This window comes from Malania oleifera, chromosome 8 (assembly GCF_029873635.1).
Source record: "Malania oleifera isolate guangnan ecotype guangnan chromosome 8, ASM2987363v1, whole genome shotgun sequence".
Classification (NCBI taxonomy): Eukaryota; Viridiplantae; Streptophyta; class Magnoliopsida; order Santalales; family Ximeniaceae; genus Malania; species Malania oleifera.
Window position 1 is genome coordinate 81,461,281 of NC_080424.1, and position 72,089 is coordinate 81,533,369.

General features: G+C 34.9%; 1 protein-coding gene across 1 annotated transcript; it reads right to left on the reverse strand.

Moving 5' to 3' along the window:
- Positions 1 to 12,553: 12,553 nt before the first annotated feature.
- Positions 12,554 to 57,341, reverse strand: LOC131162073 (transportin-1). The gene is made up of 29 exons (XM_058118207.1): positions 56,682 to 57,341; positions 55,567 to 55,854; positions 52,684 to 52,773; positions 52,428 to 52,505; positions 52,253 to 52,333; positions 43,192 to 43,242; positions 42,930 to 43,015; positions 40,997 to 41,063; positions 40,838 to 40,894; positions 40,703 to 40,732; positions 40,521 to 40,580; positions 40,242 to 40,355; positions 39,555 to 39,668; positions 39,025 to 39,123; positions 37,497 to 37,619; positions 37,348 to 37,422; positions 37,092 to 37,163; positions 36,889 to 36,999; positions 34,075 to 34,158; positions 30,059 to 30,166; positions 28,416 to 28,517; positions 27,720 to 27,782; positions 27,570 to 27,644; positions 21,425 to 21,496; positions 21,215 to 21,339; positions 14,484 to 14,535; positions 14,332 to 14,400; positions 14,158 to 14,217; positions 12,554 to 13,260 (listed from the first exon to the last, which is right to left on the reverse strand). The coding sequence occupies exons 1-29, from the start codon at positions 56,856 to 56,858 to the stop codon at positions 13,177 to 13,179; spliced, it is 2,667 nt and encodes an 888-aa protein (XP_057974190.1). The 5' UTR covers positions 56,859 to 57,341; the 3' UTR covers positions 12,554 to 13,176.
- Positions 57,342 to 72,089: the final 14,748 nt, after the last annotated feature.

The following is a 72,089-nucleotide window of genomic DNA, read 5'->3' on the forward strand; positions in this document are numbered from 1 at the left end:
GATGGTAGCCCTGTAACCATCGACAGTTTGGCCCAATTTTAGAGAGATTTTGCTCTATGTCTGAAATCATCGACGATATGTCTACAAACCATCGATAGTTTGGCTCAGGAACCCAGCGCAGATTTTCAAATTTTGAATAGGGACGTTAAGTTGGTTAGGGTTTGGAGGGAAAGCCTCCGGGAACTTTATTTATACGTTGTTTATGATGTATTTGTATGGTTGTTGGTGTCTTTAACACAAGATAAGAAATTACTGTCGATTGCTCCTATGGATGTAGGCAATGTCGAACCATGTAATCCTTTATGTCTTTTGTTATTGCTTTCATATAATCTGCGTGATTGTGTTGTTCTGTATTTTCACCATTGAGTGCTGCGTTATATGCTTGTGTTATTCCACTTTGCATTCAATTTTTCACAAAAAATTGGCATTAGAGTATTGTTGTAATGGCTTCTGGAACTTCTTTTGCAAAGTTTGATGTTGTCAAGTTCGATGGAACCAGAAATTTTGGTTTATGGTAAAGAAAGGTGAAGGATTTGTTAGTGTAGTAAGGTATGATGAAGGCCTTATACGGAGTACAACCAGAAAGCATGGATGAGACAGATTGGAAGGAATTGGAAGCAAAGGTTGTGGCTACTATTCGAATTTGTTTGGCTGACGATGTGTTGTATCACGTCATGAATGAAGATTCTCTAGTAGCAATTTGGCAGAAACTAGAAAGCCAGTATATGTCTAAGGGTTCTTTAGAATCTGCAGATGTAGTGTAAAGAGACTCAAGGAGCAGTGATGGTGATATGCTATTTGTTTCATCGAATTCAGAATGCCTCACATATTCTTGGATCTTAGATTCCGGATGTTCTTATCATATGACACCAAATAGAAATTGGTTCAACAATATAGGTAAGTTAATTCTAGTTATGTTCTAATGGGAATTTATGTTGCATGAAAAATAATTAGAATAAGAAATATCAAAATTAAGATGCATGATGGTGTTAAGAGAAATTTATGTGATGTAAGGCATGTACCGGATCTAAGGAAGAAAGTGATTTCATTGGGCACTTTAGATTTTAACGGGTATAATTACAAGTCTGAAAGTGGGATAATGAAAGTTTGTGAAGGTGACTTGATGGTGATGAAAGGATAAAAGGTAGCGGGAAATATCTATGCACTGCAGGGTATCACAGTTGTAGGTGGAGCTGCAATTGTAGAATCTGAGTTAGATGACATTGTTTTGGGACATATGTAGTTAGGGCATATGGATAATGTTAGAATTGGTATATTCTCAAGAGGGGGGTGAATTGGAACTTTAAAAATTTATCTCCTAGGTTAAATGAAATACCCGTATAATACAACGTAGGATCTTTTTATGCAATTCCAATGCGTCAATAATGTAATGTGCGAAAATTTATATCAAACACATCATTCACCCCATAACATACATGTGCGGTAAATATAAAGTGCAGAAATATAAACAAGGCACACGATATGTTATCGGGGTTCGGCCAACTGTGCCTACATCCCCGCCTCTAGCTCGCAAGCCCGAGGATTCCACTAAAGGCTCACTTAAAGGGTGGAGCGGCACCGATTACAACTAGGTCAATTAGCACAGGGCTGACCTCAACCTTTACAACCAGGTCAATTAGTGGGGTTGACCTCAACCTACACCTTAACAGGATGGTGCACCTAACTTTCCTAACCGAGTCTAAGTCAATCTAGGACTATTTCAAATGGATAGTCTCCCTCTTCAGACCCATGCCTGGAAATACAGCAGTATGTTCACAATCAATGAAATTGGTACAGTGATTATGCTTTCTTTTAAAGTAGATGTGTACCAAGTTACGTGCAATCACATACACCACCAATAAGATATAATGAGTAAGCTCAATGTGATTTAATATATCTATTCTCAAATATATTTGCAGTCGATGTAATCAGTGCGTGAGAGTGCAAACCAGTATGATCTTTGTATCACAAGATGTATTCAATCTAAATGCTTAAACAAAGATATCAATCAACCCTCATATATTTCAACCAACAGATTTTCTCAATCGTATAAAGCTCAAGTAGTGTATAGATTTGGTTTGCAAAAAGAGATTTAATCTTTGTATTTAGTAAAAGATATAACTCAATGAATATTGCAACAAAGATTTTATCACATAAACAAATATCTCTTTAAATATTTGTCAAGATGAAATGCACTAGATATTTAAAAATGTTTTGAAAATATTTTGTAACCAAAATCAAATACGAGCTTCTTAAGATGTTGCAATGAAGGTGCAATCTCAGAAGATCAAACAAAGTCTTCTTAGGATAGACTTATTAACAAAGTCCCCTAAGAATACTTAAGGTTTTACTCTCAAACAAAATCATATCAATCAAGCACAACACATAGGAGAGCAAACCTACAGAGCAATCAATACTCAAATCAGACTTACAAAAGATGTTTGACAATAAGAGAAGGTAAGTATGAGTGTATGGAGCTTAGAAATGAGTATTATGAATTTTGGGAATTTCAAAGAATTTCTCCTAATCAAGACTGCTAATCCCATGCTAATTATTCCAAATGAGTGGGTATTTATACACTTCCCCAAAAATATAACCGTTAAGGACATAAGTGGAATAATTATAAAAGATTTAATTATATTTAATTATTTTAACCCCGTTAAAAAATTATTAACTACGGTAAAAATATAGGGCAACCCGAGAGCACTAGTCGACTAGGACAAGTTCGGTTGACCGAAGTTCTTGGGGTTCGATCGACCGGGCAACAAATGAACTGAGAGTTCAGTCGACCGGACTTGTATGTCCAAAGGCGATTTTCCCATTTTACGAGGTTCAATCGACTAGAAAGATTTTGAACTAAGTTGGTCGGTCAACCAAACCATTGAGTTCCCACACGTGGGAACTCGGTCGACCAGGTTGGTGATATACAAAATAATCTCAGTCAACCAAGAAGTCAATAAAGTTGACTTCAGGGGAGTTCGGTCGACCGGGGTCAAATAAACTACAAGAGTTCGATCAACTGGGCTGTGGTCAACTAGTTGACCCAATTCTTGGTCGGTCGATCGAGGGGAAAATGTACATGAAGTGCCAGTCGACCAAGTGTGCACATTTAGTGCATTTCGGTCCTGTTTCAGCCAACAAACACCCTATTCAAATGACTAACACATACAAGTGAATGAGTGAGTGTCCTAAGGTCATTTCTAGGTCCTTTTTAGTTTATGTTTGGTTTGAACTTACTTATTAGATCATGCATGTGATGTGTGTGTGCTTATTACAAACCAATCCCTATTTACTATTACAGGCCCTCTGCATAAAAATGAAATACATTACAATAGAAATTGGGTCTTCAACTTCAATCTCTCTTTGTGCATTATGATCTGTCACTAAGAATTCTTACACATAACCTCAAACACCCATTGAATATAACAGGTATTTGTCATTATCAAAACTGGGCGTAACCTATAAGGTCAACATTCTCCTCCTTTTCGATGATGACAAATACATCAAGCAAAAATATGGGTATGACCTAAGAAGGCTCCCCCTATCAATATGCATTAATTAAACACCAATTTTAAAACCAATTTTAACCCAAATATTTTTGCCTCTTCATCTCCCCTTTTTTCATAACAGCAAAAAGGGACATAAGAATTAAGAACTCTAGGCAATGGGTAAATATCATATTTATACATTATAAGTTTTAGAAAGGTTTTTGAAGAATTTCGGTAGAATGTCATTTGAAAATAGGACTTTCCAAAACAGATCATGTATATATAATAACTTGTTTGAGTTTATAAATCCTAACAGTTTATCCACAACTACCCAAACAGTTCCAGTATGATCAAAGCAATAAAACATAAAGTCCAATATCATCATGCTGTAGATATAAGAATTATACACACAAGCAGTAATCAATTTTTACTAAGTATAATCCAATGAGAAATATCAACAATTATAGTGTAGTTAGACTTGTAAATTTTACTTGAAGGATCCCCCTAGCAAATTGAATTCAAGCTAGGATAAAAAAAAAAAACTGCTTAGACTAACTAGATAGATATTTCATTAAGAATCATAAGTTGAGTCTTTTTAAAAATGAGTATCCTGGATTGGAGATTTATTCATTTTACCAATCAATTAGTATAATCACCCTTAAAGATCACACACGCATCAAAAGACAAACATTAAGGCATTAAATAAAGCACATAATCGAAAACCGTCCATATCAAAGCATATAGAATATAATGACAATTAGGGTTCTCAGAAAAGCCTTAATATTTAACAAGTCAAACCATAATGCATAAAAGTTCTTTTATGGTTTATCCCTAGGGGTTGAGCTACGCTCCTTAAATATCTGATGATTATGTGAAGATGAGGTTTAATTTTTATTGAGGTTTCACTCATCCTTTCAAAAAAAAAAAAATTAACCTTTAATTTCATTATAATCATCATTTGACAAGGTTTTATTTTGGAAAAGTCCACCGAAATTTTGGCAGCATACTGTCTGTAAATAGGACATTTTCCAAATAAACCTGCATATAAGATTCTCAATAGCTAAACACCCATTAAATAAGATTCCTGCACATAACCTCAAACACCCATTAAATATAACAAGTATTTGTCGTTATCAAAATCGGGTGTGACCTATAAGGTCAACAGATGACTAAATTTATTCAAATGTTTGGGGACCGGTGATGATAGCATCATAGGGTGGACATATGTATTTCATGGGTTTATTGTTGATATTTGTTCAACTTGAACATGAGCAGCGGAAGCACACAATCACACACGAATCAATCAACAACCTAATGCAAGCACTCAATGATGAAATATACTTAAGAAGCAATCAAACAATAATAATAATAATAATAATAATAATAATAATAATAATAAGCAAAAACACAACTAGAACACAGAAGATATACGTGGATCGGCAATAGCCTACGTCCACGAGTGCAACACTTGGGTTTACACTATGATCAATGTCACTCACCCCAATAGGGTTATATAATGATTTTTATATAACATCTAATGCGTACATAAGTTTTTTAGTATAATTGAACTACATCTATAGCAACCCGCCGAAGGAAAATCCTCCAGATAAGCCCAATCTACAAGTCCCCAATTTAAATTTACGTGATCTGTGCTGACAAAAATTGTCGACGGTTTGGAGTAAAAGAAAACACCTTGCTTTTATCCCTTTGTCCCTCGTGTCACGTAACTTTCTCCGGTACATGTGATCTACTCTGAATATAAGCCACATGCCCAACAATCTCCATCTTGGCGAATATTCACCACCTTAGAAATCTTAAAGTATAATCGCTGCTCCATCTAGGCCTGTAGGACCCGCCTCCCCTCTAATATCTGGAGACGTAAACCAAGTCCAAGCCATGCTTGAACTTGAATATGATAAGAGGAGCTTCACCAAGATGAACACCCAGCTCCTTGAATGATCCTTCGAACCACAATGCCACCTTGGCAGCCTTAGCCTCTGCCAAGAACTCCAATCCAGTTGTAACTAGCGCACCTTGAGACTATACCTCGGACTTCCAACAATTAGGTCTTCCCACAACGTACCCCATTGCAAGCCTCCTGTCATCCAAGCTCCCTATGTAGTCTCCATCTGCAAACCTCACAACTGATGGAACCCTCTGTTGCCCGTCGAAGTACCCAACTACACTGGCGTAGGAAACCTTTGACACGACCCAAACATCACCGTTCGTCCTTGAGTACTGAGTGGTAAACTGTCTACTTAGATTTTCCAATGGTGTACCAATGTCCAATTTAACATCAACCATGCTAAACCTCACCAACACCTAATCCCTAAAACCACCCTAAGATCTCCATGTAGTCTTTTCCATACAGCCGCCTTAAGATAACACCAATCTCCTCGCAGCTTCAAGGTCATCTCTGCCCTGAGTCTAAAACTCCACCTACATCACAATCTATTTTCTGCTCCAGTTTATCGTGTGATACTGCAAGTCTTTTAAGTTAAACTCCCTGCACTCCTGCCTTGAGTCTCCAACTTCACCTGCATAACATGCTCATTGCTGCTATTGCATTTTTCTGGCACCTGTTTCTCTTCATCTACTTGACTACGTTGTCTCATGGCTTTAACACCTAAAGTCATGTCTTCACCAATCACCACCCTATTTGTCGTTGGATCACCCAGCTTGAACCCATCTTTCTTATATACCTGAAAGATGCACCATCTAGACATCACACCAAGCCTAGATCCCACCTCACTAGAAATGTGCATGGCTGGACCTCCAAATTCTATCACATAACTTGTCCAAGCCTCTCCTACAACTCTCCCATCTAGTGATTCCTTTGGCAATCAATTAACCGAGAAACACATCATACTCGTTGAATTCACCAATAAGTCTCTTGCAAGCCATGTATACACCATGCCTCGCTCACAAAACTCCTTGAATGCTAGCGTACTCAACAACAATATCTAACCTGAGGAACTCTCTCCCAGTCTGGTACTCCACCTCAGCCACAAGTTATACCTAGGAAACAACTCCAACTTGTGCCGCATAAGATACCCCCAGACTTTTCCTGATAACCTCACGAAATACCCATGTCCAACCCGCGATACTGCCCTCACAAGTCCCCAAAAATCCACACCAATGTAGTTAAGAATACCCACAATTTTGTGTGTGGTTACATTACAAAAAATAGTATTTCCTAACTCAGAACTCTCAGTTATAACTCCACCTACAACTGTGTTACGTTGTAGTGCATAGAGATTCCCTACTATCCTCTGTCCCTTCATCACCATTAAAATGCCATCACACGCCATCATTGTCCCGCCTTTGGACTTGTAACTATACCCATACAATCCAAAGCACCCAATGATATCACATTCTTCCATAGATCGGGTACATGCCTTATCCCACATAACGTCCTTACCACACCATCATACAGCTTGATCCAAATATCCCTCATTCCAATAACTTTGCAAACCGCACCATTTCTCATTAGAACGGAACTAGGATTCACCAATAAGTAAGTGGTGAACCAGGCTTTATTGGGCGTCATGTGAAAAGAACATCTTGAGTCTAAGATCCAAAAACTCGTGAGGCATTCTGAACCTAATGAAATAGTACGCATCTCACCATGACTACTCCCTGAGTCCCCTTCTTCAACTACATTCAAGGATTTTGACGAACCTTCTTAAGCTTTTGTCTTTCCCTTCTCTCACTCCGGACATTCTGATTTTTTGTGCCCTAATTTCTCCCACTTAAAACAACGAACATCCTTCTTCCTCCTAGACTGAATTTTATTACCACTTGGTCCAGTCTGGGATTTTCCTCTCCCAAGATCCTGGTTACCCTTCGCTACAAGCCCTTCACCATTTGAACTCTCATCACTAGCCTTCTTCCTTTGATGGAACCCCAGCAATGCACTCATGATGTCCTCCAACTCCAAGGTTTCTTTCCCCCAAGTCAGCGTTGTAACCAGATTCTCGTATGTAGGTGACGTAGGTAGGGAATTCAGCAACATCAACAATTTTTCCTCCTCCTCGAACTTCACATCAACTCATCCCACATCACTAATGATTATACTAAATGTGTTAATGTGCTGAGCCAAGTCTGAACCCTCCGCTATCTTAAGCCAATAAAGCTTTTACTTAAGATAGCTTGTTTGAAATGGACTTGGACATGTGTCGACACTCCAGTTTCAACCAAACCGTCGTCGGTGAGTCCTCATCCATGACATGATACAACACATCATAGGCCAAACTTAATTTGATCATGGAATCTGTCTTTGCTTCAAGCTCCTTCCAACTTGTGTCGTTCATGTCATCCGGCTTCTTTCTGTATAACTCCTCCACCATCCCTTGCTACACTAGCAAGTCTTTCACCCTTTGTTGCCAAAGCCCAAAATTACTAGTTCCATCAAACTTGTTCATATCAAACTTAATCGAAGAGACCTCAGCCATTGTAGAGCCAATAGTTCTGATACCACTTATTGATGTTCGTTCAACTTGAACATACGCAGCAGAAGCACACAATCACACACGAATCAATCAACAACCTAATGCAAGTACTCAACGATAAAATATACTCAAGAAGCAATCAAACAATAATAAGAAGAAGCAAAAACACAACTAGAATGCACAAGATATACGCGGATCAGCAATAGCCTACATCCACGGGAGCAGCACTTGGGTTTCCACTATGATCAATGTCACTCACCCCTATATGGTTACATAATGATGTTTATATAACATCTAATGCATACAAAAGTGTTCTAGTATAACTAAAATACATTGTAGCAATCCCCCAAAGGAAAATCCTCCAGATAAGCCCAATATACAAGTCCCCGATTTGAATTTACGTTATCTTCGCCGACAAAAATCGTCGATGATTTGGAGCAGAAGAAAACACCTTGCTTATGTCCCTTTGTCCTTCGCATCACGTAACTTTCTCCAATACATGTGATATGCTCAAAATATGATTCACATCCCCAATATTTATCATGAAAGGTCTTGGTGTAACTTATGTGGCACAAGTTTAAGGTGTTTACTAGGTTTAGCTTGTGGCTGACCAAACCGGAAGATGATAGGTTGTATGCAAGGCTTGCAAGGAACTTCTTAGTAAAGTCGGTGAGTATGGCGCATTTCTCGTTTAACCGGTCGCCAAGGGCATCACTAGATGGGAGAGTTGCAGGAGAGGTGTGGACAAGTATTACGATATTCAAACAGTCCGTTGTGAGAGTGTTTGGATGTCCACAGTTGCACATTTCTAATGAGGTGAGATCTAGGTTTGGTGTAATGTATGGACAGTACATCTTTCTAGGATATAAGAAAGGTGGGTTCAAACTGAGTAATCCAATAACAAACAAGGTGGTGATTAATGGAGATATGATTTTTGGTGAGAAAGCCATGGTGCAGCGTACTCAGGTAAAGGAAGAGAAACAGATGTCAAAAAACTGCAGCAGGAATGAACATGTAATGCAAGAGTTACAGACTCAGGGCAGAGATGACATGGTTCATATTATAAGGAGTTTTAACTCAAGAGACCAACAAGAAAACAACGGGTCTAGATGCACTATCAGGGCATCACTTATGTATAAATTTGATGTTCTGGTATTTTATGAATTCATCGCTACCAGCAAGGTCCATACTATTTTTTAAGTTGCAGTGCACAAAAAAGGGAAAAATAAATGGATGAGTGTTATGGTGGAGGAGATGGAGTTATTGCATAAAAATCAGATGTAGAAGTTGGTGAAGCTTCCAGTGGGGAAAAGGGTGATAGGATGCAAGGGGGTGATGTTTTCGTTGTTTGTGGATAACATGTTATTGGCTGGGAAGGCTTTGACTAAGGCTAATCAATTGGGAACTCTGTTGAAAGGTTTTATCATGAAGGTTTTGGGTACGACCAAGAAGAGTCTTGGTTTGGAGGTTCGCAAGGACAGAACTACAAGGAGATTGGGGTTATCTCATGGTGACTTTGTGGACAGAGTTGTAGGGAGATTAGGGTTATCTCAGGGTGGCTTTGTGGACAGAACAGTAAGGAGATTTCGTTTGTCATCTTAGAGTGGTTCTGTGGAGAATCAATGTAATTTTTCTACCGCTCAGTACCCAAGGATGGACGATGATGTTTGGGATATGTCAAAGATCCCCTATGCTAGTGTAATGGGGTATTTTGACAAGCAACAGAGTGGCCCGTCAGTTGTGAGATTTGTTGATGCAAACTATGCAAGGGGCTTTGATGACAGAAGGTCTACAACAGAGTATGTGTTTTCTGTTGTGGGAAGACCTTGTTGGAAGTCCAGAGTGTAGTCTCTAGTTGTAACATCTACAATTGAGTCAGGGTCTATGGCAGAAACCGAAACTGCCACAGACAAGTTCAAGCGTTGCTTGGGCTTGGTTTTTATCTCCAGTGGCTAGAAGGGAGAAGGTCCCAACCTAATGTCCCAAGTTCAAAGTGGAGCAGCAGTTTTATGTTTTCAATTTCTCCTAAGGGGCGTATATTTGTCAAGGTAGAGATTGTTGTGATATGTACCTTCTATATTGAGTGGAAGGCATACACAAAGAGAAAATATGGTGGAAATCAAGATGCTGGTGTCAGCAGGGGAAACTGTCAATGGTAGCCCCCTAACTGTCAACGGTTCAGCCCAGTTTTAAAGAGATCTTTGCTCTCTATCTAAAACCGTTGACGGTATGTCTACAAACCGTCGACGGTTTGGCTCAGAAACCCAACGCAAATTTTCAAATTTTGAATAGGAACATTAAGTTGGTTGGGGTTTGGAGGGAAAGCCTCCATGAACTTTATTTATACGTTTATGATGTATTTGTATGATTGTTGGTGTCTTTGACACAAGATAGTAAGAATATTCTATCGATTGCTCCCGTGGATGTAGACATTGTCGAACCACGTAATCCTTTGTGTTTTTGTTATTGCTTTCATATAATAAAAAAGAGATTCCTTCTTATTTTTCTTCTCTTTTTTTTTTTAAACAAAATTCTTGATCCAAAAATACTCTAAGGGTCCAATTGGAACTTAAAAATTTGTTAGAAAAAGAAAAGGAAAATATGAAATAATCCTCTTTTTTAAGTTTGGCTACTAAGAAAAATTTATAAAGAAAATAAAATATGAAACAAATCAATGAAAAAATTTTATTTTCACATTGTTAATATTTAATATTTTTGAATTTGTAATCATAGTAAAATAAAAATTCAATTTTCGTAGCATTTTGATATACCAAAAAAATTACAATAAAAAATAAATTTACTTTTTATTTTTATTCTCTCAAACAAAAAAATTTGATTTAAAGTCCAAATGGAGTAAAAATGTTCCATTATATTTTCTTCTGTGGATTTATTGGTCCTTCTTTATAGTTTTAACAGCTTGTGTTTGGACAATTGATTGATAAGTGATCATTAAGACAGAGAAACTTAGAAAAAAAAAATTTCCATTAAAATTAAAATGAAGAAATTGGAAAGCAAGCTTAAATATAGCGCAATTAATCCATACCGGCATAGATATCACTCATTTTCAATATAATTTCAAAGCAAAGCTATTGAGTCATCATATGCCTGTAATAATCCAACTTGAGTCTGCAATCCCTTAAATTACCCAAATCAATTTTGCAGACACTACCAAAAAAAGAAGGCAAAATAATTAAAATTAAAATTGTGTGATCTTAGATCATTCCAAAGATCACAATATGGGAAAAGAAATTAAACAACATAAATAAGAAGAAACACAAAGATAAAGGACATACATAATGACTATTACGCATTAAATTAAATTACGATAAACCAAAGTAAAGGCGAATTATAAGATAAATTTAGAATGAAAACAATTTAGGCATACCTCACATGAAAAAGAAAAAGAAGAATATCAAGAGAGGGAGTGAGAGAGAGAGAGAGAGAGAGTATAATCTTGTCGACCTCCAAAACCCATGAAGCTCGGAGGAGATCGAGGAGGGAAGGCTTTGGTTTGCCAAAGCAAATCTTTGGAAGCATGGTCATGCATGTACTTGTTCACTGTTGCAGATCTAAGCATTTGGTAAATCTTCCTACACCCAAACTCTTGGACATCAATGATCATTCATGACTCTACAAATTCAAATAGAATAGGAAAGGGGAAAAGAAAGCATAAAGTTGAAATGTTTAGGATTCTAATGGTGAAGTTTTGACTTCCAAACAACCCGCATATAACTGTCGGATCTAATTGAAAAGACTTGAACAAATGGACTTTTACATTTGAAATTTAGGACATGGATAAAATTTTAATTTTGCAAAAATTAAACATCCGAGTAATTTGAGATTTTGATTTTTTTTTCATCCAATACTTCCAAATTTTAGGTTGTCTTTTTATAAGTAGTTGGGAAAAAGAAACTCACTTCTCCTAAGATTTGTAAAACAAAAACACAAACCTCCTCTAAGATTTCAAAAATCCTAGAGATCTCCCTTAAAATTTCAAAAATATCATAAACCTCCCCTAAAGTTTGACATAAAAACACAGATCTCCTCTCAAAAGACTTGCCTACTAAAAATTTGTCTTTAGTAAACCTCAAGATTGCTCCTGAAATTCTTAAAACCTCATAGGAGGTCTTTAAAATTTTTAGAACCTCAAGAAAAATCCCTATTAAAACCTTAGGAAAAGTTAGTATCTTTTGCCATAAATAGTCTAATTGTTTATTATTCACTCAAGTTTTTTTTTTTTAATACAAAAAATATATATTAAGATGGAAGAGAGATTACATCATAGGGATGGGGCAAGAAATATTTAACATATAAAAAAATAATGAGAAAAAAATAAAGATTTAATAAAAATTAACTAAAGCTGCATTTGAAAACATGACATTTAGCCCTTAATTTAAATTTAGACAAATTCAAATAAATTTTAATGAAATTTTTTATTTTACATCTAATGTACAAATCCAAAACCTAGACGCCTAAAATTTGTTTGTTCTTCTGGTCCTTCACCTTGCTTCTACCCATCTTAACACTTTAATTGAACGTCAGGAAAATTAATGGTCAATGGAGAATTGGTGAAGTAGGCATAATTTCAACAATTTAATTTACAACACAGCCGTGTATCAAATCAAATCATGAACCTGAACGTTCACAAATATTATTGTTTTTAGGAGACTCAAATCCCACAGCTGCTAAATACAATATGAATGAAAGTCCCATGACAAAATAAAACATGGAAACGACTCTCATGGCCTATAATTTGATCCCTTACAACAAAATCTGTGGAATCACAGCATCAAACCTATCCCCAAAAATGATTTGGGAAAAAAAAACCCTCGCCCAAAGTAAAAATGATGAATCTAATGCTAGAACACACTATATCTATCGCCTATTTCAAGATAGATACAAAGGAAGAAGGTAAAAAGTAAAACTTCCTGGAAGCCTGAAATGCCGGACCTCTTTTACAACATCTATGACCCAACCCAGAATTCTTTTTAGCAGCTTGATACAAATCCCTCGGCAGTACAGAAGAGGCACAATTTTAGCTTCAAGTTCTACCTAGAGGAAGAGCAAATCACGTCTTTGCCCATGAAAAAATGTGACCAAACCTTGGCCTTCACTTGACACAAATCCCAGCTCCAAAGATTCAGATGGTTAACAAAGCGCCAACATTTCTCATGCAGATATACAGCTGAGAAGACCCAAACACTGAAGAACACTGCGTATGCTATTGTAAAAGCAAATTAAACTTGGTACTTTGAAAGCTTGTCTTTCACTGGGGGCTCCAAAGCAGACATGCACTGTTCCCACGCTCCATTTCTAAGCATCTGCCAATATATTTATCGAAATACTATTACATCAATATCGTGTCATACTTCTGTAACTACAGGCAAAAGATTAACAATTTGCAATCTCATAACCCCTTTATCTTTAAGGGCATGAAACCTGTAAAGCCTCCATGCTCATTGTGTATGTGCAGTAGGGATTAGGGAAAACTCCAACTGCACAACCAAGCCTCCAAAAAACCCACGTCTCAGCTAATCCCACAGCAGAGGAATAGATAACTCAAAAGCCCCAAAAAACCATGCTTCACCAAACCTTGTGCATGCACATTATCACTTTTTCTCTTATTATTACTGTTGTAATATACTCCAAGTTGATTGCTATAACTGACCTCAAATATATTTCTTGAAAACACCACTATAGTGTTACTGTCCCTATATGAGCTGTCTATTTTTAATTTAAAAAATAAATATATTAATAGGTATGCAATTTAAAAAGGCTATCAACAAAAATATTATTAGTTCAATGGAAGACAAAATATAAGGCTGCAGGTTTGCACCCGCTTGTTTAGTGCAAGAAAAACAAATAAAATCAAACTAGAGAAAGGACTTGAAGACGTATTTCCCAGGATTAACAATCACTACATAATTCCAATGGATAGTGCAATAACTAGTATTAAAATAAATTAATTCGATGATACATGCAATTTCTTTTAATGGGTTTGAATAAAGGAATGACGATACCATTATTAAATAATTAAGAAACTAAAAAAAGCATTTGCTGGAAGCTAATAGAAACCAATAATGCTGCACAAATATAGTAAGTGATTTGCAAGAACATCAAGGGCCTGACATAAATTTGCAGCTCCAATTAGGCAATGCAAAATTCATTCAGCTCCAATATTAGAAGCACAGATGTTTTAGAACAAAAGAACTTCTAACCTGTTTATAACCGTGCAACACCTGGCATACTTCATTGTGCAGCTCCTCGCTTCTTATTTCCTGTAGACAACAAAAAGTCAAAAGGGGAAAAATTGCAGATCTTGATCTCCTTAACCAATCTCTCTTTCTTCTTCAAAATTCCAGCATTGATGAAGGTGGTAAAACTATTCTTACATGCCAACTTGCAATAGCTTTGCACATGAAAACGAGTGAACTCAAAGCCCCTGATGGATTTGCTCTAACCTGCAAAAGTCGCAGCAAGCCCAAGCTATAAATTAAGATATTCATCTTGATCTAATTAAGATACTACAATGACAACTGCGTACCATTGCACATAGACCTCGAAATGCATCTTCCTTTTCAATATCATCACGTATCCTGCCACAAAATGATTGCTTATGAGAAGCTGTTTACTAGCAACGCTATGACTGCTTGTTAAGTAAAATTTGATGCAAGTGGAATTCATGTTTAGTGAAAATTAACTCATTAAAAGGCATGTAGATAAACATATATGCTGCAAGAACGGAAAATCCATATGTTGGTGAAAATACTTAGCAACCCCTCCTCTCCCTTTTCTCCATAACTCCAAAAATCAAACAGCAGCAGCAGCAACAAGGAAAGCAAAAACACATTGTTATTTCAAAACTACAAATGAATACTACAGCAATTACACAAGATCCTTCAGGATTCAATTGCAATCATTTTTTTACTAGTGAAGATTCGGAAAGATTACAAAAGAGCTCATAGAAGGAAAATGCTTTGCGTAACAGTCTTGGGCCCAACTCTAGTGAAGTATTGTCTGCTTTGACCCACTGGTCCCACGAATTAGTCCTATAAAAGGTGCCTCACATAATTAGTGCTCAAACCATCCTTATAAACCCAAGATCTCCCTAATACAGATTCAATGTGGGACCAAACAAACTCTTCCATCCAATCTCTGACGTCTTCTTCTGAGTGGCTTACACCTCTATGTAGGATCCACCTATATGATGGTGTACCCCCAGGATGGCTCTGATATCAAATGTAATGATTTTTTGCCCAACTTAGGTGAAGTATTGTCCGTTTTTGCCCACTAGTCTTACAGATTTGTCCCATTAAAGGCACCTCACATAATTAGAGCCCAAACCGTCCTTATAAATACAAGATCTCCCTAATACACATCTAATGTGGAACAATGACACTTTGCATCAAATAATTTGGATTTTGGTCAGTAAACCTGAGTCTGAACTAGAATTGCAAACAGAGATGTTGCAATCTGTTGTCAGTCCATTGTAGCTGGGGTATTCCAAAATTCCTTCTAATTTTCAATCTAGCTGGCCCTCTATCATAGTATGGAAAGAATCTAAAAGCCAATCCATTTCCTTCTTTATTCTCCCCTTCTGATTTAAAGATTTTATGCCTTTTTGAACTCAAGCATCTTTTCCCGATTAATAGCTAGGTGATGAAAAAAAATATTCTTGAAAGTTGCAACTGTTAATGATTATTTTGGTCATTTAGCATTATTAGCATGTTCTAGTGTTATGATGATAACTGCGAGTAAAGGTTATGGTCATTTGTATGTACTTGACATTTATAACAAATAGAGGGGGACCTATCGCTGTGATTATGTCTTTCAATTCATCAAATACTTCAACTTGGTATCAGAGCAGGATCCAACCTAAGCCCTAAGTGCATAACAAAATCAAACCCTAAACCTCAAACCTGCTGCTGCAGAAGGATTGTTCACGCCACCAAAGACCAGAAGCAAAAATCCAGGACCTTCTGGAAAACACTGTAGCTGCCAGAAAATACAGGCAGCTGCAGCCCTCCAGAAACTAAGAAATCCTTCATATTCTGCAAAAATAACCACATAGACATGCACACTTGCCAATCTAGTGATCTGTGAAACTTCATAGCTGCTGCGCAATCAGGAAGCCGGCAGTCCCAACTGCAAGTGCCAGCACGTGAAAGGTTTTTGAGCAAGTTTTCTGCTCCAATTCTTTCCAGAATGCTTTCATTTCTTCCATAGACTGTAATATCAAGTTGTTTGTCATGTTTTTTTGTTCAAAGAATCCACCTTTCTCAATAGTTCACTCACGGCAATTTGTTAGCTGTTCAGTATTAAGGTGATCAGATGGTGTTTTGTGGCAGTGGCAACATGTGTTGGCTAATTTTGGGGCTGCAACAGAGTTATGTCCAGTTGTGGGTGACATGTTCATGATTGATTCAGATATCAACCTAATTTGTTGTTGTTTGGTATTATTAAGGTGATTGGTCAATGCCTTGTGTACACTAATTTTTGGGGGGCTGTGCCAGCACTATGTCTGGTTGTTGGTGACTCATTCATGGTTAATTGAGCGGTTAACCTTATTTGTGGTTGTTTCAGTTGGTCCAGAAGTTTAACTTGCGAGTTTTGGGATGGAGTCTATGAACCCCAAGAGCATTTTGCCCTCTGTGTATTTCTGATTCGCGCTGTATCAAGATTGTGTGTGTCGGGATGGCGTCCCCAAATCCCAAAAGTGTGCTTCCCTTGTCAGTCACTTGTTCAAGTGAACAGTGTATTATAACTTTTCTCAGAGGAAGAGTATTCACGGTTGCTATATTATCAGGCATCTCCACAAACATCTTATCACATTGCATCTTTTGCTCAGAGGAGGAGTATTCAAGGTTCTTGCAGTATCAGGCATCTTGACAAGCATCTCATCACATTGTATCTGCTGCTTAGAAGGGTAATCCTATAGTTTGTATGTCATCTGGTATCTCTCCCACTATTCCCTGGGTTATCGACTTTGCTGCTACTAACCATATGACAATTAAGGGGATAGTAACAGTAAATCTTACTTCTTCCATCATTCTCTTCTATTTTGCACATTGCTAAATCTCCACTCGATATGGCTTCTATTAGTAAAATTACAAGGTCACCAAATTGTTCTGCAACCTTCTTTCCTTGTTCTATTTTAATTCATGATGTGAAGATTGCATCTTGGCACAAGGCGGGAGGCTGGTGGACTTCATTACTTTCAGTCGCTCTCTCCTCCTATTACACGCAATGTCGCTGCTACACAACATCAAATCCATTGTCGCCTTGGTCATCCATCATTGGACAAGTTCAAACAGCTACTTCCCACTTTGAGTTTCCATGTCTAATCTTGAGTTTGTGTTCATTACAAAATCATCATCATGTTCCCTTTACTTCCGAGTCAATAAATGGCCCTTTCAAGTTTCATGTTAGTCTATTCCAATGTTTGGCGTCCTAATTGTCTCAGTCAAAGTTAGGGTTTCAATACTTTGTTACATTTGTTGATGGCTACTCCAAAATGACTAGGTTGTATTGATGAAAGATCATTCTAAGTTTGTTTAATATCCTTTGTGCTTTCTGTTCTCTAATAAGGACTTAGTTAGATTTGCTAGTCGGGATACTTCGTAGTGATACTACTAACCAGTACTTCAATACTCCTCTAACAATCATCCTGTGCCCACACTCCATAACAAAACATATTATTGAAATCACTCGAGCATTATTGAATCAAATGATTGTCCCCAAAGTATTTTGGAGTGATGTTGTGCTCACTGCCTACTCTCTGATCAATAAAATGTCATCCTTCATCCTTGGTGGTAAAATTCCACATTCACTTATCATGTCTAAAGCTCCGTTGTTCTCATTTCCTCCTCATATATATGATTGTGTGTCCTATATCCATCAATTAAGTCTAGGAACTGATAAATTGGATCCTCATGCTATCAAATGTATCTTTCCGGGCTATTCCTATACTCAAAATGGGTATCGATGTTATAGCCCTTATTTACATCGATATTTTGTCTCTACTAATGTCACCTTTTTTGAATCTGCATCATACTATTCTAATTCCTCAAGTTCTGTTGACCTTGATGAGTCCCTTCCTCAGTGTAGCCTTCCAAATCCTAGCCTCTTATCTTCATCCAATCCTCCTACATCTTCATCCAATATGAGTCCTTGTCGCTTGGATCATCCCAATTTGCTAGTGTACACACAGCCACTTAAGGGAGGAGAGACTTGCCGATCCTCCTATTGCTCTGCAAAAAGGTAAACGCACTTGTACCCAACATCCTATCCCTAATTTTGTTTGTAATGATTTCTTGACACCCTCATATTACTGTTTTGTTAGTATCCTATATCTTCTATTGCTCTTCCAAAATCTATTTCTCAAGCCCTGCCCCATTCCAGGAGGACTACAATGATGAAGAGATGCATACGCTATAGGATAATGATAATTGGGAGTTGATACCTCTTCCTCCTAATAAGCATGTGGTTGGTTGTCACTGGGTGTATACCACTATACCCTGAAAGTCAATCCAGATGGTTTTGTGGCTCGATTGAAGGCCCCGCCTTGCTACTAAAGGATATAGTTTAGATGTATGTTTTGGATTATTCAGACACATTATCCACAATTGCCAAACTTGCCTCGTTTATTCATGTTTTCGCCACCATATCTATTACTAGCCTCTACATCAACTAGATGTGAAGAATGTTTTCCTACATGATGATATCTAGGAAGAGGTTTATATAGAGCAACCACCTGGTTTTGTTGCTCAAGGGAAACCAGATCCATGTGTCAACTCAAAGAAATCATTATATGGTTTAAATAGTCTCCCAAATTTGGTTCTCAATGTTGTAGTACTTGAGTTTGACCTCCGACAGTGTACAATAGATCACTCTGTATTTTAACACAGTAGGTGATGATGATCAAAGCATCCAGAGCTTAAAATCTTTTCCTACAAACTTAAAGCCCTCGTTTGGAACATCTTAAAAAATAAGTACTTCTTTAGATAAGTACTTTTTAGAAGTACTTATGTCAATATAGTAGTACTCCGCTTACACTTAAATCAGTACTTGTTTCAAAGTACTTTTCCAAATTATTTTTTTAAATAAAAATAAGAATTTTATAAGTACTTAATATAGTAGTGTTTGGTTTATACTAAGTACTTATTTCAAAGTACTTTTCCAAATTACTTTTTTTAAAGGAAATAAGAATTTTCTAAAAAATTAATTTTTTTTGAAAAAAGTACTTAAAATAAGTAATCTCAGACTACTTTAAAGTAAGTAATTTTTCAGATAAGCAGTTTTTCCAGAGTACTCTTTTATAAGCAGTTCCAAACAATCCCTTAAGTTTCAGACCAAAGATTTGGGACCATTGAAGTCTTGGTTATAGAGGTATCAAGATCTCATTCAGGACCATCTTGTCATAGAGGAAGTATGTTTTTGATCTTTTAGATGAGATTAGGCTGTCGGATCAAAACCTATTGATACACCAAACATGAGTGATTTGTTACCAAACCCAAAACAATACCGAGAACTTGTTGGAAAGTTGATTTACCCCACAATCACTCAACTAGATATGTCTTTTGAAACAATCGTTGTGAGTCAATTTCTTGATTCTCCAATAACAAGACACGAGGATGCAATAATTCAAATTTGGAGATATCTCAAAGGTGCACTCACAAGAGGTCTCTTATATCAGGACAGGGGTCACACTCATGTTAAAGGATATACAGATGTTGATTGGGTCAGGTCACCTTCTAACAAAAGATCCACAACTGGTATTGTATTTTTGTTGGTAGTAATCTGGTTTCTTGGAAGAGTAAGAAACAAGCAGTGGTGGCCAAGTCAAGCATTAAAGATTATAGGGTCATGGTTCACGCTACATGTGACTTTTTTTGTCGAAGAACATGCTGGATGAACTAGATTTTTCACATTATCTGTCTATGGAGTTGATGTGTGATAAGCAAGCTACTATTCATAGAATCATATTGCCTCCAATCCAATTTTCCATGAGCACACAAAACACATTGAAATTGATTGCCGCTTTGTTCGGGAGAAACTTGTGCAGAAGCTCATTACAATCACTAATATGAAGTCTGATTTGCAATTTACTGTGTTATTTTGGTCATTTAGCATTATTAATATGTTATAGTGTAATGATGATGTGTGTATGAAAAAGGGTATTATAGTCATTGGTATGTACTTCTTGACATATATTATAAATTGCAGGAGAGACCTATCGCTGTGACTGGGTCTTTCAATTCAACCAAATGCTTCAACAGTAACCCACCTCAAATAGTTGGGATAAAGGTTTTGGTATTGATAATGTTATCGTTGTACAATTATTGTCAACATATTTCTTGTGGTTCTTTAATTAAAGGGCAGTCCGGTGCACAAAGCTTCCACATATGCAGGGTTCGGGGAAGGACGGACCACAATGGGACTATAATATGTAGCCTTACCTTTCATTTTTGTAAGAGGCCATTTCCACGCCTCGAACCCGTGGACCTCCAAGTCACACAGCGACAACTTTAATTAAAGAAAGGTAATTTTTCATATTATCAGCTGAACAATCCTTTAATCCAAATTATTCCTAGCAGCAAATAATTCCAAAGTTCATTGTATGCCACTGAAAAAAAAAATTATCATACAGAATTTCAGCCAGGGAACAACCATCATAAATCAAGTTCAGAAGAGAGAAGACGGGGGTCGAGGGTTAGAGAGAGAAGGAAAAGCAAGGATAAAAGAGATATTATCATGTCTCTCAATTGCTTCATAACATGAAATTGAATCAATTTTACAATACGTAAAGCATGAATTATGAGTAAAGTTAATTTAAATGGAAAAAGGTCCTCACTATTTAATAGATTAATTATTTTAAAACTCTAGAAAGATATATACTTCACAATTTATTCTAATGTTCTGAACTTTATAGCTTGTGTTAACACTCAACGCCTTGTGTTTGTTTGAGGAGCAGGATTCTGCGTGTTTTATTAAGTCACCTACATGACCTGCATATGCGCGTGTTGGCAGCAATTTTATTACACAATTACTCGCAAATACACAATGTAGATGTTCCAATTTTTATGGACTTAGATTGCAATTAACACTGCATATCAGCAATTTCAAAAAATGTTGAACGGCAGTACACTTTTTGTGTAACTAAACAAAATTTTCCTTCAAGATACAAGGAAAACATAAATAAACTTACACACACATATAATGCAGAAAATTGTCTTCAAGAGGTGAGGAAAAAATAAATTTTTAAAAATAACTTACATAGATAAAGCAGTACACCATGATTGCATGAAATGTTCCATATGTGGCGACACAATCTCTGGACAGACCCAGGCAAGCCTCCCCAGCGTGATAGCACTATTTTCTATGAGTGACTTGTTTAGCTCCTGTACAGCACCCATAAATACAATTAAAAATGTTACATTGTCCAGAGTACACATGAATACCCTCATCAAGGAAACTGACAATCACCTCTGCATGCTTTAGTACTGGCACAAGGCAAGACATAACTGTCATTACAACGGGGGAGATTTCTTGATGAACCTGAAAACACTTAATTAATATTGTAATATACTGTGAAATTAAATAAAACAATTGAAGGAAACAATTCAAAATGCCCAGAGCATCAAATGTGGGGCCTATATGCAAGTCATTTGACTATCATGTGGTCTCAAACACTTAACTTTTAATATAATACACTCTGAAATTAAACAAAAACAATTGAACGAATTAGAGCAGTACATCAACCAATAACCTAAAACATTCTGCATTTTAAAAAAAACAATGCACACAGGCACACAAGAACTTCCCATCAAGATTAGTCACAGGGAAATTGGTACTCCTTAAAATAGTAACCAGTTTTGTGAACCCACCAGAAATTTGGAATCTTCAGTGTGTATTTTTAAATATTTGGCATAAGTGCTTCATTAAATACATGGGTTATTTTGCCAAGAGAAATTGCTGACAGCACTTTAAGAAATTGAACTAATACTTTGTAACCTAGATGCAAATGCGGCTATCACTTCAAAAAAGTAAATCATGGTTATTAGTACTACTTAGTACTACTCAGCATCTAACCCGTGTTTATCATTATAAACAGTGTTTTAAAAGGCAAAGGCACAAGCATGGTTTTAAATCGCAGTAGCAGATAGCATAAAGTAACAGTAACGGGTGTAATGGGATGCGAGAGTAGCAGGTGTTACATAACAGGAAGCAAGTGCAACGGTTGTGAATTTTTTTCAAGCATGCACAACTTTGTGCATATTAGTGTATTTGCATGTTTTAAGCTTTTAACCATTATTAAGAGTTTGTGTATTTTGAAAAATTATGTGTGCGCACACGCGTGTGCATGTATTTATACTTTATCATTATTCATATGCACGATAAATAAAATGCATTATACACTTCATTAATCTATTAAACACATAAGACATACAATTATATGAATAATACAAATATACAATGACTAGAAAAGAAAAGAGGGTTGACGTTGAAAAATATAAAACATAAATATCAAATTGCTAATTTTATCAAATTAAAATATTTTCCTAACAAGTTAATATTTTCAAATTGTTAATTAATGTGTCTCCTATGAGTATTTAAAAAAATAATAAATTTTGTATCATTATCATCCTCATTATAATCGTTTCCCTCTCGCTGGATAGTATACTAAAAATGATTTATGAAAAAGGGGGGGGGAAGAAAAATGAGAAGAAAAAGTAAAAAATAAAATTTTTTTTTGGCGTAACAGTCCTATAGCAGTTACGTAACAGCCGTAGCAGTCATTATGTAACGGTCACAGTCCGTAATGGCCGCTATGGCCATGATTTTTCTTCCCACCGATTTCGCAGTGTAATGGTATCAAAAACCCAAAAAACCGTTATGTAACGGGGTTACGTAAGCCCCAAGGCATTGAGGAGTATGCCTTTACAGGAATTAAATTTTTGTTTAATATATATAAATATATTAAACATAGTAAAAATAACATGAATACTACTAGATAATTAAAATAAACATGTTCTCTCTGTAAAGTGAGAAGCCATCTACGAATAGAGAGGCTTCCCCGTGAAGATTGCGAATCTGGAGAAGATCTGAGGTTGGTTGATGATTGAAGCAGAGGAAGAGAGAGAGAGAGAGAAGATTGGAAATCATGGTTCTTTGTTGGCTCATGAGAGACAAAATCCTAGTTTTCCTGTTTGAGTAATCTCACTGGAGAAGATCAATCAAGGGAAGGAGTCAAGGAAGCTGTTTCTTCTCTGTAACTTGCACAAATTATGGATTCTGAAATGCATACACCATTTTAGTTGAGGTGTGAAATGCGAGTGTTTTTTTCCCAAGGCGTATGCCCAACTCCAGAATCGTACGCCTTTCAAGACTTTTGCCCCTTTTTACATCATGCCTTGGGGCGTTTTAGCCTCAAAACTCAGCGCACCTCAGGGACACCTATTTAATAACTGATTATTGTTTTCAGAAAATACATCACCCACAGAAAATTTGTTATCTACTAACTGTCACGTGACGACTGAGCTATTTAGGATCTAGCCTATTTCAGCAAATGCCCAAAAAGCCTTTAGGATGAAATAATTTTTGTACTAAACACTCAGAAATTTATAAGGGTTAGCAGCATTAGAAAGAGATTATACAATGGCATGTTGGATGATGACTTAAACATAATTGATCAAATAGAAATTAATATTACACAACTTTAGAAACATCATCAAAATCAAAATTTAGCCATAATTGCCTTCTTCCAATTTGCATGTCACTCCATGGGCTTCTTGTTTTACATAAAGATAACCAAATCCACAATGCTACTCATGGCCCAATAAAGATGAACACTTGTCACACTCAAATTGAATATGCCCTCAAGAAGTTAGGGCATAAGCATTTAGGGATTTTCTTAAAAGATATTTTTTGAAAGGAAAAATTGGAAAAATTAAAACTGCTAGTCATGGTTTTAAAACCCGGACTCAACATAACATATGACATAACTATTATATCAAGCGTGCGCGTGTGTTCATACATAAATAATCCTTTTTGAAATATATTAGACATAAAGTGCATACTAATTTATTGTTTTGTACAAACTAGAAAAAACCATGTAAAAATGTAAAACCACATCAAGTTCCGTCATTTCGTGAAAGATCAACTTGGCTGACTGAGGCTAGGCCAATTTCTGATGGATTATTTGTTAGGAAAGTCTTTTTTTTATAATAAAATAAATTGTACTACGAGAAAAGCATAAACCCCCATATGGTTTGCAGAATAGAATATGACTGCAATTTTTATTTTCATTTTTTGGGATTTGGTTCAACTGCAGCTAATAGCAGCCTACACCACTCCCTTCATCACATTTCCGCAGCCCCCTCCTTCACTCTCATGGCATGGGCAAACCATGTGCCAAGGCAACAGCTTGAGATGGCCTGTCATGCATCATCTTGAAAATGGTAGGTTGATTAAAACTATGTTGCTGTTAGGGGGAGCACATAGTTAAGATGTTGCCTACTTGACATGATTGGGGATGGACATGGTTGGGGCCATGGTCCTTGACAAGATTGCTTATAGCGGCTGTATGCGGTTAACGTGGTTCAGATAGTTAATTTAGTTACAGCTAGTTCCTCAATGACAGTTGCTGCTGCTGGTGTCAAGTTGTGGTTAAGGGGCAAACCATGCTAGACACAAGTGTTGACTCGTAGGGAGTAGACAATGCCAATGTCAATGGCTTTCAATGTTGACAATTGACCATGCAGGGCAGTTACTTGGCAGTTTACCCTTACATGGCTAGCAGACATGCTTGGTTAGTGGGTAAATTCGAGGAGGAACATCCGGACATGATCTTAGTCATTTACTTGTAAGCATAACTTACTCTAAGCTTGTTGGAAATTTTTGGTTACGTCCAGAACAACCTAGGCAGTTGGGGTTGTCAACTGCAGGCCCTTGGCAGTTGGGGGTGTCAACCACAGACCCTAGACAGTTGGGGCTGTCAACTGTGTAAGAAATTAACATGTGGATTACAAGGAGCATGGATGGACGAGTTGTATATGTATCCTGCACATGTTAGAGGGTATTGTCCTTGTCTTTGAATAGAAGGTTGGGAGGTATTGCACCTGTAAATTGCTTGTTACCTTGTGAATGTTTACTTGAATCATATCCACTTGCAGGACTTAACCACAGATTGTGTGTGTGTCACATTGGCTTAACCAGGTGTGTCACTTGGTGCCATACATTGTCAAGTTGTGTGCTGTGAACTTAGACCCTGTGACAGCAGTCATAGCGGATTTGGAACCCCATTTCCCACCACTGCAAACAGAAGCCAACTCTAAGCCCTTGACCATTCTCAATCCCTTTCACGAAGGCCACAACCTTCAGAGAACCTCAACTGAAAAAATAAAATAAAATAAAAATAAAAAACATCTGCAGCATTTTGGTTTAATTTGAGAGAACACAAAAATGGAGAATGGCGGAGAAAAAGGGTGAGAAAGGACAGACCTTCAAGCATGTGTAAATCTGATAGAATAAATAAAGGTTATTTTGTAATTATGGAACTTTAACCTGATTCTATGCAGTGAGGGAATCAGCATTCTGGTCCTACAAGACCAGAATCTTTATTCCCATGTTTAAGGGAATCGACATTCTGGGGAATGGCCATTCCATCCTTTTGTGTCAAACCAAATGTCAGAATGAAAATCCCAAGAGAATGATCATACCATTCCGGGGTGAACTTTGCCAACCAAACGAGCTGTAAGAGAAAGCGGACAACCCATTCTTCAAAAAAAATTAAAAAGAGAGGAAAAAACAAAAGGAATCAAGAAAGAAAACCTAAGAAAAACTATATTAGAAAACCCTCTTTTTAGGCATTTTCCCTCATAATTCACATAGCACTGCAAATTTTCTAATTCATGGTGACTTCCTTTCACCACCACCCAGACAAACTTTGTTTCTTCCAGGATCAGAGAGCCACAAGCGCATCTTATCCATCAGTTGTTGAGCTCTAACTCCTTTCCATTAACCACTTCACTGAAATAAGTAAAATTTTATCCGCACACTGCAGCTCTTTACCCAGTCCATCATCTAGAAAAATAGCAATGCTCTCCAAACCTTCCATGGGAGATGGTGGCACATATGAGATATCCCCTAGTAGATCAGATGATTCATATTGTTCCTGAAACTCATCCAATAACATATATCATCACAAGAAAACTTTCTGGCAGCATCTCTCTCATCATCCAACACAACCATTCCCATTGCTTCTCATCCTAACCCTAGTTAGTCTTTTCGTTTATATTACCCTTAACAATAGCAGACTCCACAAATTCCCCTCAGCATTCTCCTGAAAGATTTTGTCATCATCCCATTATCCCAAGTTAGCCCAGTTGGCCCTGTTTCAGCTCAAGTCCAGGTTTTATCCTGGACCTTAACTGGCTAAGTAACAACGGCCAGTCAAACCAGGCCTGGCCAGCCACTGTGGGTCTTAGAACCATGCTATAATTTGAAAAATTCAAATATGATTTGTAAACTACTTATTGATCATTCTAAGCGTACACTACTTGATTCGATTCATGCTAAAAGATGACCATAACAAGAAAAATTCTGTTTCTCCACGTAGAATTTGGAACCCACCAATCACAAAAATGCAACATTGGATTTAACCCACACAAATGAGAGGTATATTCAGGTGTAGATCCCACACCATTTTAATGGATCTAGACAATAACATAACATCCTGTCAGTGGGTTTCAAATCCAACATGTATCGCAAGTACATTTTTCTCAAACCATATCACTAGAAAGTTTAAATTATGTTCATGATCCAAGAACAAGTCTCGATTGTTTTGGAAAGGTTTAGGGTCCGAGAGTTTTTAGAGATTCACTGAGGGGCATTGCTCCTTTTCATATGTACATTTAATTAAATTTGCTAGCCCTGGCTTACTAACCAAATTTAGCAATCCAAAATGCGTAAGATTCAAGTTGAAGTGCAGAAGGAGTGCCCTTTTACAAAAATTGGTAGCCTTACAAAATTATACTCTAGCATTTCAGGAGTTGGGCCTTTTAGACTATGTCCAAGGCATTTTAGGACCATCGTCTTGAGGTGAGCCTTGATTGTGCCTTTTAAACACTATATTGGGGAGGCCAAATTTTAAGTGCTACCATTATCTTCAATAATACTATCAGATAACTCAAGCAATTCACAGTGCTAAAGTCATCATTATAAGAAAGAGGCAAAACACAGTAAAACCAAGAAAACAATTGTCGAATAAGTTTTCAACCACATATCCTTCTGTTTTTATTGCTGGCTCAATTATAGTAGCTGACGGATTTCAGAGATACAACATAATACGGTCATGGGTCATGGTTTGACTAGCAGAACAAAATGTCATTATGCCACAAGGCATAAGATCATATGATAAATTAAGGGCAATAATCAGAAGTTCAACCAAGCAAGTAACTTGATCATCACTAGACTAATGAGGAAAAGCTGAGACTTCTCTTTTGCCAGTGTCTCATTATCATTCTCATTGCCTCCACACTAAATACAGAAACTTCAATACAAAGAACCGAAAATATCATGGCCATACAATATTGCTTAGCTGTATCACAAAATAAACAGGTCAATGTACCTTAACTGCTAGTTCTCCAATTGCCCAACATGCATTATTTGCTACGGAAACAGTTTCTTTGATCTTAGGAGTGTTCTGTAAAGGCCACATATGTTATAAATGACAACCGAACAAATGTAATTCCAAATACATGAACTAAGCTTTGCTCACCAGCTGCTTGGCTGCAACATCAAGAAATTCAGACAAACGAGGGCGCAAATGAACAGGGCAAACCTGAAGAAGTCACCAAAATTCAATAATATACATGAAACATGAATTAAACATAAAATTTCCCAAATGCTAAATACAAAAGCTTCCAAGGACGACTACTGGCCATGTGACCTATTGATATTTAGCCAAAAACTTCATTGAAAGACTTGCTGAGAACGAACCAATCTTACCTAAAATGCAGAATATTCCAGATTGTGGACTGAAAAGGATCATGGTGCAACACACACTATTAACTGTGGTCCGTTAGGAGTATGAAAAATAAGTTATGGTACATGTAAATTTAAGAGAGGATATTGAAGTGTTCCTAAATCTAAAATACATTTTCTTTTGTGAAATAGATAGATAATGATTGAAAATAAAATTATAACATGATAATGCTCTTTTTTACTAATAAAAATGTCATATTGAAAATTTTGATTTAAAATGTCAGATCACTACATTTAAAGTTCCTGAGAAAAACACCACCAGTCTCATCATACCAATTTTCAGTAGACTAGGGTGTTAGCATTTTCCAGTAACAATGGTACGAACCATTAAATTCCTAGTCCAGACTCAAAAGTAGAAACAGAAACCCATCCTATGAGTCGTAGTTCTATTTTTATCCAAAAATTACTTGGTGATTTATTTTTTACTTACTCTAGCAAGGTCCCCTAGAAGAGCAAATGCACTTTGCCGAACATCAGATGCATCATCCATGCAACATTGCAGAAGAAGGTCTCTCAAACTACTTTGTGAAACCTACAAAAGAGATATCGACATGTATGAGCAAGCAAGCCATTGTACAAGCAACATATAATTCCTAAGTACAAGCCATATGCTTAACTAATCTTGAGTATAAAGAATATCCACACCCCATGCAAACTCCTTCAAGGCTGGAATATCTAGTGGACAGACTACTATAACCCAAACTAAATTATTTCCTCAATGAAGTGAATCAGGATGCAATAAGAATTTAAAAAGGAAACAAAAACAGTAAAAAGAGGGAGGACTTCTAAATCACATAGTTGTCCAGTAACTCTAAGTTAATAATCTTCCTAATTGAATAGCAGCAAAAAGAAGAAAAGCAAAAAGAAAATAAGTCCTCCAGTATGGAAATAATCCCTTCAACCACAAAGGCATTTTGGACATAATCCCTTTGTATTATTGAAGCTTCCATGTCAAAAATAGTACACAATGACTTAGCATTATTTACATTTCCATACCTGGAAAGCATTTCCAACAAAGCAGAGACAAAATGATCACAGTTGTTAAACACTTAAACGTGCAAGATAGACACAAAGGGCAACCATGAGAAATGTACAACACACAGGTGCAATCACAAGAAAGGCAAGGCGCATACATGCACTTATTTATTAAAAAAAGTGTGTGAAGTAATTATATAATGAATTTTCCATTTGCAACCAAATTGCCATCAATATTTATAAAAATTAAAAATGTGAACTCCACTAGTCCAAGCCCATTCGGAGCTCAATCAATCAAGTCAATGCAAAGCTATTGGTACTTGATTTGCCTTCTTGGTTTAAAACTAAGCTCTCTGTTACTTGCCTTGAAATAAAATTTCCCTGCTTTGGATATAATTTCAAGGTTTTGAAGTATTTGGGGAAGTCATCAATCAAGACATGCTGATCTAGTGCTATGGTCAACTAAGTTTAGAACTTAAGAACCAGTTTATGAAATACTTACGAGTCACTTTGAATCTTTTAATTTTTAAAAAGATATAATTTTGAGGGAAGGTACCTGAACTTGTAATTGGGAGAACCGAACAGCATAAATCTTCCAATTTTGTTCTCGAAAGAGAGAGTTGACTCTTTATTCTTTAGGAAATTATAACTCAAGCACTTTTATTGAATACACAAAGGGGGAATATTCCCTTATTTACATGCAAAAGCTTAGGTAAATGGGAAGGAAATAGAAATAATGACATACATCTAAATAAGCGGCGGAAATATTTTAAAAAAGATATGCAAACCTAAAATCCCAACCCGCTCCTCCCTCACCCCTGCCAGACAAAAAAAAAAAAAGACATGCAAAACCTGCATAAGTTATGTTAGACACCTCCTGCATGCACATGGCACGTGGCACAAAGGGTGCACAACTGATGCAGATCACACCACTTGAGGCTGCCCCATGCACAAACCTTAGCACCTCTGTGCGCCTAGGGCCTTGAGAGACCCCAGTTTCACTTCTAACAAGTAGGACTATTTGTGACAAATTCACAAGTGCAAATGTTTCATCATGTATGATTCCCAAATTAAAAAATTTTGGAGAAAGAAGAGTACCAAACTCTCTATCCCACCACCAAGACCTTCTGCAAGTACAGAAAGCAGGTCCAGAGAGCATACTATAAACTCCTTATCATACTGAATCCCCGCTGAAACAGGATCAACCTGCAATGAGAATCAATTAAATGTAGTGGAAAAAACTGAAACTTAGATCATCAAAACTCGTATAACATAGAAAACAAACTGCTCAATCAAGATATCTTAAGCAATCAGCTCCAGAGATGCAGAAAAGTATCTTAGAAAGATGGTAAATGTAGCTACAAAAGTTATAATTATGTATATGCACAATAACAGATTTAAATTAAACAGGAGCTCTACCCACTTCTTACCCAATAAATCGAACTCTCTCTCTCTCTCTCTCTCTCTCTCAAAAGAGATGGTAGGAAGTAGCTACAAATTGCACCATAGAATTATATAACTGAATTTCCTAATTCCTTCACATGATAACAGAGAATTCAATCAGTGGCCCAGCCAATTCTTAACCCATTAAATCCGAGCCCAAACTCTCTCTCACTCCAGCAACAAATTAAATATCCTGGTGCCCGCAGGCCCAGCACAAGGCCAAGTTTGTGCTTCTGCTTCCCTCTCCATTTCAGCATAGAAATACCTGACATCATGGAAAGTGATCAGCAGCAAAAAACCAAGGCAACCCAACTTCCTGTCATCGTCTATGACTTTTCCCTTGGCACCATACACCTAGCTCATTGTCAATCTCAATGTATTCCTCTCTACTTCTCCAGCATTTTTGTTAGCTGTCAGTAACTCTCTCTGGTGTACTATAGATATCAGTTCCTCAGACAACAATGAAGTTCCTATACTCCCTAGATTGTTGTCATTTGTTGCAATGTATTTCCCTTCTGGGTCATTTGAGCATTACAGCGAATGAATTCTTATCCTAACCAAAAATTCATGAGCATCTCTCTTCGTAACAAAACTGGTTTATTGTAGCAATCCTAGACTCAAGTCTCAGTGTGAATATCTGCAAGGGTGGAAGCATCAGGAACAGTTCTGTTTCTCATTAAGCACTATTCTACAAGCATGCATGCAGACATGCACTGACTAGAAAATATGTCATGTTCATTGCATGATTGCAAGCAAATAATTTTAATAGTACAAGGACATGATAAATCATAAAAATATAAGTTACGACATGACATAAATACACAAAATAAAATTATATAATATTATATTAAATAAAAACACAGATATGGAAACTTAAATTGTGTAAAATTATATATATATATATATATATATATATATATATATATATATATCGTACATAACAAATACTAGATTTTTCAAATTTATACAACACTATAAAAAATTCTACAAAAACATATGCATCTTCCTCTTTCATTTTTTGTTTTGTAAAAATTGTCAATATATATTTTTTCCATTGAAAATGTCAATAGGTTCATTGCAGTGTTTTTAATTTTTATTTAAAAAATTCAAAGTTGTAGTCTTTATTTATAATTATATTTGTTATGAACAACATAAAGTAAAGTCACATTACAATTTAAAAAAATTCTAAAAAGTGTCCAAGAGGTGTCAACTGTCAACCATGAAAAATACATTTTATAAATATGGACGTGTTTACAAAACATTGGATGCATGTAAAGTATCCAAAGAATGACTGTTACAATTACGACATGAACATGGCAGCGATATAGAATTGGTAGTTTTGTGAAAACAAAAATATGACACTGATAATATGTAATACTAAAATTATATTTTTAAAATTAAAATCTAAGACATTGTTGCCTAAATTTATAAGAACATATTTTAATCCTCATTCTAAATAAAATTACAATAGAGTTAGATCTAGTTGTCTCCCATATACATATTAAACCAATTGACAATATCTAATATTAATTATACTTAGCTTGATTTGATATTCATAATATATTATATTTAAAAATAAATCAAACTGTTATTAAAATAATTTTTTTAAATATATATATATATATATACATTATAGATTAATATCATACGAGATCGTCCCAATCGACATGAAAAAAGTCAAATAAAGTTAGTATCAGACTATTATGTGGCAATATGTACGCAAGGTTATTAGCATAAATATGCGGATATAATGTTTTAAAATATGTGTAAACAAGAAAGGTTGTTATATAATATGTATGCATAGGGTAATTAAAAATTTAAGGATGATATTGTCCAAAAAGATGTTTTTGACAAAACATGCAGCATGTCTTTTTACAGAGCTTTAGCAGTTATTTAATTTTAAAAGATACATGTAGAGCATGCAGGATTTTTTACCAAAATATGAAATAATTATTTAGCTGTTCAAATCAACTTTAAATTTTGTATAAATTATTTTAAAAATAAAAAAAAACAACAACAACAACATTGACTCTTTTTATTATATTATGTGAATCATTCTTTTGATTCACAGAATATTGAAAAAGTTTAATTTTACACACTAAAGTGAACAAAAGGACCTATGAGTAGAACTCAACCAGTTGAGATGAACAGTTTCTATATGCATTAGCAATGTTTTAAAAGGCTCGCCTCAGAGGCTCACCTGAAGGCAAAATAGGCCTACAACACCTTGAGACTCAATCTAGAATACCAAATTCTAAAAAGGCTAGCGCATTACCAAGAAGGCTTACGCATTTGTACAAAAAGCATGTTTTTTGCGCCTTTTTTAGTTGAGGCTTACGTATTTTGGGTGTGTCATTCTCAAGTTAGATTTTCGGCTAGAAAATCTTAACTCCATGTTTATAAGAGGAATCGCATAATATGACTATGAGTTGATTTCTAAAACTCTTGAACCTCAACCTTTCCAAAATAGTTGAGATTTGTTTCTTAAATTTTGAAAATAATTTGACCTTTGTAATGTTATAGCTATCTCTTGTACAGCATGATTTACATAATGAATTCAAGTTGACAATTTTCAAATGGCCAACAAGTGGCCTGTTAATTGTATTTGATATTTTTACATCATATTTGTGTTTTTCTTAATTTTTTCTTCATTTTTAATATATATGTAATTTATTTACATATTTTCATATTTATAAATAAAATTCTCAAAAGGCTTACACACCAATGCCTTAAGGCTTACGCCTCGCCTCTTAAAGGTTAAAACGCCTCACCTCTTAAAGGCTAAAACGCCTCACCTCTTAAAGGTTAAAACGCCTCCCCTTACACCTTTGCGTTTTAAAACATTGTGCATTAGTTAAATATTTATTTCTTGATTCATCAACTAAAATCACTGTAGCTAATATTTCTTGTTTACTTAGTGGTCAATTAGTTTCTTCTAATTTCAAATAAATTTGACTCTTGTAATTTGGAGAGTAATTCAAGGCATATGATTTTATTTTCAATACATATTTCAAGAAATCAAGGTATTGTTTATCATAACGATATAAGAAACTTTACAACAGTTTTAGATGTTAAAAGAGTTTAATTTTTTTAGAATGATCTTTCATTGTTTCGCATTTTTTATGTTATTTCTATTTTATTTTTAAGCAAAAATTCTGCTAGCTTATAACCGCTTTTCTTTATTTAGCATCTCAATTCAAAAAATTTGACATTTCTTTTCTATAAAAAAAAATTTTGACATTTGTATCCAAAGGGTCCTTTAAAACCTATGATTTTATTCCGAATATTTACAATAGTATTAGAAGATGCTAAATTGTTAACTATTTCACTTCTTTTTAGGATAAAAAACATGTATTTAGCAATTATGATTTCATAACTGTCTAAATACAATTTACTCTAATTTAGTGGAATTTCATTCTTTTTAGGAGTGTTTTGTCTTACTTTTATAAGATAAGGAAATTTCTGTCCACAAAACAATTCAAAATATTTATACTTATCTAGAGCTAAACGGGGCATCAGGACCCATAATATAATTGAAGCGTATTAATAATCATCACAGTTCAACAACTTCACACTGAATGTCAAAAAGAAAACATTTTTTACAAACAAGAAAGCAATGATAGCAATCTACCAAGAAGTCAAAAAAATCAATATATAACATCTATTAAAACCTTTGCCAACTGTTCGGTCTGGATGATGTTTATGCACCTCTGAAATACAGGCTCAGCAAATGGAGAAAATCCAGTACTCAAAGCCTGAAAGAAGTAGAACACACAACTCATTTGTGTCAATATAACTCTTATTTATTTCTGGTTTAGAAAAAATGTAAAATTGCAACCCCTAATTTGAATGCCTCAAAAGAAGGATGCTCATTAAAATTTTCCAGACTGATAAAGAAAATGAATTAACAGTGGAAATGCAAATGGTGACAACAACAACAAGAAACCAAGCCTTAACATCCCACTATGTGGATTCGGCTACATGAATCATTTTCCTCCAATTTCCATGATCTCGGGCAATCTCCTCCAATAAACTGAGGGGTGTTAAATCCTCAATCACCATCTCATTCCAAGTTATTCTGCATCTACCCCTACTCATATCCCTTCTACTACCACTAATAGTAACTAGCTCACTCCTAATAGATCTAAAAATACCAAGGATTATGGAAATAAACAGTTAAGGAAACTGACCAGCAACCAAACTGGGGCAAAGGGCTGTCCTGACCCAGTTCAAATGGCCTAACTCAGTCCATCCATGAAAATAGCATGAATGAAAAGTGGACATAAAGTCTACTTAAGACCAAAAAATTATCTAATCGGATTCTTCAAAGAATTTAAAGCTACTTAATAAATATCCTATGGTTCTTGTCATCTTATCAAACAATTTCAATTTCCAAACAAATTTTCCTGCAGAAATGCTCCTATTATGCAATTAAATCAAGTTTTTATTATAAAATGACAAATGGAATGCTTCTTTCCTTATTAGAACTCAAGGTCCAGGGACAAGAAAGAATTTACATGCACTAGTTTGAGGAATTTTCTCATTATGTAGCTTTCAAAAATATAAACCTGCAGGTGCCATCAACAGGTTAATGAAACATACTGACAAAAGAAACCAATGAGTTTGTGATATTCATCCCCCGTTTGGAAGCACTTCAAAAAAAAGCACTTATCACTTAAAATAAGCACTTTTACAAAAAAGTGACGTTTGGCTCATACTACAACAAACACTTATTGCAAAAAGTGCTTTTCTTAAATCATTATGTTGAGAACTTTTTAAGTGAATTTTGAGAAACAAACTAAGATAGCTTTTTGGTCATTTATATGTGACACTGTTCATAGACAGGGTCAATTTTGTAAATATAAGAAAATTTGGTGGCTATTTTATAATTTTAAAAATACATTAGAAGATAATCATATACTATTTAATTGTGTATTATAATATATTGATTATTAATGAAACATAATTTAATTATGGAATGAAGAAGAAAAACCATCAATTAATTTGAAATAATATTAAAAATTAAAAATAATAATTTAATTAATAATATTATTTTAATATAAATTAATATGATAATCATATGTAATCAATATAAATTAAGAACAAGATTATTGTCAATCAAAAAATAATATTATATTATTTTTAATTAATAAAATATTAAAATATTAATTAAAAATAACAGTTAACATAATTATTAATTCAATAGTTAATTAAAAACTAACCATATATTATTTTACTATGCATTATAGCCTATTAATTATTCATAAAATATAATTAAATTCTGGAATGACTAAAAAGAACCAACTATAAATTTAAATTAACATTAAATAAATTAAAATTTTTAATTTAGTTATTATTACTATTTTGAACATAACATAATGTAACCATCATATGTTACAAATGTACATTAATAATAAAATTATTGTTAAATAATAAATAAGAATATTATATTATTTTAGCTAATAGAAAATATTTAAATTTTAAATAGAAAATTAATATTATTATCATTTAAATTTAGTTATAAAAATATTATTATTTTTCAAAAATATATTTAAAAATAACTATATATTATTTTATCATCTATTATCGTATATTAGTTATTATAATTCAATTCAACATTGAACGAGAACTATTTATTAAATTAAATTAACATTAAATAAATTAAAATTTAGAATTTAATTAATAATATTATTTTTATCTTAATTTAATATGATAGTAATATGTTCTAAATAAACATTATTGTTATTGTTAATTAAAAATAATAATCTTATATTTTTTAATAGAAAATATTTAAATTTTAATCATAAATAATTAAAATAATTGTTAATGAAATTTTTAATTTAAAAATTTTAACATTTGTAATCTAAAATATTTTTTTAAAATAATCATATAGTATCTTATAATAAAAGTAAGTATCCAAATACCACTTATTTTAAACATAACCAAACACCACTTATAACTTTCAGTACTTTTCTAGTTCAGTACTTATTAAATTCAGCATTTTTTTTTCTGAAAAGCACTTCTGCATAGGCAGCTCCAAACGAACCCTCAGTGGAAGATGAGTCAATAGATGAACAGGAGGGGAAAGGAAGGAAGCAAGGGGGAAAATGGAGCTTCGGGTATTCACTGCACACTGCATGGTTGCAAATAGCAGAAGATGGTGACTAGGGAACCCCCTTTGCAGCTCCCTCTCTTTCTCACTCAGTTGCAAGAGAGCCAGATCCCAATCACTTTTCAAACAAATGTTTTAAAAACTTCAGATAAATCAACGGCCCCTTCTCTCTGATATCAAAAGATTTTTCATTGCCACTAAAATAAAGATGTTCCATTATTTGTAAGATGATTATTGATCTTGAGGACACACACATTCACACTACAGCATACATTTAGAAGAAAGCACCTGTTTATTTATATCAGATGGGCAAAATCACAATAGAAACCAAAAAAAAAATAGATCAAGAAGCAAAACAGACAGTAACAAACACCTGTGCTATAGATGTAAAACACTCCAGCAGTGGAAGAAGGTCTTTGTCCGAATTTGATAGCTGCTGCCACTTTGCAGTGAGTGGTGGCATCAGAATGTCTAGATATGTGGGCTGAAAATCATCAAGATAAGGACTCATCAAATAACCATCCATCATAAGGGGGAAAAAGCTTGTCAACATCCATCTTGTGCCTCGGATGGTACCTTATTTAGTTCCCCTCCAACAGCATCTGCTAAAGTACCAATAGCATCATATACAATTCTGAGATTCCTTCTCTGAACATGATAATGCAAATAAAAATGAAATTAAGCAAACAGACTAGGAATACCACATGAAAGTAGCCATGGAAAAAAGTACGTAAGCTTCAGTGCACGATTAAGCAATAAAGCGGGATCATGATAACATTTAAGTGAGCCTGGTACAACAAGAACCAGGAGAGGTTAAAAAAAAAAGTTTGACCTGATATTTTCCAAAAGCACACATTAGGTGCTGTAAAATGATATCCAAGCATGGTGCCAACTCTTCTGCAGCCTCCTGGTGATAAATGAATTAGCCACTGATATATATGTAACTAAATAGATTAATTAAACTGCTTTAACAACAAATACCTCTTCAAGAGTTGCAAAAGCAGAACATGCAGCCTCTTGTACCCTCTTATTGTCATCCAATATTCTTCGAAGAAGACCCATTAGAACTTTGTCAAATTGCTCATGACCTTTTTGATGACCACCCTGAAACACAAAAAAAACAGTCAACAAATACCAAAATAATTGAAACCATCTTTACAGTATATCATTAATATCTAAAAAATCACAGTGCTCTAAGGATTACAGATGCCGATTCAATAGCAATTAGAATTGCAGCACCATGCAATGAATGTTAAGCGCAATGTAACCAGCTTCAACTGCTGCCATGGGGTGGGGGGTGCCTATGGTACCAGCTAATTTACAGTCATGCAGTCCCATTATCACCCCCCCCCCCCCAAAAAAAAAGTGAGATCATTGTACGCTCTGTGGGGCCAATTTGGTAATTATAAAATGAATATTACCAATGGAAGAATTCTAAGGGACATCACTAATTAAATTAAGACTAAAATAGACTACAATATTAAATTATAATTTCTGCAGAGTCTAGCCATCAAATTCTAAAAAATAACTAGTAACAGCATTAGCAACTAACTGCATACTCATAACATCTGGGACTCCAAATAAGGTCACTTCAGTTCAATACAATAACTACACTTAAACATGTGGTCCAAGTCCCTGCTTGATAACAGATTGCAAAAACAAATCAAGAAGCAAAAATGTTGGAACAAATATAAACCTTATTAAATATCTATTACCCACATTAAGACACTAAAAATTCAGGAAAACAAATGCCCCAATTGCCAATAGATATTTTAATAGAATATAATGCATAAAAAAATTAGCCCATTGCTGACTTAGGTATTGACAGCTTTCAACTACATCATCACTAAAAGTTTGAAATAATTGGTGTTTCCACTTCTGATCTTTTAGGAAAGTACAACATGATTGCAATCTTTATCTTCATAAACATAAGCCAGTGCTCAAATTTCATGTCAAGATAAAAGGAATTTGCAAATGTAAGTTGAAAAATTTAAGGGGGAGAATGCGGTGAGGAGAAGCAGAATAGAAAAGCAAGAGACCGACCTGTTAAAGCTTGATATTACATTGTTGGCCCACAACCTAATAGCTTAAGTTTTTAGGTAAAGTGGTAATCTAACTGGTATCAGAGCTGGATACCAGAAGGTTCTGGGTTCTAGTCTTGTTGCCCGTATTTATTCTGTGGTGTTTAAGAAATTATTGTATTCCCTATAATGGGTGTTATTTATCGTGGGTTTATCTCTCCATGTGCTGTTGGGCTGCACGTGTGGGGGAATGTTAAAGCTAGAGATATACATTGTTGGCCCACAACCTAATAGCTTAAGCTTTTAGGTAAAGTGGTAATATCCTTTCATGCCAAGCTGCAAATAGCTATTTCCACATATAAATCTTTATGATCTCCAGTCCAAACTAATTTTCTACTACAGATTCAAATGCTCTAAAACGGTGAAATGCAACAAAATAAAGGCAAAATGAGAACAAGAAACAACAGGGCAGGAGAATTTACACATACCTGAACAATGAATTTGCTAAAACGAGAGAGTGTCCAACAGGAAATACTCCGTATGAGAGGAAACTTGTCATCTAAAAGAGGGATGAGAAATGCCACAATCTATACAGAAAGCAAAGGAACAGTATAAGACAATTTTAAAAACAGAGAGGACATATTGCAACTGTTGAGCATAACACTACAACACCGCACACCGCTAAACAGGCAGTCCAGTGCATTGATTAAATTTTTTAAAGCATTCCACAGCCAAAAGCAGAGTCACAGAACAAGAAAAACTGATTAGTAAGACACATGAGGCCAAAACTTCAAAAGGATCTTTCGAAGAGAAAGAGAACACACCACATCGCTCCGCACGCCCATTGGGGGGGGGGGGGGGTGGGGAGTATGGTATTGACAATGAAACAATAGCAGACGCAATGTCAAAGACATGTATTTAACAAATTATGACAACATCACTATATCATTACCTGCATATACAGTGTGTAGTCGCACTAATTTCTTAAATTAATCAACACCAGACAACAAAACATTACCTCTGGTAAAAGAGGATAAAGTCCTTTGATGCAACCCTCAGCTATGGCACCAAGGGCTAAAACAGCAGCTTCCCTTTCTTTCCACACTGCATCACCTGCATTAGATAATTTGGCCTGCAGTGCAGAAATTCAAGAAGTGATAATAAATATTTCAAATACACTTAATTGGAATCGGTGTTTGGTACAGCTTTTAATTAGAAGTGATTCTGTGAAAATTATATTTTAGGCTAGCTTTCAACAACTATGTAGGAAAAGAACATTCTTCAAATCAGAAATTAATTTTTAACCAAAATCAATCTTGAAGGAAAGCTCATTCGTAAAGTTTCCATAAAAATTGACTTTAGATGAAAAATCACTTCCCAACTAAATTGTCGCAATGCTAAAGGAGTCCCTTCTACTCCAATATTGCCTGAATGAAGCCTTAAATAGTTGGCACAGATATCCAACTATCACAAAATCAATGAATTGAAGCAACATGCCTAAAACTTATAAGCGGATAAACATCCCAAAAATTAGGGAAGCAAGTTCACTGTAGAGTCCACTAGGACCAATTACTTTCACATTGACACCAGCGACAGTGAAACAAGAAAGGCAGAGAACACGAGGTGAACTGGGAGATCAGCATAGCAGAAACAGCTGAGAACACAATTATTGGGGGAGAGACAGCAAGCAACAAAAGAAGCATACCTGAACTATAGGCATTAATGTTGGAAGAATCTCATCTCCAAATACATTTGAAAACATATCTAAAGCAGCTGCACTACATTTCCGTAAATTCCAGACGTTGACTATGTCATCATCCTGTAATTTCATCATTCCAAAGTAGTAAATTAAAGGAAATTTTAATCAACCTCAATTTTCAAATAGCAATTAAGGAACAGTACATCAGCACTCTAATACTTGGTCCAATTAACTGGACAAACAATTTAAAGAAACAATGAAATTGAAATAATGTAGAAATCATACATCATCTTCTGCATCATCCGAACCATGGAATCGTGATGAATGAAAACGAGGCCTCAGATCCTGTGAGGAGGACAGAGAGAGAACAAAAATAACTACAATTTAATATGGTAATTAGGATACCACAAACCAAAAAAAAAAAAAAAACAATTATTATAACACAGGAATTGAACAGCCAAACCCACCTGATCTCTGTCTGGAAGAGATCCATCCTCCTGCAATTATGTAACATATGAATAATGAGCTGCATCAATCACCTAATCAAAATGAAACATGCAGAGACACACACATACACAAACATAATAACCCATAAAGGATACCTCAGCATCAACAAGTGATTCATCATCTTCAGCATAAACCATGTTTGATAACAAAACCTGCAAAAATTTTCACTGAGCGCATGAGAAACACAGAAAATGACAGTAGATTAAAAACAAAAAAGAGACGTAAAAAGAAGGTCTTTAAAACTTGAGCTATACTGGAATTAACCGCGGCAAGAATTCTTGCAAGTTCTCAGGTGGTAATTGAGCATCACAATAAGCTGACCTGCCAATTATAATCAATATCGAAAAAGGAATAGTTTAAAAGAACTATTTAAAGGCTGAAGATATTAATTGAAAACACCAAAATCCAAAAAAGCATAAATCAAATTTCCCATTGATTTGTCTTATTATTTTATAACAATAAAACAATCTATCTCCTTTTTATTATGAGGAAGCAGGAACATAAAATAGCTATGATATTACAAAAATTTGATAAGCAGTTAAAAAACCATCATTAAATGTCATGGGAATGCAGTGCTCCATAAATATGCACTATATATATCAAAGGCACCATGCCCTACCACCCAAAGAAACATTTAATTTAATAGCCTAATAACATTTTTCAATTAACCCCACACATAGCCCAGAACAACTGAGTTTGATTCCTCATGGGAATAAACCTCTATTCTAGTGATCAAACATAACGAGGGCTACTGCTTTAAGTGTCCTGTAGGCAGCCAGTAAATTAAAGCCAGATCTCTCCATTATTTTATTTTTATTTTTTTAAATCTTATAAATTAGTTCACCAACTTTTAAAAAAATGAACAGACAGAAAAAGAACTAAACAACAAAATTTCATGTGGGAGAGAAGAATATCATACTTGAATGCAATAATTTATTAAAAGCATGTTGACTTATAGAAAATTCTAATAATATACAATTTTTCTAATCATAATCCTTAAACCTAGATCGTAATGAAAAGCAAAGCAACAGAACCATCAAAATCCCTAATACAAGCTCATTAACCACTTTCAAATTCTAGTAGATAGTAATTTTTTAATCTTTATTGTGCCACGTGTTAATAGTTATTAAAACATTTGGTCAAGCATCTAATTGCAAACCAGCCTACTAAGATACATCTCTCAATTCGCAACAGGAAAGATTTATTTCATTTGAGTTTGATTTTGTAAAATGAGTGCTATTAATCCTTCTCATTTCTTAACCACAGAAAAATAGTGGTAAAAAGAGGCCAAAAAATGAGTAGACTGAGAGAGGGTTATCAATAGTACATAACCAGCCTCTATGGACCTCAAGTTTTTTTTTTTTGTGGGGGCATGAGAAGTTCAAACCCTACTGGGTTGGTGGTGCCAGTCAGCTCTCCAATCAATGGGCTGCCCGCAGGCTGCAAATTAGATGTCACCTTTTTTTTGCCAGGCCTCCATAGATGTGTCACTTGATCATGCAGATCTCAACACCTCAGAAATTACTTCATTCTTATTCTTTGAGACGAATTCCATTTTTTCTAAATCTAATTCATCGTCTGTATCACAGTGCAACACAGTTGACTGACTTCAACCATGTGCTGAATAAAAGAGGGTGCAACTGGGGGAAACGGTATAGCAAATAAATCCGACATGGAAGACAAATGATAAACCTCAATTTAATACTTGAATAAGAAAAAGAATAATATTAAAAGATAAATCCCAAGCTTTAAAAAATAATTCCCCCAAACAACAACAAACACTAATCAGACATCACTTTCAATTAAAAAATTGATGAATAGAACTGTTTAAAAGCTATATGATTTCCTCATAGAAAATATTTTAAGCATGAAATTCAGAATGAGATTATTGGGGACCCTTTATCCTTCAATACATATTTTCTGGAACAAGAATAAAAAATCAAGTGATATCGATGTTATCTTTCTGCACGAGTTAGTTGAAAGCAGAAAAACAAAATAGGCCTAGCTACATACCTTCACAAGGTGGTAACAAAAGCTTACGGCCATAAAGAACCAAAATATCACACCAGAAAAGATTCATTTCAGCACAAATTTTTGTTTCACAAGGTTTATAAACTACCATAAAATTATCAAGCTGCCCAATGCCAGCCAAGAAATTCAAACATAAACCTTCCAAAGAAGAATTACCAAAATTCACAGGCTTCAAGAGCCACTTCATCATCAGGATCTTTGTTGACTTGCAATATGTACTCAATCAAATTCTTTAAATGTGGCTGCAGAGCAATGCAAAAAAAAAAACTTATCAGCAAAGAACGAAATAAACACTAAACATTAAAGCATCATGGGAAATGAAACCAGTAACATTTCACAACTATAAACAGAAGGACAGGCAACAATAAATAAATAAAAAATGTGTAAGACTACAATGAAGAAAGAACAAGAAACCAACCTCCAAGAAAGATGGACGAACTTCTATTAGCTGGGAAAAAGCAGAACAAACCTGTCCAACACACAAAATCAGACACAAATGGATGAAGCACTGAATTTTACGCAAAAAAAATTAATTCAATAATCTTCAACAAATATCTTCAGCATAAAATTAAAGCGGTGCAAGCCAAAGAATTAATTTCCTAAACTCCCTGTTGATTATATGTAAAAGAGACCACCGTTGGCTTAGTTGTAAGGGCTTAAGGGTTGTTTGTTTGCACGGAATAGCCTCTTAATAGGGCCGATCCTTGTGCAATCATAATTAAGGGAACCGAACATTATTTGATTACATCTCTGAGAAGCCTCTCAAGACCTTTTATTCGGTCAGCATTTCCCATTCTTATCGTTCAGTCAGCAGCGCCTCTTAAAAAGCCATTTGACAAAATAACATCCATACTCTCCTCTCCCCCTTTCTCCTTCATGAATGATTCATCTCCCACATTCTCCCTCCCTCTCTCTAATAACTGTTGGCATTCCATGAAAAACAACAATAAAATGATGCTGTCATCAGCAATCAACCAGCAAGAAGACAATGCATTTTCGGTGATTGACTAAGAAGAGATGACGCCACTGCCAGCTTGTCCCCTCCCTACCCAATCTCATCTCTCTCCCCCACCAAAGGTTTCTTCTCTCTCCTGCTCTCTCTTCATGTAAGTTGTAACCATGAAGGCATTGACAGTGAGGATGGCTATGGTTCTTAGATTTGACTAAGAAGAGATGACACCCCTGCCAGCTTGTCCTCTCCCTACCCAATCTCATCTCTCTCCCCCACCAAAGGTTTCTTCTCTCTCCTCCTCTCTCTTCATGTAAGTTGTAACCATGAAGGCGTTGACAGTGAGGATGGCTATGGTTCTTAGATCTGGCTCTCTATCCCTCAGATTTCCCTCTCAAAACTTGTTTCCCTTTTAGGTTTTACTAGCAGTGGTGACATAATGGCAAGGCACCAATGCTGACTAGCAATGGTGCCATGTGGCAAAAGGGGAGAGAGGGTTTAAAATTCAAGCAAGAAGAAGAAGATTGATTCAACATTTGTATTTTTCAGCTGGTAAAACAGGCGAGAGGGTTCACTTCAGGGGCTGATCCTCGATCTACGAAATTGAGAAGAGGCTGATTTGTGTTTGATTTTGGTAGAAATTTCAGGTCATTTTTTTTTATTTTTTATTTTTTTGTTAGTTAGAAAGCTTAATATCTTTCATGAATTTTATGGGAATGAGATTCTGAATAAAAGCACTGCAGTACTTTTATTACCCTAGTGCCTAAGAAATCTAGGCCTATCAAGGTAGAGACTATAGACCCATTAGCCTAGCATCCAGTTATTAGATTATCACCAAAGTACTAGCTAATAAGCTGAGTGCGGTGCTTGATAAGACCATTTTAACAGTTCAGAGTGTTTTTGTGGGGAGTAGACAGAAAGTGGACGCCATTTTGATGGCCAATGAGGTGGTGGAGAATATTGGAGGAAGAAGAGGGGAGTCATATTCAAATTGGATGAGAAGGCTTATGAAAGAGTTAATTGGAGTTGTTTGGACAATATTTTTTTGAGGGTTTGGTGAACGGTGGGCACTGTGTTTAATGGGTTGTTTATCCCATGTAGGGTTCTCCCTTGTTGTGAATGGGGAATCTAAGTCTTGGTTCAAGGCTTCTATAGGCATTAGACGAGGAGACCCACTCTCACTGTTTCTGTTGTTCTAGTAGCTGATACGTGGAGTACACTGGTGCATAGGGCTGAAAATCTAGGGCTGGTGAAAGGCTTGAAAGTGGGGAGAGAGGGTGTGGTGGTTTCTCATCTTCAATTTGCAAAGATACTATCTTCTTTCTAGAGGACCATACGCGCTCTTTCAAATGTATTTTGGGTATCATCCATGTTTTTAAGAGGGTGTCGAGGTTGAAAATAAATTTGGGGAAAAGTCGTCTTGCCAATATTAATATAATATGTCTCTTGACCATGTTAGGGAGCAGGCTTCGGAGGTGGGTCTGGTCTTTTAGAGTGGCCCTCGACTTATTTAGGGGTCCCTTTAGGAGGCAATCCTAAATCCATGGATTTTTGGAATCTGGTGGGGGAAAGAGTAGCCAAGAGGTTTGATGGCTGGAAGTGGGCAATTTTTTCCCTTGGGGGCATAAATATTAAATAGCCTCATTTAGGCTTGTTTATCTAACATTCCCCTAAATTATTTGTCAATTTTTAAAATTCCAGTGGGGATTGCAAATAAGATTGAGAAAATAATCAGAGATTTTTTATGGTCAGAAGTTGGGGGTTTCCGGAATCATTTAGTTAGGTGGGAATAGGTTTGCAGGTCTAAAAGGGAGGGAGGGCTAAGTCTTGGAAATTTGGTGTCTAAAAACATTGCCCTCATAGCTAAATGGTTATGGTGTTTCCCCTAAGAAGATTATCCCTTTGGCATAAAGTGATTAAAATAAGCATGGGTTGGATGTGAATGGGTGGGACACCACTATTAGTTTGCTACATTCCTCAGAGAGCCCATAGAAATCTATTTCTCATATTTATCCCTTATTCACTCCTCACATTAATTTTTGTTGTGGGGAGAGATTCTCAGATTTGAAAACTTCCTTGGTTGGGGAATGATGTTCTATCCACATCTTTTCCTCGCCTCTTCCAATTGAGCTCGGGGCAAGATGGTATGATCTCTGTTTTTGTGGTTGATTCAGGTAGCCCACTGGTTTATTGGAACTTTCGTTTCAGAAGATCTCTAAATTATGAGATGATGGAACTTTCCTACTTCTTGTTGTTATTGAATAATAGTTATCTTTCTTCAGATAGGGATACTCAGTCTTGGGCTTTGAATTGTTTGGGGTTTTATTCTTGTAAATTTTTTTCTGAGTTTTTGATCCATTCCAACTCCTGTTTTCCTCTATTTTTTCACGTATTTGGAAAGCTCTCCCCCAAATATTAAGGCTTCCATGTAGCTGATTGTGCTTAACAGAATCAATTCTAATAATCTGTTGCAAATTAGGAGACCTTCAAAGGCCTTATCTCCAAATGTTTGTGTGCTTTGTTATTTGAATTCTGAGTTCGATCCTCACTTGTTCTTACATTGTGATTTTGCTTGGAGCATCTAGAATAATTTATTTGGCGTGTTGGGAGAAGCTTGGGTTTGTCTCATGACGGTGGATGGAACGTTGGTTATCACTTTTGAGGGCTTCAGAAGGAAAAAAGGTAGGACTGCTCTATGGAAATGTGGAATTTTTGCAGGGCTGTGAGGTTTATGGTTGGAGCAAAATGCATGGATTTTTTTCAGGGATAAAATTGAGCAAACAGATGGTTTGGGAGAAGATCCATTATTTGACTTCTTTATGGTGTACTGGCTCTGGTTGCTTTAAGGGAGCAAGCTTTTCGGAAATTCAGTGAGATTGGAGGAATTTTTTGCTTTGATATTTCAAAGTATTTTTGTGTTTATAGTTTCTTTTTCTGGATTTTTCCAGAATTCTTTCGGGAGATGTCTTATTCTCCTCTTTGTAAATTCTTCTCATTCTAATGAAATCTTTTATTTTGCTATCAGGAAAAAAGAAAAAGAAAACGTTGGAGGGAAATATTTTGCAGAAAATATATTAGTCTGATCTTGGATGGAATTACTTATTTTGATTGAAAGTGCTGGAATTGTTGATGAATTTTTTTTTGTGTCTAACTTTGTCCAGAGTTGTTGGTGAATTTTTTTCTGTTTGATTATCAAGGAAATGAAAAGAAAAATAAATAAGTAATTTTTCTCTTATTAGTTCATAATTTTTTTAAACAAGATTAAAATGGGAAAAAGACACATTTCAGATGTTCAAGCAGCACAGTGACCGACCGATTATAAATTATTCACTGTTCAGATTCAGCATAGTTTCTTAAAACCGGCTTTATTACTTCATATAATTCAGTATTCAGAAGTCAATGCTTACTTTTGTAAAACACCATCCATACTCGTGGTTTGAAGGATGGAAGATATAAATTCAAATCCCAATGACAATGGTATCCTATCACTAATTTTAATCCATTGACATTTATCTTAGGCCCCTGGATCTATCCAATCCTCGTCACATAATGTAACTAGGATATGAGTATGGCTCAATTTTTATTATGAGACCCCTGCAAGCACCAAAGTGGCTCCCTTATGGAAGTGCCTAAGGTATGCTTATGGGTATGCCCATCTAGGCTTTAACAATGTTTACCTGGGGTAGGGGCTCCAATGGTTACACCCAAGGATAGTTGCCATGAATCGGTTGCCCATTTTACGTTTTTATTAGGCCAAAAAAAATACAGTAAAGATCTCAAGAAACAATATTTCCCAATTGTACGCAGTATGTTTACACCAAAATATAGCAAGATTGGAAAAAGCAAAAAACACATAGCTACAGTTACTATGTGCCCAATTACAATAGCCTTCACCATTAGGAGGCATTTGGTTCACAGCATGACATTCCCAAGCATTCCAGGGAAATGGGACACCTGCTTGCCTCATGGGAATATTTTTGCTTGGTTTGCACTTTAAGATTCCCAAGAACGTACACGGGATTCCCATGTCCATATTTGGTTCAACATGGGAATCAGCATTCCAAGATGGCATGTGTATAAAATGAAGAACAATTCATTCTCAGCACAAAAACTTACTTAAAATATGTACTTAATCATATACCACAAATTGTCCAAAATTATAAATTTAAAAAAATTCAACAACTAATAATCCAATCAAGAAAGAACTAGGGGCAATACGGTGTCTCTAAGTATTAAGTATTTATTTAACCATTATATTATATAATTAAAACACAATAATAATATTGCTTCTATTTTATTAATAATTAGATATTTTAAATATAATAATAACATGTAATAATACTATATTGATGTCCAGCAGTTAAAAGAGCGAGGGCAATTTGGTCTCAAAAGTGGGATTCCCATGAAACTTACTCAAAGTCCTAGGATGAAAATAGGGCGCTCATGTTTCATGGGAATTTTTCATTCTCAGGAATGTCAAGATGCCAACCACGTCAAATTTTGGAGCCCAAACAAATGTGGGAATGAGATTCCTGAGAATGTTGAAAGAAACCGTAAACCAAACGCTCCTTACACTTTAAATCTATGAAGCATGGACAATGGCACAGGACACAGGTACAATGGATCACCTGATAAGAGGGCACAACAATTTTTTATAAATACAGTATAAAACATCAAAGGTGCATACAAAGTAATAGTTATAATGTTAAATAATATTAATCTAAATATATTATGTATGAAAAACATTAATTTTTTAATATTAATATATTACTTTACATTAGAAAATATTTTATATGAATACGTATGCATCTTCGTATTTCTTTTTATTTTGTAAAATACAAACATTCTCATTATATTACTTTCTGTAGTAAATATCAACAAGTTTAATGTAGATTTGTTTTCAAAAATCCAACACTTTGGCTATTATTTTTTCCATACTTATGACTCTCTAAGGGGGAAAATAATGTCATATTATGTGTGACACATGTCTAAATCATGTGTGACACGTGTCTAAAGCATGTGTTCAAAAAAGTACAAAAGGGGTTTCTCTTTGCCTATCCAAAAAAAGGTCATCTGTCAACTTCTTTACCAATTGGGTACTTAGCAAACAATGGGAAGCTTTTGAAGGATCAATATGGAGTAGTCCGCAATTGGCAACTAGTTATTGACATTAATTAGTAGGTATTAATTTACTATTGCCTTCTCTTTGTTATGTAGGTACCAAAGGAGGAAACTTACCCTTTATCAAGAGTGTCCTTTCAAATCTTATGATCTACTTTCTGTGTCTATTCCCTATTCCTACTTAGCAGCTGGCTAAGATATTGGAAGACACACCCAAAAAAGAAAAAAACTCAAGAAATTTGGGGAAGATAAAGTACCATTTAGTTTGAATGGGGAGTGATTAACGCATGGAGTGAAAAGGCTTGGGTATTAAAGTTAAGGGTATTAAGATCTAAACTCTTTAACAAAGCTTTTTGGAAGCAGAATGGGTGCTTCACGATGCGGAAAGATAAAAATCTCAAGGAGAATTGTGGAAACCAAATATAGGTTGGACGGAAATATTTGAGCTACTAGAGAAGGAAAGGAAGCCCTACAAAATCGGGTAATGGAGATAGACTAGTGAAGGGTGAGAAGTTTTAATGCAATAGTGGGTTGTGTTGTAGCTTTTTGACATGCTAATTAGAGGGGATATCCCCTTGAAAAATGCCCTTACTATAATCTTTGGGCAATTGGATTACCTACGTACATAAAGATGCACTAGACAGTTTTTCATATACTAATGGTGGTCTTGTGAGGAATATAACTTTCAAAAGGCATGCTCAAGATTGGGAAGTTGAGCCAATTAAAAACTTCTTCCAATTTTTGTATGAAAAGATAGTGGATGTGCAAAGGAAGCACATTAGGTGAACATTCACATTAGAAGACAAGTTTAAGGCAAAGTGTCACGGATGTGGAATTCTCAATGGCCAAAAGGTATCACCCTTGCCAAAATCCTCCCAAAGTGTCAAGGAGTCACGCCCATGCAGCGGCAAGACTACACCAAGTCCAGCCCAGCCGTACTCATCCTTATTCAAGAAAACATTCAAGTGTCTAAACTAGTGGTCAAATCTCATGGCTTGACAACCCTTGAACCAACTAAGGTCATCACTAAGGACCTCATACTCGAACGGCAAGGGAAATAACTCACGTTCCACCAATTCTAAGGGTAACTCTCATCTCCTCAGCACAATCGGGGACTCAAATGATACCACCCAATTGTATAGCCGACAACTAAGAAGGGCAGGGCATACATCCAAACCTCTAGACCGGGAGTACTCACACGATCCCATTCACAAATGGATCGTCCATGGGCTCCCAATCCCACATGGATGCCCAAGACAGCCCTCAAGGAATGTCAAGAGCCCGCCCCTTGAGCAATCCTCAAGGTTGCTCACTTAGTACCCATCAAGATGTTGGGGGAGGTAGGACGCTCACCTAGTGTACCCCAAAGAGACATTCTCTGAAGTATTCTCAGTCACTTACGAGTAACCACCAAGGATCTAATGATCATACATCTTAGATTCGAGAACACCACAATCAAAACTATCTGGATCAACCACAACATCACCGAGACATACCAAAACCATCCCCGTGACAACAGCATAGTCGCATCTAGGTTAACCAACCATACCTCCAACTCAATAATCATACATCAAAACCATGTCTTTGGATCACAAAACTCTTAAGACCTTGATAACAACAAAACAACAAAACCAAGCCTTAAGTCCCACTAGGTGGGGTAGGCTATATGAATATTTTTCCGCCAATTTATGCTATCATGGACCATTTCCTTTGACAAATTCAGGGATATTAAATCCTTATTCACAATCTCCCAAGTTATTATAGCTCTACCCCTACCCCTTTTACTGCCCACCACAGTAACTAACTCACTCTTCCTCGTTGGCGCACTATGTAGCCTACGTTGCAAGTGTCCATACTATCTGAGTCGTCCCTCCCTTGTCTTATCTTCAATAGGAGCAACACCTAACTTACCACGAATACATTCATTCCTTAATTTATCCTTCAATGTTATACTACTCATCCATCTAAGCAATCTCATCACAGCAACTTTTAATTTTTGGATATTATGTTTCTTCGTTGCCCAACATTCTAATCCATATAGCATAACTGATCTTATAGTTGTCCTATAAACTTCCCTTTTAATTTTAAGGGTATTCTACGATCACAGAGCACACTTGAAGCACTTCTCCATTTTACCCAACCTGCTTTAACTCTATGCATTACATCATCTTCAATTTCTCCTTCAACTTGCATAATAGATCCAAGGTATCGAAATCTACAAGTGTTATTTATTTCTTCATCATCAAGTTTAACTTTGTCTCCAATATTCCTCCTACCATTACTAAAATTAAATTTCATATATTTTGTCTTATTTCTACTTATCCTAAAGTCTCTGGATTCTAAAGTTTCTCTCCATAATTCTAACTCGGCCTCTACTCTGTCCCTAGTTTCATCAATTAATACAATATAATCTGCAAACAACATACACCATGGAACCTCCTTTTGAATACTCTTAGTCAGTTGGTCCATCACTAAAGCAAAAAGATAAGGGCTCAAAGCAAATCCTTGATGTACACCTATAGTAAATCTTATTATGGGAAGATTCAAAAAATGATACAGGGTAGTCTAAATTCCCCTGGAAATTTGTCTAGAAAGCTACAAGTCCTAGTAAACTCATTTTCCCTGCTTACAAAGCATCTAGAGGTAGGATTCTAACCATTGACAATCTTCAAAAACAAGGAGGAATGGTGGGGGGATCATGTCAAATAGGTGCTACTATCTGTGTAAGAGAGAGGCTGAGTCAGTAGACTGTATTCTTCTACATTGGAGTAAGGAGCTGTGTGAAGTACCTCTTGTGAGGATAGGTTTGTCTTTGTCATGATAGTCAAAAGATGAAGTCAATCATGAGTTGGGTCTGTTGGGTGTTATTGTTTGTACAGTGAGAAAGAAACTTATTGATATTGGACAATCCAATGGATATTGGATAGATTGAAACTTCATTCTTTTTTATCCACCAAAAAAAAAAAGTTAGAAATATTCGAGCTCCATCACATAAAAGGATTTAAATAGCTGGACAAATAGAGGATAAAGGCCTAGTTATTGTTATTTTGTAGTTTTTTGCATGCATTTTACATAAATGCATGCACATATACACATGCATAAATACATGCACACATGCCTTTATATGTATATATCTGTGTGTGTGTGTGTGTGTGTGTGTATTATATGTAACTCAAAGATGATTAGATTACCATTATCAATAATAGAAGTCCAAGAAAAAACCATAGCAATTAGTGTACAACCGCCAAATGATTAAAATACATCCATCAACACGATGATCAAAAAATGAAGAGAAAATAGTGCCTATTAAGTATAGGAATTTTTTTCATTTACTATATATCGTAAATGTGCGGTTGGTCATCAATTGCATATTTTCCATCATACAATGGGAAAATAAGAAAATACTCACCAACTTTCGCACCTCTGCAACAGGGTCATTAGCAAGAACAAACAAACCTTGGAGGTATTGATCCATTGATACATATAGAGCCTACGAAAAAAAAAAAAAAAAAATCACCAACTTTAGACACTGTGGAGTTATGGGAGAGGTTCCAACAACATGTATATATTGTGGGTATACTTACAGCTGGCATCAACATAATATATTGATTTACAGACCCCAAGGACAGCTTTCTCAGTGTAGCATGTGGTGACTGGAAAAACTGTTGGTAAAAATAATTCAGGATGGAGGAATAAAGCAGCCATCAACGAAGTTAAACAATTGTATCCATTAAAACCTAATGGATGATCACACAATTTTGAATTCATTTGAGTTGCAAGCAGAAGAGTATTTGTTAACAGCTAAAGTCATGCAAAAGCAGGCAGAAATAGTAAGGTTACCCGATATAATCTAGGAAGGAAAATGTTGATGGGCCGCTCTGCAAGTCCAGGCACATCTGAATCCAGCACTTGAGGAATATCTTCACAGATCTGGCTTACAACACATGATAGTGTGTAAAAATGAGAAATGAAAACTTAAATCCATGCCTTTCCAATATACAGCTACATTAGTATTAGTAATATTTTGGATAAAAGATGAAAGAGATAACGACAGGAAAAGGATAAGGCATCCTCCTACTCATAAAAAATATCATAAAACAAAAAACAAAGAAAACTGACTGCAACAAAGCCTTCCAATCCCACTGAAAAAATCAGTACATTGTGCTCCTTCAAAGGCTCCGATGCAGAAACACATAAAGAGGCAAGAAAAACAATCTTTTTCAAAAAACAGACAAATAGACATACATTGACACTTGAAGATCCTGGCATTCCCACCACCATGGCCAACAAATGCATCACCATTTGATAAATTTTACAAAATAAGGATTCCAAAAAGAATTAAATAAAAATAAAGGATCCTACAAGATTCATTTCAATAATCCTGCATAAGAAAAATAGCAAATGCAAAATCAGCATCACAGTTATCAGAAACAACCTTTAGATTCTAGGAAAAGGTGGAGTTTCTATCGGGAGAAAGAGCAGCCAAAAACACACATATGAAATTAGTAACACAAGAAGTCATATCTTGTAGACTAATGGGGTATGCATCTGTCAAAGATAATGGGAATGCAACCACCGACCAACCACATGACATTTAGGATATGCAAGCATGTGGAAAATTATGATGCCAACATGTGGACAAATGGAGATAATGATAGGTAGTTGCTTAAGCCAACAACATGGAGTTGATAAACCATATTAACTTAAACTTTCTTCACCAATATATGGAGACTAATCCCTCTATTTTTTATGGATCGCTTGCGCAGCTAGTTTCCTACACGCATAAGTTAGGTTGGTTAGCAAGAGGATATTGAATTACTTCAGAGTTAAGGCAACTCCAGCCTAGCAATGCAGAGAAAGATAAATTTCTAGGCCTCAAAACAACCGTCTGTTTTTGCAATGCATGGTGATTGGAAATCTCAACATAACAGTAGGGCTAATAGTAGTGCCTCCTGTTTCTCATAATCACTGTCACTGTGAGCACTTTTTTGGTTTATAAGTAAGTCATTTTCCTCTATTTTAACTTAATTATATGTGTTAAGACCCCATTTGGGAAAACTTTTAAAAAAAGTTCTTATAGCACCCATCACCAAGTACTTCTATAAAAATGTGTTGTTTGGCTTGCACTGAAAAAAAAAAAAAATGCTCATGTAAATGTACAAACACTTATTTAAGAAGAAGAAAAGTGATTTCAAGAAGCAATGAAGAATGGCTTTTTGGCCACTTATAAGAGGCACTGTAGCAAGCAATGGCATAATTGTGATTCCGATGAAATTTAAAGGTAATTTTGTAAATTTGCAATACTTCCTCTCTTCCTCTCTCCCTCTCTCCATGCTGCTGTGTGCTCAACCGCTGCCACTGTCTCCTCTGTTACCACCATCTCCAACCTCCTCCTCCTTCTCTGTGCCACTGTCATCTTGTCCTCCTCATGCTGCCATCATCTTCTCCTCCTCTCGCTCTCTCTGCTACAAGCACGATGATGCAACGTCCATCGGCAACACTATTACACCTCTGTCAACAGCACCTTCGGCAACATGAATACTGCTCAGGACCACGAAATCATGTGCACAAGGGGAAGCATGTTTACTTTGACAGTTTGACTTGCAAATTAGGTTTTGATTTTCATATTGGAGATTGGGGGAAGAGGGATTTTCTTTGATTTGCATTTAATTTTCTTTGATTGGGGGAAGAGTGAGGCGGGCGTTTTGATTTGCATTGTCACAGGACCTCCCAGTCCCAAGAAAACCCTTCTCCCACCCCTCAAAACAAATCTTGGATTTTTATAATTATTAAAAAATATTATATAAATTATAATATTTAATATATTATTACTAATTACAAATATGTTATATTATAAATATGTTATTAAAAATGATAATTATATTAATAAGAAAATTATTAATTAAAAAAATGTTAATTTAATTAATGATATTACCATTACATAGTTAATAACTGTACATTTTCTATTACGTTCATAATATATAACTCATTAAAAAATAATTATAGATTTATATTGATGAAATTGTTAGCTTTTCTAATAGTAATATTATTAAAAAATTTAATAATTGATTTATATAGATTAAATTGTTAACTTATTTAATAGTAATATTATTAAACAATTTAATAATCTTATATTATTTTGTTATAGATTAAAATATATTAATTTTTTTTAAATATAATAATAACATTATTATAATAGATTCACACGGCACTTATAATAAAAGTGAGTATTCAAACACCACTTATTTAATCAAAACTTATAATCAATACCTTTATTTATACACAACCAAATAGAACTAAAGGCTTTCCAGCACTTTTTCCAAAAAAACAGTTCTCCATAAGCGGATCCAAAACAACCCCTTAACCTAATTGCATATTTTTCCACATTCAATGATAACTTTAGACACTGCAATATGTCCTGACCAAGAATGAGTTGAGGTGCCACATGGACTTAGTTATATTTGTTTTTTACTAGTTTCATATTTCTCCACGTCCAATGATAACTTTAGACACTGCTAAGCCCAGACCAAAATACTGACATTTCTCAGTTGAGGGGCTGAATTAGTACAGCAAGATGGAAAAGAATACAGTTTCAAAAAATATAAATCTTCCCTCTAAAAACTTTGCAAAGCAATTAATAGTGCCTTCAGTCCATTGTAATTATTAAATGCACTTGCATAGTTCATGAAACTGCAATCGATGAACTAGAAAGGCAAAACGTACCTTGGACAAAGCATCCATGGCACCTTCCATATGATTCAACTCATTACTGTCCAAGCAGTTGACAAGGGTTTGCAACAGCTCTGGCCATCCAAAAACTCCACCCAATTGAACAATAACACTTATAATAGTCCCCACTGTAGACCTGATATGCTTGTCTGAGGCTCCTATATAAGGCAACAACTCTGATTTTATATATTGCTGGTATGCAGGGGACATAGATTTGAACGCAGTTCTGAGGTTATTTTTCAGAAGTAGACCAGCTGCTTGTCTAATCTCCACTGATTTTCCCTATTAAAGAGTTATGGGAAAAGGTCATCAAATAATCAGCATTAAAAAAAAATAGAGTTCCAACAGAATATATAGAGTATAAATATTCATAATACACCTTTCTGAAATGAACAATTCCCCCACTGAACACAAACAAAATAAAATAAAATAAAATAAAAATATAGAAAAACAAAGAATGCACGTACCTGCAAGCAAGTTGATTCTACTAGAAAAATTAACATTTAGCTACCAGATTACTATGTCAAAATATGGAATTATGCTATCACAAGTACAAAGAGTCCTGGTAACGGAAAGTGCAAATAAATTATAACCAATAGGAGTGATTTGAAATTCTCATAATTTTCAACAACCTTTATAGTCGGAAGTAGAAGTGAAAATGTGAGAATATATCCATAAACACCCAGTTGTTTACTTGTATTGAAATGTCTGTTACTAAAAATGTTTTAGCTGCTCAATATAAAAGTGACTGCAGCAGAAAAAGGTCAAATATAAACCTGCATCAGAAAAGGGTCATAACAAAAGCTTATCTTATGCCTAGATGAACATTAAAATATACATTAAATACCCAATTTTTCCGTAATTTCATGGAACAAATATATTATGTTCAAACAATCAATTCCATTAATGCTATCCAACCATTAACCGGTTCTCATCCAAAAAAAAAACCAACACATCACAAGATTCTCAACTTCGACAGGCACAAAAACCTACCCAAACTGTACCAAACAACAAAATCACACCCTTCTTCTGTTAAAAAACAAGGAATCCTAGTTTGAAATTTAAAATAAAAAAAAAAAAACCACACGCACACACACAGAATCGTGTACCTCAGCACGAGTGAGGATGAAAGCAAGGTAGTTGTTGAAATCGGGGAACTGAGAGAAGTGCTGCAGCTGCTGCCAAATTTGAGACTTGTCGGAGGCTGGAGATATATGTTGTTCGAGCACGGCACAGATCTCGTTGACCCCATTCTCCTGGGGCTGCCAGGTGGCAGTCGCCGCCATAGCTAGCGTTTTCAGGCGTCGATAGAGAAGATTTTGAAGGGAATTTGAGTCTCAAAGTTGGAGAAGGTCGAGAGGTTTTGGTGAGAGAGTTAGTTGGGGTTAGGCCGGGGGAACGACGTGCGTGGTTTAACAGAAATTTGATAACTCAATGACGGGAATATAACAGGCCAACAGAGGTTAGATCATTCAAAATTCATACTCACAGTAAAGAAAAAAGAAATGAAATCTTGAAACCAATATGAAATGGGGAAAAACCTCAATCCAAGAGAGGCCACTAAGATTACAGGTGAGGGAGAACCTCTCTTCAAGAAGGTTCTGAGCCCCTAATCCTTCAATGGAGGTCGATGACGGAAGGGACGAGTCGCGGAGGTCGATTGGGCAGTGGAAGAGAACTAGGGTTTTGACGTTTGGTTCGTTTTGGATCAGGGAAGCAGAAAGCAGTCGAGCTGCGTTGCGGCTAGACGACTGAATATGAGCCGCTCCGCTTAGCTAGAAAACAAAAACAAATTTAAAAAAAAAAAAATGTGAAAATAGCTTCTTCTCTTTTTAGTTTTAAAATTAACTACAAAAATATTGTCTTATTTAAACTTTTTTAGTTCTAACATAGGAAATAAATTCATTTAAAATTATTAATATCAATTTTGAATTAAAATGTATTCATCTTGTATGAAAATATTTTTTAATTACTAAGTTGGATGGTCCATTTTTACCCAAATCCTTTTTAAGCTTGAATTTTCTATTTTTTCAATTTGTTTATTTTTTTTTTACTTATTCTAACATATTAAGTTGAGTGCTTTTTCAGGATTTTTTAACTCATTTTTTTTAAATTGCAACAAAATTGAGTATTTTATATTTCTTTTTTATTTTCTTAAAATAAGTTATAGGTTAATTTTTTATTTTTAAAAATTTGATTTTGATGTGCTATTTGTAAAATTTTAACCTCATTCTTAAAAATTAAAAAATTGGCAAAATTTTGAAATTTTTCTTTCCTTTTGGTGATGCACTAAACGACGATCTTGTTTTCTTAAATGTTTTGTGCTCAATCCCTTGCCTCTGACCTTACTGAATAGCAAAATCATAATTTTTTTGTTATTAAGAATGTGCATTTCTGCATTTCATATCACCCATTTATTATACTTAAGAGTGCACTAAATACAAAAATATAAAAATTAAAAATATAAAAATACAAAGAGTCATTCACAAAAGGAAAAAGTTTATATGCCCCCATCTTCATTCCATCACATACACAAACCTAGCCAAACACCCCTTACTCCTCCAAAATTCAAGCTTAATTCCTCATAATTCTCAAAATTCAGGTCTAACTGAATCTTGATCTTCTAATTGATGCTCAAATACATTTCAATTTTTAAAAGTAAAGCCTAATTATATTTTAATTTTAAAAATAAAACTTGATTAAACCTTTGTTAAGTCTAATCTCTTAGTTGGAACATCAAGACACCCTAGTAACTAGTAATCTTGTTTTTATTTTTCACGATGTGCTCTTTGGTGGGATAGGATCATTTGGCCTAATGCCCTTCCTCCATATGCCCTAAGTGGTGATCATTCCCTATTGGCCAAAATTTCTTATATCTTATTCATTGTGACACTTGTCTCAATCTCCCTAAAATCCCAATACTCTTCCTTCACATGGCCTAAATGGTTGTCCCTAATAACCAACCAACAAACTTCTCCCAACACACCACTCTTCTTCCTCACTTTTTCACCTATAAATATTCTTTTTGGGGGTTAGGACATGCACACACATACACATTTTGCAAAGCATTCTCCTACTATCATCTTCCCTATTTTTTTTCTCTACCTTCACTCCAACCCTCCCCTCTTACTCTCCCAAATATCAAGAGAAAATAATGAGAAAGTGAAAAAAGGTGTGAGAAAGTGTAAGAAAAAGATGGAGAATAAAAGAAAGTGTGAGAAAGATTATGTGGGGGAAGAATAATTTTTTCATACTTAAAGTTATCGTTCTTCCACTCTTTCCAATCTCACTTTCCATGAATAATAACATCATTTTTTTTTATATAAGAGAGAGAGTGTGAAAAAAAAAAATGAAAGAGAGATTGAGTGGTGGAAGAAGAATTTTTTCATACTTTCTTACTCTTCCACTCTTTTCAACCTCACTTTACATATTAAGAAACAAATTCTCCACAAAAAGGATAAGACAAGTAAAGAGAATTGAGGTTATTGTATTTATTTCCCCTTCTTCTTTTTTTATTTATTTATTTTTTTTTTATTTTGGTGGTTCCCCTCCTACACTCTTCTTTTATCTTCTATTTTTAAATATTACCACCATTTTGATATGAAAATGTCCATGAAATAAAGTGAAGTGATTGAAAACATCTTTATGAAACAGCATAGTTTGTTACATAAAAATGGTATTTTTAATTAATCATTTTATAATCTTGCATTAGATTCATGTGCTTGAATTTTGGAGCCCAAAATGGGCTGTTTTAAGGGCATTGTAGCTTTATTTTTAAGGTTACATTTTGTGCAATTGGACTTACCTCGTCAGGAAAATTATTCCCACCTAATCAAAAGATGCATGACCACCTCCTAGTTTGACCAAATTTTGACCATATTCGATTTTCTCACCCCTTTGAGTTATTTTACAAATAATAAATCATTTTAAAGTTGTGAGAATCTACTTTTTGATGATTTTGCCGTGCACAATTTAGATCCTTAAAAATAAAGTTATGGTCATTTTTATCCAAATTGGCAATATAGATTGTGCCTCTCATGGACAGTTTTTTAGGCTCAAAACTCATATTGTGAACTCTTATAATTGAACCATATGATCTACCACCTATCATTTTGAAGCCCCATGAGTCTATGTTCAAGTGGTGGTACTTTTGCCTAAATTGAAGATTTGTGGAGAAAGTTATCGCATATTCTTCATAAATTGTTCAAATGAAGTTTATGCCCTTTTTAAATAAGTTCATGTTTTGGCCTTAACATTTAACTTTAGGATGATGGATTTGTTTTGTTTTTAGACCATATGAAACCATATTTGGTACCTATATAGGGTTCAAGAGAGTAATCTCCTTTATTGAATGGCAGAATTGTTTAAAATCTCTATGTTTTTTTTTCTAACATGGATCTTGATTAAAGTAATAACTAATCACTTAAAAATTTTGACACCCTAAATTTCCAAAGATAGATGTTTAAAAATGGGGTCGAAACCTTTTTCATGGTTTCAATAAAAAAAATGTATTACCTAAAATGGAAGGGACCCTAAACTTGAGGTTTTGTTTAATCCATAAGCATAAACCATATGATGAAAGTAGGGGCCTAAAGCAAACATAAACTCTAAATCATTTGTTTTGGTAATTTGAATGTCATATCCTTATCTTTTTATATTTTCTATGAAAAAACAAAAGGGATCTTCTTTTTCCAAATCAAAGCATTTTACACCACCTATTTCATTTTATTGGCTTGAAGAAGTGTACTATGGTACATAGTGTGCACATGACTAGTGTTAGTGTGTGCATATTATTGTGTGATGGAAGTATATATTATTAATGTTATTAATATGGTGGAGTTTGTGTGTGTATTGGTAAGTATACTGTGTGAATTACATTATGTTATTGCTATTTTTTATTATGTGTCATTATTATTAGTATTATTATTGATCTTTAGTTCTTACCTTTATTGTTATTAATTCTAAACAAATACAAAAAAAAAATATTAAAAATTCCAAAAAAGAAAAGTCATTATCGTATGACTCTAAATTATCTTATTAATATATTGTGCTTTTAGTTGCATGACTTTGGTTCTCAAAATCTAATCTTGACTTATGATGATATAAGAGGAAAATTTTACCATATAGTATTTTCTTCTCCTTATCCATAGACATGTGGTGATTTTTAACCCTCTAAGACCCTATGGTTGAGGGGTATTATGATCTAAATTAACAGGTTAAATTAAATGATTTCAAAATACCTAATTAGATGCTTGTTGTGTAGGCTTAATGATTAGGAGTCTCCACCCAAAAAAATGTTTTCGCAAAACAAAAAAATTGTTTTCAAAAGTTTTATTCATTTTAAGCAACAAGGCCAATGATGAAGCCCTATATTTTCAATATATTTTCAAAAAATCATGCATTTCATCAAAACATTTTTCAAAACTCACTCATTTTACTCACATTCTTCAAAGAGCAGTAATAGAAACCCGGTGCCCTTTTTCTAAACTTTGATTTTCAAGTCGGTAATACAAATCTGATGTTTTTCAAACTAAATATTCATCATCATCATCATGTGTTTCTTCAAAATTTGAATTATGAGGCCAAAACCCCTTTAAGGGCTATACTTTGAGCTTTTAGAAGTTGTGTTGGAGTACTCATAAATAGTAGTTCTTAATGGATGACCAAAAAGGGTGTTTTTCTATCATTTTCATAATTTTAAAATTTTGGCGAAACACACACACATGTAATTACGATTACCGTTCTATGAACGGATGACGTTAAAGGTGTCGATTGGTTAATCATCACCAAGATGTTTAAACATTCACCTTCCCAATGCAGAAATGGACTCCCATACTCGATTTTAATTTTCATAAACTTAGGATTTACTTTATTTTCCCCATATTTCAAAAAATAAGGCGGTGAATTTGTGTTTTGTTTATGTTTGTTCGTTTCTTATTTCTCATTGTTTTCTTATTTGGGTATCGCCATACATATTTTCCTATGTCGATACCGCAGACAGAATCCGATGTTGACACTAAGTTATTAGATTTAGACTGTTATATGGATTATGTTTTCGACTATTTGTCTTTTTGTCTTTTTAGTAAAAAAAAAAGTAGTTGATATTTTCTTAATTTAAAAAATGAATTTAAAAAAATAAAAGCATTATATTTACTTATTTTTATATAATTTTTCACTAACTTGAAACATGGATTTTAGAGTTTGAATATTTTTTTTAAAGAATTGAGATTCATGTTGTTCACAAAAAGGCAAGAGGATAGTGAATCAAAATACAAAGTATACATTTTTAAAAGTGTCGCGACGTCCCAGATCTGCTAAATACACACTGGTGCGGATACGAATTGGGAAAAAGGGGTGAATTTTGAAAAGAATATTTTCATGGAAAACAATGTGTGTGGAGTCATCACTAACCATTTAAAGTGTGGTTAAAACACTTGATTGCTACCCTGTTAGGGGTAGAATCGGTCTACATTACCAAAGTCAGGTCCGGGAGTTCGGTTACACGAGAGGAAGGTATTAGCACCCCCTAAGCGCCCGTTCTTATGAACGGTACTAAATTAATTAAAAATTATTCCAAAATAAATTTAATAAGTCTTAAAAAATTACTCCCCATTAAAAATAAAAGAAAATGCACAAAATAAAATACTATATAAGTATTCCCTCAGAACCGGGGCATACTGGACTCCGAAGAGCTCATGCCTCCCTTTTAAATCATAGGGATGGAAAATTGAGAAAATAGTTTACAAAAATACACTCTCGGGATTTTTGAAATTTTGTAGGATTTTTCTAAGTATGAAAAGTAATATTCTGAGAGGTTTTTTGACTCATTTGAGATGAACACAAATTCCAGGACCTCAACAAACATTTTTGTAAATTTTTCAGATTTTTGTGATTTTTCAATATTTTTCCCGAATTTTAAAATAACACAAAGACAATTAAGGCAAAAATCATGAAAATATGTGTGAAAGTATTTCCAATAAAAAATAAAAAACTTAGACTCTTTTTGAATTTTTATGATTCTTTTTTTTGTGAAATTTTTATGAATTTTGTGGATTTTTGTGAATTTATTTAACTAAAATACCAAACGAATTAAAAGACCAAACTAGTCCATGCCAGTTCAAATGACCCAACCGGTTCGAGAAAGAATCGGTCAAAGAAGGGTCAACATATTTTAGGCCCGATCAAGGCCATCGTCAACACGCGGTGTCTTCCATGTGGGTGGTGCGTGTATGGAATGCATGAGTTTGTGTGTTAGTGTGTATTTTGTGCGTGCATGAGTGCATGTTTTGGTGTGTATTGTGTACGTGTATGAGTGTGTGTGTGCATGCGTATGGGTTGTGTACATGCATAAGTGTGTGTGCATGTGCATGGGTGGTGTGTGTGTGTGCACGTGAGTGGGTACGTGCATGAGTGGGTGTGTGAACTAAGTGTAAGCCTTAGTGTGTTAGTGGTGTGTAGGTGGGTGTGTGGGTTAGTGCATGTGAGATTTGTTGTGTGTAATAGTGTGTGTGCAGGTGGGTGTATCAGTGTGTGTGTAGGTCTAACGACCCGAAAAATTTAATTAGTAAAATAATAAAATAAAAGAAAAGGAAAGGAAAGAGAGAAAGGAAGAAAAAGGAATTTTTAAAAGGAGTGTCAGCGAGGCCTCGTCGATGAACGTTCTTCCTTGGCCCGTCGACAAGGATTTATCGAGAGGGTTAGAGATATTATGAAACTCGTCGACGAACTCGCGATCTCATCTAGGAATGTTCTTTATGGGATCGTCGACGAATCCACGTGTCTCGTTGACGAGTCCCTGCCTATAAATAGATATTTCTTTCATTTTTCAACGAAGAAATCACTCTTCTCTCATTTTCTCTCTCTAAAAACGTCCCCTCTACCTTCTCTCTTCGAATTTGGCTTGGATTCAGCCCAGTTTAATGATCTGGAACCACCATGAGGTTCGTAGGATTATTCTCTACAAAGTTGCAAGAGCGGATCGTTGATTTGGGGTTTTGGGACACCATCCCAAAATCAAGGTAAGTGAGATATTTTGGAGTTTTCTTGATAAATATAATTATATGGAGCCTAGGAAGTATTAAATGAGTACTTTTCTAATATTAGAGTGAGTTGGGAATTTTGGATTATAGGGTCTCATTTTCCGTTCGATTTAGGCAAGAACTTGAGGAGCAGGTAAGGGAAAATATGTTAAAACAATTTTTATTAATTTTAAACTGGTTAAATTTGAGTTAAAATTCTATAAATTTAGGTCTAATTTTATAAACAATGCAGGCATTTAAAATTATGTTTTTGATTATATATTATATTGGGGAAAAAACTGTGTGGCATGAAAACAATTATGATAGTTAAATGGTTGCGAGTACTGCTTAATTTCGTCTGTTGTTCGCTTGTGGTTATTGTTTGGATTGTGAATTCTGTTTGGTTGTGATGCTGTTGGAAGTCCCAGCCCGGAGTATATAGTCTAGAGGGGGGTTAAATAGACTTTTTTGTGAAATACGTATTTTTCTACAAAATAAAAACTCTTGACAAGATACAAGAAATTATATCACAATATAAATATAAGTCATGCACAAGATATAAAATAAAGAGTATAAGGGATAGAAAGAGCAACATCGATATTTTTATGTGGTTCGGCACCAAACCTTCGTCCACGACTTAGCACCAAGCCAAGGATTCCACAATCCACTAAAGATACTCCTTCACCTGCGGAGAAGCTTTACAACTCAAAAACAAATCCCTATACTCAAGAACAAATCCTTATCGCACTCACCAAGAGCCTTCGCTTCAGTTCATAAAGAACCTTACAACAATGGTTCACAAAGAACCTTACAAGAGATTGGAAATACAATTTAATGCTCCTTAAATAAGCCAATATGAAATACAACCAAATTCTCACTCTATTCTCTCAAGGAATGAATCTTACAAGATAAGTGAGCAAGAGAGGATTGAGCACTTGTTAAGAATAACTAAAGTGCAAAGTGCTTAAGTTTTGAATAAAATGATATTTTTCACAAATATGATCAACAATACTCAAAACCATGTTAATACAAGTCTAATAGCTTGTATTTATAACTCAAGAGCCAAAGGAGCCTTTGGGGGAAAGAAAAATTATTTTATTTGGTAAACTAACTGTTTTTCGCCCAATCGAGTGGTTCTACCCATTGGACTCGTCGACGAGCCCCTACTCTCGTCGACTAATCACATACTACAACTCATCGACGAATCCCCTATGTTCGTTGATGAGGTCCCTGAATCAGAAAAATAATTCAAATTGAAAGTTGTGGATTTTTGTCTCAGCTTTCCAAGGACACCAAGATAGTTCCATTTGGACTTTTCTAGAAAATGTTATGCCCCAAATACCGAAGGGTGTTCTGGACTCAAGGCTGCACTACCTTAGTGATGATTGCTTTGTTTTTCCTTGTCCAAAAATATTTTAATGACCTAAAACATTCTTGAACAAAAGTATATGAAATATATTAAGCCTAATGAAGATCAATACTTGTACAAATGATTTTTTCTTGAATATAAGATATCTTGTTTTATGAAAACACACTTAAAACTTATTTTGATATCTTCTATGCTTAATATGTCCTTTATGTAAATATGCTTGACTTTTAGGACTTTAGGACATACAACTAGTTTTGCAAAACCGAGACCAAGCTATGAAAATGTTTATAACTCATATATTACTTAACACTTGTCCCATTTTGAAAACTTAATTGAGTATAGGATTATTTTGACAAACTCTTTATTTTTACTTTGAAAAATATGAATTGTGAGTTTGTTACTTTTGTGCATATCCTATATGCTCATGTGTTCTAGTATGCTTATGCAATGACTCAACTCTTACTCAGAAATCATGCAAGACACACACCGCAAGAGTTATAATACGCACTCACTCACACAACCCTTATTACAATTAATTTATACACAATAAAAACTACGGGATATGCTTTGGTGCTTCTAAGTCAGCGTCCTTCCAATCTTTCCTATTTGATGTTTACTCGGTCCAATCTTTGCTTCTGATTTGGTACCTCCGTGTATCCGACACTTTGTACCTGTACTCGATAAGATTTGTAAGGGTGGAAAATATTAGGAACAACAAATAGGTTAATATCATCAAAACATATAAACTAAGATAGTGTAGTTGTTAGGGCTAACATTCTCCCCCTTTTTGATGATGTCTAACCTATTAAGAATCTACTTAATCTTTATATCTGTGTTTGTTCTTACTAAGACTTATTGTGCAAAGATAAGCTTACTTAGAACCACTAATGGGTTGTTATCATCAAAACAAGACAATTAAGCTTACGTAACCTCTAAGGCTAACATTCTCCCCTATTTTGATGATAGCAAACCATTGGTGTTCTCCTATTGGGTATATTTTAACGCTCCCCCTCAATTTATGCATTTTCTTAGATAAGACTAATATTTGCTCCCCCTTACTATATGCATATAAGGTAAAAATATTTATCTATATTTTTCGTATTTATTAGAGCTTTAAACATGCATACCTTAAAATAGTTCATTTAAGACAAAGTTATACACAAAATGAACTTATCATATCACCATATGCATTTTAACCCCACATGCATTTCACTTCTCCCCCACACATAACGTCAAACATCTTATTTCTAACATATAGGACACCAAAAATATTCTCCCCTTTGATCATCATCAAAAAGAGAGATGCAATTCATTTTAGCTAAAAATGATTTCTCCCCCTTAATATAAGATTCCATGGCGGTGAGATGAGTATGTGCTAAACACATAATATAATTGTTGGTGCTAAACTATAACATGTGAAATGCCCATATTGGTTTCCTTACTTACTCATAAATGATGATTTCTAAGGTTTATTACCACTTGATGTTGAATCAATCATTCAATGATCATTCAAAAATGGACATTTTCAAAATAAGTACAAAATATTTATGCTTGTAATTTAAGCATGGTAAATATGTCTTAACAACTTGGTAAAGAACATGTAGATGTAAACTTGGCTTTATTTGACAATGCTCTTTAGAAAATAGGAGACATGTTCTCTGAATTCGCCACTAATGAGGAAGTATTCTTCAAACACAAGATATTACAAATAAATTCTTCATTTTATAATACCACTTGTTGTTATGATTATTTTTACTAAAATCCAATTTTTAAGAATGTTATGTTTTAGATATCCAAACTAAAACATATATCATCAAAACAATTCACAAGAGAAAAACAAGGTTTTTTCATTTATCACCCATAAAATTTATTTTTAACTAACAAGCTTTGCATGCTATTTCATCCCATAAATAATAGCCAATAAAAGGAAATAAACCAATTTTCAAGATGAATACAATTCAAGAAATCATATTGGTTTTAGTATTTTCATTCATCAACATTGACTTGATCATCAAGAATTCCCAATAAAGTAATTTAGCAATTTAGAATGCATAAATTGGAATATTATCCTTTAAGCACATCTTAGTCATCATTTTCTTTTTTACTTAGGTGAAGTAAAGTCTACCTAAAACTAATTCCTAATCCTAGGTTCTAAGAAAACAAGAATTCAAAGATCACGTGTTTCCTTTGGGTACCCATTCTTCTTTGGTTGTCAATGGGTTTTTATTCATTATCCATTCTAACTTCTTTTGTTTGCCTCTATTTCTTCTATAAGGGCAAAAATATCTTATGCGACCATTTCTTTCACAATATAAATAAATTTTATTTTCATGTGAGGGTCTTGACTTATTTGTATTATTTTTGCTTGTTGAGGCATGACCATGTGGTTTAAAATTATTTTTGCAAAAATTATTTATCTTAACTCCCAAGAATGCTTTGGACTTTTCTTTTCCTTTAATGGTATTGCTATGATCTTCCTTTTTCTTTTTCAAGAGAGTCTTTTCTTTCATAATATTTCCAATTTGATTTTTCAAATTTTCAACTTGCTATTGAAAAAATTTATGGTCTTTTTGAGCTTTTTCATTAAGCTCCTCATTTTCTTTTCTAAGGAAAGCATTTTCATCTTTCAAGGAGGAATAAAGACAAGATTCTTTTCCTTTGTATTTTGATAATTTTTCTTCCAAGTTTTCTGTCTTTACTTGCTCCTTTTGAGATTTTAAAACAAGCTCCTCATTCATTTTTTTAAAAGAATTATTTTCTTCTATCAATGAGGATTCCCTATGTTTTGACAAAGCAAGTTCTTTCTCCATATTTTTGTTCCTTCCTTTTACTAAAATTGATTCATAATATAATTTAGAACAATTTTCTATTACTTCATCATAAGAAGGTGCATAATCCTCCTTATCCAAACTTACTTCATCTTTTTGTTCATTAGCCATTAAGCACGATGTGTTTTTTTCCTATTTCTTCTCCCCAAAAGTGTTGTTTTTCTTCAAGGAATTTTCTAAAGTCTTTTATGAGTGATTCCATATCATCCTTACTATCCTCATCATTTTCTAACATTTCTTTGAATTTTAACCTAGATGATTTAAGAGTAACACATTTATCCATCGTAGGCCTTTGAGGATCCAAAGTCATATTTTTCTTAAGTTCATAAGTCATAAGTGATCCAATAAGTTCATCAAGTATGACTTTGGTTAAATCCTTTGCCTCCTCAATGGCGGTAGATTTAGCATGTCATGACTCAGGTAAAGATCATAAAACTTTTTGAACATTTTCCTCCATAGAATAAGTTCTACTGAGTACTTTTAATTCATTTATGATGTGTGTGAACCAAGTGAACATGGATGTGATGGATTCTCCCTCATCCATTTTAAACATTTCATATTCATTGTCTAACATGTAAATTTTGGACTTTTTAACTTGTGAAGTACCTTCATATGTGACTTCAAGTTTTTCCCATATTTCTTTACCGGTATCACAACCACAAACACAATTTATTCATTATCACTTAAAGCACGATAAAGAAAATTTTTGATTTGAAAGTTAAGCTCAATTAACCTTATTTCGGTGTCTGACATCTCCTCAAGTTTTTTTGGTTCACTATTTTTGAATTCGTAATTTCCCTTTGAGATGACACGCCACATTTTGAGATTGTGTGCTTGGATGAAGACGGTCATTCAATTTTTCCAAGCCGGGTAGTTTGAACCGTTGAACAATGGCAGTCTTGCCAAGGATTGTACTTGGGAGGAGGTACTCGCCAAATACTCCATTTGATCTTTACGCTCTGGTTTTACTCCGAAAATACAAGCGCCTCGCTCTGATACCACTTGTTGGAAGTCCCAGCCTAGGGTATATAGTCTAAAGGGGGTGAATATACTCTTTTCGTGAAATACATATTTATCTACAAAATAAAAACTTTTGGCAAGATACAAGATATTATATCGCAATATAAATATAAATCATGCACAAGAAATATAATAAAGAGAGTAAGGGAAAGAAAGAACAATACCGGTATTTTTACGTGGTTTGGCACCAAGACTATGTTCACGCCTTAGCACCAAGTTAGGGATTCCACAATCCACTAAAGATACTCCTTCACGGGCGGAGAAGCCTTACAACTCGAGAACAAATCCCTACACTCAGGAACAAATCCCTACTGCACTCACCAAGAGTCTTCGTTTCAGTTCACAAAGAACCTTACAAGAGATTGGAAATACAATTTAATGCTCCTTTAATGAGCCAATATGAAATACAACCAAATCTTCACTCTATTCTCTCAAGGAATGAATCTTACAAGTAAGTGAGAAAGAGAGGATTGAGCACTTGTGAAGAATAACTAAAATGCAAAGTGCAAAGTGCTTAAGTTTTGGATAAAATGATATTTTTCACAAATATGATCAACAATGCTCAAAATCATGTTAATACAAGTCTAATGGCTTGTATTTATAACCCAAGAGCCAAAGGAGCCATTAACTAGCCGTTGGGGGGAAGAAAATTTATTTTATTTGGTAAACTAGCCGTTTTCCGCCCTTTTGAGCGGTTCTACCTATTGGACTTGTCGACGAGCCCCTGCTCTCGTCAACTAATCACATACTGCAACTTGTCGACGAATTCCTTGTGTTCATCGACGAAGTCCCTGAATCAGAAAAAGAAGTCAAAATGAAAGTTGTCGATTTTTGTCATAGCTTTCTAAGGATACCAAGATCGCCCTATTTGAACTTTTCTAGAAAATGTTATGCCCCAAATACCGAAGGGTGTTCAGCACTCAAGGCTGCACTACGTTAGTGACTATTGCTTTATTTTTTCTTGTCAAAAAACATTTTAATGACTTAAAACGTTCTTGGACAGAAGTATATGAAATACATTAAGCCTAATGAAGATCAATACCTGTACAAATGATTTTTTCTTGAATATAAGATATCTTGTTTTATGAAAACACACTTAAAACTTATTTTGATATCTTATATGCTTAATATGTCCTTTATAGAAATATGTTTGACTTTTAGGACTTTAGGACATACAACTAGTTTTGCAAAATTGGGACCAAGTTATGAAAATGTTTATAACTCATATATTACTTAACACTGGTCTCATTTTGAAAACTTAATTGAGTATAGGATTATTTTGACAAACTCTTTGTTTTTACTTTGAAAACTATGAATTGTGATTTTGTTACTTTTGTGCAGATCCTATATGCTCATGTGTCTTAGTATGCTTATGCAATGGCTCAACTCTTACTCAGAAATCATGCAAGACACACACCGCAAGAGTTACAATATGCACTTACTCACACAACCCTTATTACAATTCATTTATACACAATAAAAACTATGGGATGTGCTTTGGTGCTTCTAAGTCAGCGTCCTTCCGATCTTTCCTATTTGATGTCTACTCAGTCAAATCTTAGCTTCTGATTTGGTACCTTTTTGTATCCGACACTTTATACCTGTATTAGATAAGATCTGCAATGATGAAAAATACTAGGAACAACAAATAGGTTAATATCATCAAAACATATAAACTAAGATAGTGTAGATGTCAGGGGTAACAGATGTTGTTTGGATAAATAAATTCTATGAATGGGAATGTAATGATGTGTTTACCGGTACTGGATGTGTATTGTTTTAGGATTCATGTAAATTGTGATATAGTGTTGACAGTGGTATGAGGAGGTCGTTATATCGTACCTGATATAACCGTCATATAACGTTGGCAGTGGTATGAGAAAGTTGTTATATGAGCGTTTATATTAGTGGGTAAAACATTGGCAGTGGTATGAGGAGTTTGTTTTACCTATTTACCATGAACAGGGCGGTATGTGTTGTAACCTGTGTAGTTAAGAATATTATATAGTAACATGTGTGATTGATAGTCCTGTGTGGACATGTATTTTATATGGATTAGAGTCCTATGTGGGGACATTGTATTCTGTGTGAATATGGACCTTGTGTGGGTGTGAATGAGGCATGTGTATATCCTGTGTGGATTGATTATGATATGTGTGTACATATGGAACTTTGTAAAGTGATTAGCATTGGTTGCATGTAACTCTAATTGTATAGGTATTTATGGTAAAAAACTTTCCACTAAGGGCTTGCTGAGGAAGGCAAGTGTTCTGGTAATTTTCTATTGGTACTAGAGCTGAGGGAAGCTACTTGTGTAGGCGGGTAAGCTTCCCTAACCTCTGAGACTTTACGTGGATACTTAAACCAAGGGCTTACAGCGGAAGGTGAGTGCCTTGGTTTCAGTACTAAAGCTGAGGGAAGCTACTTATATGGGCGGGTAGACTTCCCTATTCTCAGGATTTATTAGTAAAAGTAACTAGGTATGTGATTGGATAACAGAGAAGTCGATAATGATGTGATTATAGATGTATTTTTCTCAACTACTATTGATAGTGAAACACAAATGTATGTATACTTTGTAATTATATATTAAACACTTCAGTTACACACTATTGTAACTTATTTCTTCCTTATTGAGAGGTGTCTCACCCTGACGATTTATTAATATTTTCAGGTCCTTCAGGTGATCGAGCTTAGAAAGCTCCAGGGCAGGGGTTAGATTTTGTGGGTGGATAAAAGAACGGATGTGTACAGTTTTATGTTTAATGTTTTGTCCTAGTTATATAATATGGTGAATATGGTTGTACCTTTTTATGGGTTTGCATATGTAAATATATATAGCACTCTGGTATTTATTTGGGATCGTTTAGTTAGTTTTGCGGCGTGAATGTTATCGGAGATGTATGTATGGTCTTATAATACTCCGAGGCCCATATGGCGGGTCCGGGGCATTACAATTGGTATCAGAGCCATAGCCAGTCGGAAGTGTGATAAGATTCATAATTCCTGGTTATGGAAATGCTCAGAGCTTTAGCTTATAGATTCCGCAGACTTTAGGAGGATTAATACCAGAGTATAGGTTTGAGTTGAATAAGGGTAGGAATGGGTAAATTAGGAAATTGATAGGAATTTGAGTTATGTTTTGTAGCCTGGAGGCAAAAATCCCTTGGTGGACTTCTGTGATTTTCTAAATCAGTCAACGGTTTCATAAAACCATGGTAAATCCATCGACAGTTATGTTTCGAAGCAGAGAAATTGAAATATGGAATTTGAATTTGAAGG

What these genes read in the sequence shown, in the direction of transcription:
- LOC131162073 (XM_058118207.1), bottom strand. Translation starts at nt 56,858, where the DNA reads ATGGCGGCGACTGCCACCTGGCAGCCCCAGGAGAATGGGGTCAACGAG. An exon ending in TTTATCCTCTTTTACCAGAG is followed by an intron (nt 39,124 to 39,554) that starts GTAATGTTTTGT and finishes CTTTCTGTATAG; the next exon opens with ATTGTGGCATTTCTCATCCC. An exon ending in TGTTGCACGGTTATAAACAG is followed by an intron (nt 13,261 to 14,157) that starts GTTAGAAGTTCT and finishes ATATATTGGCAG; the next exon opens with ATGCTTAGAAATGGAGCGTG.